At 36.1% G+C, this 72089-nt stretch overlaps 3 protein-coding genes and 1 pseudogene across 4 annotated transcripts; 1 reads left to right on the top strand and 3 right to left on the bottom strand.

Moving 5' to 3' along the window:
* Positions 1–18776: 18776 nt before the first annotated feature.
* Positions 18777–19912, bottom strand: LOC18441521 (uncharacterized). The gene has a single exon (XM_006851747.4). The coding sequence runs from the start codon at positions 19783–19785 to the stop codon at positions 19159–19161; it is 627 nt and encodes a 208-aa protein (XP_006851809.1). The 5' UTR covers positions 19786–19912; the 3' UTR covers positions 18777–19158.
* A 15315-nt stretch (positions 19913–35227) lies between these two features.
* LOC18441522 (MATE efflux family protein) lies at positions 35228–37343 on the bottom strand. The gene has a single exon (XM_006851748.4). The coding sequence runs from the start codon at positions 37037–37039 to the stop codon at positions 35495–35497; it is 1545 nt and encodes a 514-aa protein (XP_006851810.3). The 5' UTR covers positions 37040–37343; the 3' UTR covers positions 35228–35494.
* Positions 37344–38296: 953 nt separating this feature from the next.
* On the bottom strand, positions 38297–71010 carry LOC18441512 (SEC7-like guanine nucleotide exchange family protein). The gene is made up of 11 exons (XM_006851749.4): positions 68809–71010; positions 66531–66848; positions 58996–59344; positions 58216–58638; positions 57838–58130; positions 57187–57460; positions 52531–53024; positions 51985–52306; positions 51463–51844; positions 50606–51300; positions 38297–39227 (listed from the first exon to the last, which is right to left on the bottom strand). The coding sequence occupies exons 1-11, from the start codon at positions 69975–69977 to the stop codon at positions 38571–38573; spliced, it is 5376 nt and encodes a 1791-aa protein (XP_006851811.1). The 5' UTR covers positions 69978–71010; the 3' UTR covers positions 38297–38570.
* Positions 61489–63567, top strand: LOC148780655 (pectinesterase 3 pseudogene; annotated as a pseudogene). The gene has a single exon (XR_016040386.1). The product of XR_016040386.1 is annotated as a pectinesterase 3 pseudogene (transcript).
* Positions 71011–72089: the final 1079 nt, after the last annotated feature.

Raw genomic sequence — 72089 nt, 5'->3', positions numbered from 1 at the left:
TATATAATATATCTTATTAAGTAAGATATTTTATTAATATAATAGATATTTATAATATTTTATATTAAATATAAAAGTATTATTTAAATAATATTTATATTTAAATATTACATGTATAAAGTTAATATATTTATGAAATATAATTAAATACCAAGCATATCTAATTCATTGCTGCTTTTCAAACATGTTAATAAACATGGTGAAAAGAAGGTTTGCATAATTTTTCCCTATCAAAGTATTTACATATGTAAATATTTTTTTTGGAAAAATATTTCCACACCAACCAAATGTGTCTTAAGAAAAAAAAAAAAAAAAACTATGATTCTATACCACCAAGCATGGGCTTCTCAAATTTTCGATACACTGCATTTTCGATTTCAGATTTTGTATTATGTACTTTTTAATAAATTCTTTGAGATGGGGATCTTTATTAAAACTCATCTGTTCAGTTAGGGAATTTATCAAAGGGATTGTTTAAAAGTAGATCATTTACCTTTGATACAAGGTGGTCTCAATTTCTTACAAGAAATTTGATTCGAGAAAATTTATTTTGAAGTTTGAGCTTGGTCAATGGAATTAATGTAGCCACTCAATTTGACATCCAATGGTCAAAATTAATTGTGGCCACCTTGAACCAAAGGTAAATGGTCTCACTCTATAAATTTCTTTTATCAAAATAGACCTAACTTTTTAGGAATTTAAAATTGTACCTTTCTTCAACTATTCCAATTCATAGTCGTATTTCGGGGGAACTTTAAAATTAAATTAAAAAATTTGGTAATATATTGATAGTTATATCTTATGTGTATTTTCATTAGCGGTGGCAATGAACCCGAACCCGACCTGGGACCTATCAGGCATACCTAACATGGGTCCAGGCATGGGTCCAACATTTGGAACCGGCAGGACGGGTCTGGGTCTAAAACTTGGACCCAAAACACTATTTGGGTGTCGGTTCCGGACCGGTACCCAGAAACTGTTGGAAATAAAATACTTCAAGCCCCATGCATTTGGGTGTATTAAGAATTGTATTCAATAAGAGCTATTAAACGACAAGTTTGAAATTTAATGGCGGGTGACTTTGTTGCCAATAATACGGGTATATGATGGTAAAAAAAATGCAAGAAAAACAAAAAAGAAACTCATAGTGTGGGTGGCAATGGACCCAACCAGACTTGAGACTTAACAAGATAGACATAGGACCCGATGGGTATGGGTATGAGTCCAACTTTTGGACCCGATGGGTCGAGAACGATTTTAGACCCGAATACTACTGGGGTTTGGGTCCAGGTCCAGTAGGCCCCGACCCATTGTGACCCCTAATTTTCAAAATTTTCCATTAAAATATACCTTAGGCATTCTCCCATTCACGTAATTTATCTACCTAGAATTTGTGACCCAAATGATTTGAAAAAGGCTTACCTAGTCATCTTTAGAACATCTTCACACCATGACCACAGCTTACCCGAAGAGCCACAATATACAATTGGCTCCCTACTTCTTAAAAAACGAGCTCTCCCTGCTTGTTCATGAACGTTTCTCAAAGCAATCAAGGTTTTGCATTTCGATGGCCATTTCACGAATTGCTTTGATCATTTCTATGCAACAACTATTCGCCAATATTTTAAAAATTGCCAACTCGGATCAGAATCGGCCGTTTTAAAGGGGTTTTAAAGGGACCGTCCTGGTTCCCAGTATGTATTGGGATCGGGCGATCCCTAAAAGAATTGGTCGGTTCTTTAAGGGGTTCTCTTTTTGTGCATGTAGCAGCTGAAATTTAATTAATAAAACTTAAAATAAATTTAAGAAAATCACTAGTAGACCAATATGTTTCCAACACATGCATACACTAAAGAATAAAAAACTATATTTTGAATTTGAACAAGGAAATAAAATCTGGTGAACAATTAACAAAAGTAGCAGCAATCTTAGGAGCATAGAATACTGGCTTGAATGAGAAAATGGGCACATATTTGTAGTCGGGATGGTTTTTCCTAAAAAATTTGCACTTCTTTATCTTCTTTCTGCTTCTTAAATTGTATAAAGAGAGCTCTATTGTACATAGCATCTCTATAGAGTCGAAGTATTTTGAAGCAACAAGGACATAATAATGATGCAGAACAATGTTAAGGCAACTATATTTCTCCTCAGTAATGCTCGATGTGACCACCTCCTCCCAAATCTTGTGTGGCCCCAATTCTCATATTATTAGCTTCAACATTTTGGGCCCTTTTGAGTATGATCTAGCCACGCACACCTTCTCGCTGGAGTGGCACAGGTATAATTTATCATCGTCGTCGTCATCATCATCATCCCCATTATTATCAAGTTTTATCATCCCTATTGTCATCATCGTCGTCATCATCCCCATTATCATCAAGTTTCATCATCCATTATACCTGCGTCTATATATTCCCATAAGTGTCTATATCAAAACTTTCCATCATCATCCCCATTATCATCAAGTTTTACGGTTGAAGGTAAAGCTATATATTCCCATTTTTCAGTATCCATATCAAAACTCTCTAATATCTCACTATGACAAAGACTATAACATACTCCTTTCAGACATAGGAAGGGCATTCCCATTAGATCAAGTTTCCTCATCCCCATTACCATCAAGTTTTACGGTTGAAGGTAAAGCAATATATTCTCATTTTTCAGTATCCATATCAAAACGTTCTAATATCTCACCATGACAGAGACCATAACAGACTCCTTTCTAATATCTCACCATGACAGAGACCATAACATACTTCTGTCATACATAGGAAGGGCATATCATTATACCAATTCCAATTATACTCATTAGTGGATGCATTGTTCCCTCTCTCCACCCTTTTCCAACTTCTCATAACGAGCTAAATATCCAATATTTCTAACTTCCCATAGACGAGTTAAACCTTCAATATTTAATAGTAGATATTTTGGAAAATAAAAATATCTTAAATATTTGGTTAAGTGGTTCATCACTCCACCCTTTTCCAACTTCTCATGGACAAGTTAAACATCCAATATTTCCAAGTTCCTATAGACGAGTTTAACCTCCAATATTTAGTAGTAGATATTTTGGAAAATAAAAATATCTTAACTATTTGGTTAAGTGGTTCATCTCTCCACTCTTTTCCAACTTCTCATGGACGAGTTAAACCTCCAATATTTCCAACTTCCCATAGACGAGTTAAACCTCCAATATTTAGTAGTAGATATTTTGGAAAATAAAAATACCTTAAATATTTGGTTAAGTGGTTCAAAATGGAAACCATAATTGGATGGTTTGGATAGTTGCCCTCCAGAGTGGAAGGCAGGGATAGCAATGTAATCTTGAGTTACTAATTGAAAATGTAATCTTGAGTTATTGGATTGAAGACGTAGAACTGCCAGAGGCAACGGAGCCTAGGCCTTGGCTGAAGACCGCCACACTCAACAAGTCATATATCTCTGGAAGAGTAATAACTATCTGGATTGAACACATAGAACTGCAAGGGGCAACGAGTCAGATATATCTGGAAACTTCAAATGTCTCTTGTACACTCTATCAGACGAGTCAGATATCTCTGGAAACTTCAAATGTCTCTTGTACACTCTATCAGATTTCAAGATGCTAGATATACTGGTAGGGGATCTGAAGATGGGTTGGAAGGGACAAGGAATTGGATATGGATTTCAAGATGCTAGATATACTGATAGGGGATCTGAAGATGGGTTGGAAGGGACAAGGAATTGGATATGGATTTCAAGATACTAGATATACTAATAGGGGATCTGAAGATGGGTTGGAAGGGGCAAGGAATTGGATATAGATGAAGTAGAGAGAAGGGCAATATCTTTAGAAACTTCAAATGTGTCTTGTACACATATTTCAAGATGTTGAATATACTGATAGGAAAGAAACCAGTAGCAAATGGATCTGAAGATGGGTTGGAAGGGGCAAGGAATTGGATATGGATACAACGAGTCAGATATCGCTGGAAACTTCAAATGTCTCTTGTACACTCTATCAGATTTCAAGATGCTAGATATACTGATAGGGAAGAAACCGGTAGCAAACGGTCTTGTACACTCTATCAGATTTCAAGATGCCAAGATGCTAGATATAATATCTGATTTCAAGATGCCAAGATGCTAGATATACTGATAGGGAAGAAATTGGTAGCAAACTGATCTGAAGATGGGTTGGAAGGGGCAAGGAATTGGATATAAATGAAGTATGGTTGAAGACGCTAAATATACTGATAGAGAAGAATTCATGAATTATAGCAAATGGGGATGAATTCATGAATAATAGCAAACGGATCTGAAAATGGGTGGGAAGGGGCAAGGAATTGGATATGGATGAAGTATCTCTTCTACACTCTACCAGATTTAAAGATGTTAGATATACTGATAGGGAAAAAACCGTAGGAAAGAAAGGAGTTCTTTCATGAATAATAGCAAATGAATCTGAAAATTGCTTGGAAGGAGCAAGGAATTGGATATGGATGAAGTAGAGAGAAGATAAAAGTTGTTGCCATGATTTCCTTCTGAACTGGCCAATAGATTTTATCGAAGTGCTGAAAAGACTCGGACCAGAACATCTGGGACTTCATCGATTCTCTTATTTTTACTTCCTCCGGTTGTTGTGGATGGGGAGAATTCATCCAAGCTTTCTTCTATTCTTTGTTTTTATTCTTTTTTCTTGGCCTCCGGTTGTTGTGGTTTATTCGGTTGTTGTGAATGCGGAGAATTCATCCAAGCTCAAGCTCTTCTTTTTTTTTTTTTTTTGGCTTCCTTCTATTCTTTTTTTTTGGCCTCCGGTTGTTGTGGTTTGTCCGGTTGTTGTGAATGGGGAGAATTCATCCAAGCTTGAGCTCTTCTTTTTTCCAAGCTTCCTTATATTCTTTTTTCTTGGCTTGCAACAGCTTCCTCTGAACTTCTTTTTTGCTGTTTTTTCCAGTTATTGTGGTTTGTCCGGTTGTTGTGAACGGAGAGAATTCATCCAAGCTCAAGCTCTTCTTTTTTTCTGGCTTCCTTCTATTTTATTTTTTTTTTGGCTTTTCTGCAACATCTTCCTCTGACCTCATTTTTTGCTTTTTTCCGGTGATTGTGGTTTGTCTGATTGTTGTGAATGGGGAGAATTCATCCAAGCTCAAGCTCTTCTTTTTTCCTGGCTTCCTTCTATTCTTTTTTCTTGTTTTTATGCAACAGCTTCCTATGAACTCCCTTTTTGCTTTTTTCCTGGGGTTCTGAACTCCCTTTTGCTTTTTTCCTGGCATTTTGAACTCCTTTTTTGCTTTTTTCCTGGCTTTCCTAAAACAACTTCCTTTGAACTCTTTTTTTTGCCACATAAACATAAATGGTAGTTTATCGATTCTCTTATTTTTATTTCGTCCCGTTGTTGGGAAACTTCATCCAAGAAACAGCTTCCTTGAACTCCTTTTTTTTGCCACATGAACACAAATGGTACTTCATCAATTCTCCGGTTGTTGTGAATAGGGAGAATTCATCCAACCTCAGGCTCTTCTTTTTTCCCGGTTCCTTCTATTCCTTTTTTTTGGCTTTACTGCAATAACTCCCTTTGAACGCCCTTTTTGCTTTTTTTAGTGGCTTTTCTGAAACATCTTCTTTTGAACTTCTTTTTTGCTACATAAACATAAATGGTACTATATCGATTTTTTGCCACATAAACATTATTGGTACTTCATCGATTCTCTTATTTTTACTTCGTCCCGTTGTTGTGAATGGGGAGACTTCATCCAAGAAACAGCTTCTTTTGGACTCATTTTTTGCCATATATTCTCTTATTTTTATTTTGTCTGGTTGTTGTGAATGGGGAGACTTCATCCAAGCTCAAGCTCTTTTTTTTTCATGGTTTCCTTCTATTCTTCTTTCTTGGCTTTTCTGCAAGAGCTTCCTCTTCACTCAATTTTTGCTTTTTTCTTGGTTTTTCTACAACTGCTTACTCTAAACTCATTTTTTGTTTTTTTTCTTAAGTTTTTTGCTCTTTCCCTGGACTCCCTTTTTGCTTTTTTCCAAGCTTTTCTGCAATAGCTTCCTCTGAACTCCTTTTTTTTGCTTTGTTTTTGGCTTTTCTGCAATAACTTCTTCTGAACTCCTTTATTACTTTTTTTATTGGCTTTTTCTTCTTTTTTTCTTGCTTTTCTACAACAACTTCCTCTGAACTCCTTTTTTTGCTTTTTTCTTGGCTTTTCTGTAATAGCTGTAGAAACGAAAAGCAATCCACGAAAAAACAAAAAAAGAAGAAACAAAAAAAAAAAAAAAAAAAAGAGACAATCAACCACAACACAAAGATATACGTAGTTCGGCAACGTGTCTACGTCCACGAGAAGTTAGAACTTCTTACTAGCAATAGAGAAAAAGGTTACATTTCGCTCTCTTCTTCACGCCTCTCTGTTTTTATCTAATTACAAAGAAATCTGTGTTTTTCCTTTAACCCTTAACTTTGAATGAACCGACAATCGCAACGATATATAGCGAGTCTTAGATAGATTGTATAAATTACTGAAATACCCTTATACGGATATATATATCAAGTCCCAGATGTATCGAATCTCATGTACGGATATATCCGAACCTTGGCAGATATATTTTTTCAGAATACAAGACATCAATCCTCAACAATCTCCACCTTGGCTTGAATTCTGTCGAGCGACCCTGAAGATGTCTTCATCCATGTACCTCCATAAAGGTATGCTACTACACCCCCACCTGTCATGGGGTGCTTCCCTCACTGTCAACAATGAGAGACATTAAGCAAGTCCAAGCAAAGCTTGAACTTTTCCGCAGTGACCGGTTTTGTAAGTATATCTACAGGGTCGTCATTCGTATGAATTTTCTTCAGGTGAGTGATTCTTTCTGACACAAGCTCCCTAATCTTATGATATCTCACATCAATGTATTTTGTCATTATATGAAACACTTGATTCTTTGCAAGATTTTTGGCAATCTGACTAGCACAATGTAACACAATACCTTCTTGCTTCAACCCCAACTCACGAGCCAAACCAATCGACTAGATCACCTCCTTTGCAGCCTCAACTGCTGCCATGTACTATGCCTTTATCGTAGACATGGCAATCGTGGGTTGAAGCATTGCCTTCCATGAAATAGGTCCACCTGCTAGTGCGAAGACATACCCTGTAGTAGACCTTCGCTTGTCTAAATCACCAACATAGTCGGAATTGACATATCCCACCAGTTCTGTAGAGCTTCTCTTCCTATTAAACATAATTCTGAGATCTGACGTCCCGCGTTGATATCTAAAAATCCACTTAATAGCATTCCAATGCTCCCTTCTAGGATTACTCATGTATCGACTGACAACACTGACAACATGAGATAAATTCGGCCTGCTACAAACCATAGCATACATGAGGCTTTCGACTGTGCTAGCATAGGGCACCTGAGACATCTGCTCTATCTCATCATCCGAGTGGACACTAGTGTTCAGATAACTTGAAGTGACTTGCAAATGAAGTGCTAACTGACTTTGCCTTTTCCATGTTGAAACGCTCTAGCACCCTTTCAACATACCTTTTCTAAGTTACCCAGAGTTTACCTGCAATGAATCTCCATACTATCAGCCCCTTGATCCTTCATATCAAACTTAGAACTTAACATAGACTTGAGAAAAGTTATATCACATGCATTTTTTGTAGCGATGAGCATGTCATCAACATAAAGCATCAGGAGAATAAAAGAATTATCATCAAGAACTTTAAAATAAACAAAACAATCATACGCACTTCTTGAATAGTCAATCCACATCATGAAAGAGTCAAAATGCTTGTACCACTGCTTAGGAGATTGCTTAAGACCATAAAACGATCTCTTAAGTAAGAAAACTTTATTTTCCTTTTCATGCACCTTGAAGCCTTCAGGTTGCTCCATAATGATTTGTTCCTCCAAATCACTATGAAAAAATGTTGTCTTTACGTCAAGCTATTCTAGCTCCAAATCAAACATAGCTATTAAAGCAAGCAATAACCTTATTGAAGTGTGCTTGACAACTGAAGAGAATATTTCATTGTAGTCCACTCATTCCTTTTGAACATAGCCATTTGCTACGAGCCTAGCCTTGAATCTCTCACATTCATTTTATGTTGTTGCATCTTTCTTCCGAAAGAACCAGCTGCACCCAATCACTGTTCTTCCCTTGGGCCTATTGACAAGCTCCCAAGTCTTGTTCTTTTTCAGAGACTACATTTTCTCCATCATGACTGACATCCATTTATCACTCTATGCATCACTTAGAGCATCTTTGAATGAGTCGATTTTCTCAGTACCAATAGTTACAGCAAAGGCTATCATGTCTTCAAAGCTATATCTCACAAGGGCTTTGTGAACACGTTTCTTTTTTCCTTTTGCCAAACTGTAGGATTCACCATGTGATTGTTGCTGTTCTAGTGTGCTGCTAGATGATTTTTCCTCTTCTGGTATTTCAGACTCTTCTAGCTCCACTTGGACTAGCAATCTTTCTTCATCAATTTTATCTACTTGCACTTTGTCATCTTGCATGTTGGTTTACTTCACCATGTGAGATTCATAAAACACAACATCCCTGCTAAGTATAACCTTATGTGAAGTAGGATCCCAAAGCTTGAATCCCTTCACTCCCTTCTCAAAACTAAGAAAAATGCATTGCTTAGAATTAAAGTCTAATTTGAAACGTTTCCCACTTTACACATGGATATAGGCTGGACATTCAAAGATCCTCAGCATAAAGTAATCTACTGGCTTTCCTGTCCACATCTTATTTGGAATTTTACAATCAATCGATGTAGATGGTGACCTATTAACAATGAAACATATCATGTTAACTGCTTCTACTCATAAACTTTTCTTCAAATATATATTAAATCTCTTACTACGAGCTTTTTCCAAAATAGTCTTGTTCATCCTCTCTGCCACACCATTTTGCTGAGAAGTTTCTAGTGCGGTAAAGTGATGTACAATCCCCTCTTTTTTACAGAATTCTTGAAATTATCTAGACTTGTACTCCCCTCTATTATCTAATCTCAAGCATTTCAGTTTCTTTCATGTCTTCCTTTCTACCTCTGTTTTTCATTATTTAAACTTCATAAACGCTTAACTTTTGTATTTTATGAAGTAGACCCAGACCTTTCTTGAGTAATCGTCAATGAAAGTAATGAAGTACTCTGCCCCACCTTGGATTTGATTGGTGAAGGGCCCCATACATCAGTGTGTACATAGTCAAGTATATCCTTGCTCGTATGAATTGTAATTTAGAATTTAATCTTGCACTGTTTACCAAAAACACAGTACTTACAGAAATCTAGTTTGCAAGCTCTGACACCCTTCGACAATTTTCTTTTATGAAGTTTCATCATACCTCATTCACTCATATGCCCTAAACGCATGTCACATATTTGTGTCATCTTTGTTGGACTCAACATCTGTGGTTACAGAAATTTCACCTGTAACTGTATTCCCTATCAACCTGTATAGATTCCCAGTCATCTGACCTTTCATGACAACCATAGATCCGTTACTAACTTTGAGGACTCCACATATTATTATATACTTGCAACCATCCAAATCAAGAGCCCCTAGAGATATTAAGTTTTTTTTTAATTGTGGGATATGCCTCACATCTGATAAGGTTTATACTATCCCATCAAACATCTTGATTTTGATAGTTTTTATTCTAATGGTCTTGCTTACCGCATCGTTCCCCATTAGAACAGACCTACCACTATATGATTTGTATGTTTCGAACCAGTTTTTATTTGAACACATATGAAAAGAACAACCAGAATCTAAAATCCAAGAATCAGTAAATTGATTCTTACCTGAAGATATAGAGAAAGATCTTCATCATCTCTGTCAGAGCTATCGGCAACGCTAGCTTCATCAGATGTTTTTCCTATTTCTGTTATCTTTATATCATCATTTCTTTTGGGGTAGTCTCTCTTCGTATGACATTTCTTTTTGCAGTAATAGCAAATAAACTTGTCCTTCTCCTTCGATTTTGACCGACTTCAGCTTCTGCCCCTTTCATGACTCTCTTTGTACTTTTCAAAGAAACCTTCTCTTTGATATTTAATACTGCTAGTCTTCTTCCTTGTCTCGTTTGACATAAGAGTAGTAGTGATTTCATCCGTCTCAAGAGTCTTCTTCCCGTACAATAGAGTCGTAACCAGGTGGTTGTATGATCCGAAAAGCGAAGCCAATAAAAGTAGAGTCTTGTCTTCATCCTCGATTTTGACCTCAAGACTTGCGAACTGGCTTATGATCTAGTTGAACTCGCTGAAATGTTCAAGCAGATATGTGCTTTCTTCCATCTAAAGAGAATACAACTGCTTCTTCAAGAACAACTTGCTCATCAGATATTTCGTCATGTAGATACTCTCGAGTTTTATCCAAACCTCTAGAGCAGTTTCGAGATCCAACACATAACGTAAGGCATCATCTGAGAGATTCAGACGAATCGCACTTACCGTTTTTTCCTCCATCTCTTGCCACTCTTCATCGTCCATCTTTGCTGGTTTCTTCGATTTCTCTAATAAAGCCTTAGCAAGACCTTACTGTATCAAAAGATCCTTCATCTTTCGTCTCTAAAGGGTGAAATTGTTCTTTCTATTGACCCTCTCAATGTCATACTTGACGCTTGCCCCCTTTCCTATCATCGTGGTAGCAAACCTCAGAATACGAAATAACCTTGTAGACTCTGATACCAATTTGTATAAACGAAAAGAATTCCACGAAAAAACAAGAAAGAAGAAACAAACACAAAAGAAAGAGACAATCAACCACAATGCAAAGATATATGTGGTTCGGCAACGTGTCTATGCCCACGGGAGATTAGAGTTTATTTATTATCAATAGAGAATAGGGTTACAATTCGCTCTCTTCTTTACGCCTCTCTGTTTTTATCTAATTATAAAGAGATCTACGTTTTTCTTTTAACCCTTACCTTTGGATGAACCCCCAATCCCAACGATGTATATCGAGTCCCACATATATGGTACAAATTATCAAAATTCCCTTATACGGATATATATATCAAGTCCCAGATATATCCAATCTCATGTAAAGATATATCCAAACCTTTGCAGATATATTTCTTTAGAATACAAGACATCAATCCTTAACAACAACTTCATCTTAGCTCTTTTTTTTGCTTTTTTTTTGCTTTCTGCTTTTTTTTTGGCTTTTCTGGCTTTTCTGCAACAACTTCCTCTAAACTCCTTCTTTGCTTTTGGCCTTTTTTTCTTCCCATGGTTTGTTTTGCTGATTTGTCTGCTTGAAGAGGAAGAGCAATTGAACAATTGAGAATATAGAGCTGAAGAGGATGAATATGAAGGGAGGGTCAACGGTTTATATGGAGGAATTGACTAGAGATTAAAAAAAACACTTTATTTGATGTATAATTTATTTAATATGACTTCTACTGATATTAGGACTCTTTTCACAAGAAATTTCTTTTATTCATTTAATATGACTTATACTAATATTAGGACTCCTCGAATTTTCGGAAGAAGTTCCTTTGACTTGCATGAATTTTCGGAAGAAGTTCCTTTAACTTTAACTTGCATAAGCCTCAAGAACAACATATTTTGAGTTGACCCCATATGCCACCTTTAAGGTATTTCATTTCAAACTTGATGACAAAATCTCTTAAGAAATTTCGATTCTCCTTATCTCTATCTCTCTTAAATTCAGTCCCTCGTATTTCTCCACTTGAAGTCCTTGAATTTGGTAACTAAGAATAAAATATTTTTTCATAAATCTACTCTTAGAAGTCATATTTCTCCACTAAAAGTCATTGAATTTGAATTTGGTAAGTAGGAATAAAATAATTTCTCATAAATCTACACTTAGAAGTTGTTCTTTAGTAATTTCTTTTCATAAATCTACCGCTACTGAGATTTTCCTCTATCTGAAGTCCATGAATTAGGTACTTACCTAAAAAATTATCTTCCTAAACAACTATATCTTTCCTAATTTCAAAGAATTTACCAAAAGTTATAAAAATAAATTAAAACAGATAACCTTTTTCGATGCCAATTTTTTTACTATAGAAAATTACGAAAATATGTTAATATTAGATTTTTATTTGGTATATTTTAAAAAAGTGGTGTTCTTGAATTCTGAGTTTCAACTTTTGGATAATGTGTTTTGGATCCATATATGTTTCAGAATTTGTATTTTTGAGTGGTTGCTCTTTATTGAAACTCATCAGAATTAAAGGGGAATTTAAATTAGGGGTTCATGAAAATATACCCTACTTTTTAATAATTGAACAATTTATTATTTTACAACTATTCCATATTTTATATATATATATATATATATATATATATATATATATATATATATATATATATGGAAAAGGCTGGGGTTAGCCCATTAGCTCATATGAACATATGAGCCCAACGACCCAGATTAAATCTAGGCCTGTCTGACCATCACGGATGTTCAGTAGTATTTGAATTTTTTTTTTTACACATCCAAATCACTTAAAATTTTAGGCGTGTGTTCATCAAAAATAGGTGAATCTTCAAAAAATATCAAAAACATATTTTACATGAAATAAATTGACCAAAATACCTCAAAAAAAGTTTCGAGGGGTATTTTGGATATTTTTTTCGCAGCTAATTTTTTATATATATTTTATTAGGTGCGTCTTGATGAGAAGAACACACACCTAAAATTTCAAGTAATTTAAATTTGTAGAAAAATAAATAAAATTCAAGAACTACTAGACATCCGTGATCGTCAGATCGGCCCAGATTCAGTCTAGGTAGTTAGGTTCATATGTTCATATGAGCTAATGGACTAACCCCAGTGTCACACCCCAAGAATTTACAATACTGTTATTCCTGAGATGTGACAGACAAAACATATATACATCTATTGATAGGACAAATTTACAGTGGCGAGGTCTTACAAAGTAAATAAAGAAAGCTAGCACAACAACAGTATCTTCCAAGGTTGATCTTGACCAGCACTCAAAATGAATCCGCAGTTATCCTGAAAAAATGTTTACCATAGTTTGATGAGTTTGGCTACTCAGTAAGTGATCATCATAATCCTAAAAATAATCATGGTTGAAAGATATCAATATTTTCAAAAAGAAGATCTATTAACAGAAATGCATCAACAGTTTCACTTTCAATAAATGTATAATTAAGTATAATCCAAATAATTGAAATGCACATAACACTTTAACGCGTCAATGCATAATTTAAAGGATTTCACAAAATACCCTACTGGCGTCCCAAGTAGGTCACCTATATACCCCATCAGTGTCCTGATAGGTCCACTTAATCCCTATCGACGTCCCAGATAGGTCCACTTAATCCCTGCATGTCCACTTATACCTCACCGACGTACCGGATGAGTCCACTTAATCCCTACCGGCGTCCCGGATAGGTCCACTTATACCTCACCGGCGAACCGGATGAGTCCACTTGCATACTTAAATTATTTCAAAATCTCTTTAAACATTCGAAAGCAGCAAATATCATGTACTCAGCATATCACTGAAATCACTAATATGAATTTCACTGACACCATTAATAACAGTCACTTTCAATAACATTTCAACCAATCAAATATTTTGGGCTCAAATTTAGAAAGGTAGCAATTCGTAAAGACATTCTAGCATAATTGCCAATCTAATATGTATAGAAAAACTCTTATAGAAATTCAAGAATACGAAATTATCACAATTTATGGGACGTTCATTTGCAAATAAACATTTCACAACAATGCTATAATCAAATGCAAAAATATCAATTTTCAGAGAATAAGGCAGTCATTCGCATATGAAATTTACAATGTCTAAATATTTAAAAACAGTAGAAAGAAATCTCACAATTTTACTAAAAGCAGAAATATCACATTTATTTCTAATAATTTGATAGTATCTAAAATTTTCTAACAATAGACAAGAAAAACAAATAAATTTATTTTTCTAAGAATTTACAGCATTTAAAATTTCTAACATAGATACAATATCACAATTTTTATTAAAAATATTATTTTTCAAGATAATGAGGTCGCGTGCGCATAAAATTTATCGCGCCTAAAATTCATGATAATAAGCAGAAATAATTATTTCATTTTATTTTTAAAAAGAATGGATTATTTTTGAGACAATGAGGTCACTTACACATAAAACTTATAAAATAAAGATTCTAGACAGAAATATCACTATTTATTAAAAACAGACTATTTTTCAGAAAGACGATAACACTTATAAAAAATATTTGAGAGAAAACTTCGATAAAATTCGGTTAGAGAGAGAAGAGCGGTGAAAGCACCATGGGTAAAGTCCTTAGAGGAAGTAAAGCCGAAAGGCTTTTCAGTGACACTCTGTATACCAAAGGACAACTTCTTTTATAAAACATACATGGCTTAACACGCATGATGCAAAACGTCACACATCATTTAAGTGTGTCATGGCTTAACACGCATGATGCAAAACGTCACACATCATTTAAGTGTGTCAATAGAAGGTTAACTGCAATATACGGCACTGCCACCACACAATATTACAATTAAGCAGCATCTTATGGAGGCACGTCAGCTTTACTTACGCTGGCAAGAAGAAAAGTTTTGGACGCTTGCATACAATTATGATAAAAGAGCTGATGGACCAAAGGTCCACCTTAAAGGAATGGACTAGCAAAAAAAAAACTATTTGAAAAATAGTAACTTTGAATTATTAATCAAATATCCAAGAAGCCGGGGTCCATATTTAAATTGAGGGGTAAATTTTTTTTGCGTAAGAGAAAGATGGTCCCCGTTGTGCATTTTGCCACCATGAATTATCGTTTTAAATATTTCATTATGTATTTTATTTTATTTGATTTATTTATTTATTTTTATTGTATTTATTCTATTAAAACTATTATTATTATTATTATTATTATTTTATTTTTTTTTAAAACAAAATTCCAGGACTATTACATCCAGCTTTTTGCATATATATATATGAAAAATATTCATGTTAGCCCAAGAGCTAACAGGAAGATATGAACCCAACGGCCCCGATTGAATCTAGACCGATCAGACGGTCATGACCTCATTTCGTGTTTGAATTTTAATTTTTTCTTTTAAAAATCTAAATCATTTGAAATTTTAGACGTGTGTTCTTCTCATCAAGCCACACCTAATAAAAATATAAATAAATAATCCAAAAAAATAAATTGATCAAAATACCCCCAAAACTTTACGGGATATTTTGGTCAATTTTTTCATGTAAAATATTTTTTTGATATTTTTTAAAGTTTCACCTTTTTTTTTTTAACACATGCCTAAAATTTCAAGTGATTTGGATTTGTGGAAAACAAATTAAAATTCAAACACTATTAAACATCTGTGATCGTCAGATCGGCCTAGATTCAATCTGGATCATTGAGCTCATATCTTCCTCTTAACCCTTGAGGTAAGGGTAGCATATTGTATTTTAGGGGACAATTTGAAATTTAATCAAAGGGTTTAGGTAAAATATTAAATAGTTATCTTGTGTGCATTTTGATAAATTTCCCTTTAAATAACATCCAATGTTGGTAGCATTGGACTAAATCGAACCAGCTGGTGAGGGAATTGATTCAATTGGATCTGCCAAACTGGACCAATTCACCAAACTGCCAATAAAAGAAATTAAATAATTTATAAAATAATAAAATAAGGACAACATATAAAAAGATATAGAAACTTATGGAAAAATAAAAAACCTAAAAACTTAAGAAAACTTCAAAAAATATTATAAATAAATAAGGAACCATTTATTCTACTAGAAGCCCTATGCAAAGTATCATAACTAAAATATTAAGGACAGTTTCTATGCGGTCAGGCCTCATATTGGAGAAATGCAAGTATGGAAATAAAATATATTCTTAAAATAGAATTTGATCTTAATTTTTAGAGAATATAAAATCTTTAACAAGAAGATCATGAATATCAAAAAAAAAAAAATTAGAAATAATAATTATATTAAAAAAACATTTGGACATTTAGTTACACTTGTTTTAGATGGATGACTTATTGCATCCATCTTTAAAATGGATGTTTTATACCTGTGGACCACAAAAATGTAGTCCAGCCCGCATGAAACAATTTTCCAAATATTAAATAGTTAAACCGGTTCAATTGGACTAGCCGAACCGGACCGATTCACCAACTTGCCTGTATTAGAAATTAAATAAATAATAAAATAGTAAATTAAGGACATCATAAGAAAAATAAAGAAACTTATGGAAAAATAAAAAATCTAAAATTTAAGAAAAATTCAAAAAAAACTTACAAACAAATATTGGAAAAAATATTACAAACAAATATTGGGGTTTTCTTCTTGCAATAAACAATAACAATCTAGGAAAAAGTAACGATATAAGAAACACAAACTTCTGGTTATTTTTTTAGTTGGTACTGATCATCATAAAAAAGAATAAAGTATAAGGAACCATTTATTCTACTAGAAGCACTATGCAATGTATCATATCTAAAATACGTACGTTATGTGAACTTTAAATTTTTTTATTGTGATCATTTTTACCTGGATAATTGGTTTGGCCATTAATAAACTTGGTTGAGGTTCCAACTAGCACAGCTTATCATTACGACGTACATGATCAAATTTAAGCAAATGAATATCTATATTTCTTCCAACCGTTTCAGCCATCGTTCTATCCTTTTCACCCCTAAAATTTATTATTTCTACCCCAAAAGAAAGAGCTAAAAAACTATTCAAATTATATAACCTTAATTTTGTTTTTGTATTTTCTGAAATAAATTTTAAAATATTAAAGTAAATAGAAATATAACCTCACCATGAACTTGAAGCTCCTCCAGAATTTCCCAAGAAGTTCACATTGTTAGTGAGCAAGGTGACGCAATTGAAAATTACCCAGCACCAACAACTCGCAAATAAAACCACGTTTTAGTGATAGAAATAAAAAACCTAAAAAAAATCGGCAAAAATGTGGAAGTTTGAGTCCTCTATCACGCACCACCACCACCACCAAATCACATAAAATAAAAACCAGAAACCCCTCTCTCTAAAAAAAACTTCTTTTTTTTTCGTTCAACAAAAAAATCTGTCCCTTATTAGTAAGGATCTTTAGAAAAGTTATCTAGTCAATAACACATTTGTAAATAATATCCATCCTAATCAAACTCTAAATCTTCCTGTATTTCTAAATTTTATATTAACTTATCCGAACCAGACTTCCAATTTGTGAGGGTCCCCTATCCGCACTACAGAGTTCAACGGAAACAATCAAAGATGACTTCGTCTTTTGTGACTTTTGGCTTGTTTGATGTCGTGTGCATGTTCTCCTTTGCGATTTAACATTTTTCCTTGTAATTATTAATAAAAACAAACAGGTAAGGAAAAAAATTATTTATTTTTCTGTAAGTAAAAGTTCGTCTTATATTTTGTTTTAACTTAAACATCACGGAAAGACGTAGAGGATAATGATTCCATAAGCTGCCAGGCTCATCCTAATGATGATGCATTTGTTTTCTTGGAAGACGCAGTTTTAAATATGAGGAGTGCAGTTAGGTGTAGAGGTACAGTGCCTTTCAAATTTTATGGTGTATATAATTTTGATGTAAAATTTTATTAGAATTATTTTAAAATCTATTTTTATATCTCATTATAAAATTTTATATTTTAAAAATAGTTAAAGTCAAGTAGATATATAGACGCACGAAAATCTTGAAATAGACGGTGTAAATAATATGTTGTAATATGTATTATTTTTTAGATTTAAAATTTTTTTATTTTTTATAGTCATACATACATGTTGATGTCGATGTCAAGATGATTAATCAAAAAGTTTTTCAAAATAAAAATTATATTTTTGTATAGATTTTTGAAAGTTGTCCGTAGTTCTACATCGTAAGATAGTATTCTTATATAAAAAAATTTTAAATACGAGACGTGAATACCACGGTATCGAATTTTATTTGAAGTCTTTACAATACTGACAAGACATTGTTTTCAAAATTGTCTTCCAAAAACACAAACGTGTCCTAAAGGACTTAATGACCCACCCGGCATGCATGAAACAATGAGAAGCCGGATGGCCCCATCGAATAGCCAACAGAGTTCAAGTGGGCAGGTCAAATCTGGTTGCCCACCTTGGAAAAAACTTAACCGGGCCCACTAGAGCCCCGAGGCTTACGTCATGGGCCATGGCTAGCTCTATGGAGCCTTAGCCTTTGCCCGTGTTTTTTTATCGAATTCCTCAACATGATTTAAATCAAGCGAGGGTTAAGCCACCTGGTCAACGCCTTAGGCAGGCTTGGGTGCTAAAGGATTTAGTCACCCACCCGGCCTACACGAAACAATGGCAAGCCCGATGCCCATAATGAAGCATCGACTAGCCAGTGGAAGTCACTTTAAACTTTCCATTTTAAATTTTTAGCCGTGGCAATGAGCCAGATGGGCAGGTTTAATCTGGTTGGCCAAGTTTTGAAAAAGCAGAGCTTGGCCCATCAGAGCCCTGGGCTTGGGTCATGATTATGGCTAGGCTTACAGAGCCCTTGGCCCTAACCTGTGCTTTTTTTTATTTAGTTCAATCACACCAGCCCTGACATGACCCAAATCAGGTCAGGGCTAGGCCACCTAGTCAGTGCCTCCGGCAAGCTTTGGACCAGGGATATGCACCCGGGGCTGGCTCTCTAGTGACCTAAGTCTAGGCCCGGCCTTTTGCCAGCACTACGTATAAATTTCACATAAATCAAATGCAAACAAATAAATAATAATCAAACGGTGCTCATGAACGCTCCCATGATTTCTCCATATAGAAATTTCATTGATAAAAAAACTGTCCAAAATGAGCAAAATTTGATTTTTTAACTCAATTTTGGCCCCATCAAATATTCAAGCTACCTTACAATCTATTTTTCATAAGACCTCTAATTTCAGCTGATTTTGCACGAATTTCTCCCAAATTCGTTCAAATTTTCATCCAATATTCGCTGAAATTGAGCTAAAATTCACCTGTATCGTCCACCGGCGAAAACAAAAGCTCTCTACCCTTTATTCGACGAACCATCGGAGCCTCAATTCAATCACCGGAATTCACTTTCCCGGTCATTTTCCGGCGACACTTCCCCCTAGACAATCCCATAAAGTTGCATAATTCGCCGGATTTCTATAAAATCGCCGGAAAGTTAACCATAAACAGAGGGGTGGACCCTGGTATTTCTTATATGTGAATCCCCCATCATCATAACCTTAAATTCTTCAAAATCAACCTGGCCATCTCCATTCCTATCAACCCCTCTTATCATTGATACACAGTCGTGAATGGTGGATTTGTAATCGCCCAAACCCCTCAAAACTCTCTGCAACTCTTTAGCTGAAATGAGCCCATTCTTATCTCTATCGAAAATGGAGAAAGCTTCCATTAAATCCTCTTTAGTGCCGAAACCTCCACCAACTTTAGCAGTGATCTCCAAGAATTCCGTAAGGTCGATGAATCCGTCGCCATTGTCGTCAGCCTCCCTTAGCATTTCTCTGGCGGCAGACGAAGCGGACGAGCGGGGATGGCCTAACCGACGGAGGAGATGGCGGAGCTCGGTGGAGGAGATCTTACCGTCGCCGTTAGCATCGATGAGAGAGAAAACGTGCTCGAGTTGCTGGGCTATTTCCAGAGAGGGAAGGGGGATAGAGAGATCATTGATGGCCTTGGTTGTTTTGTGATATGCGATTTGTTTCATGAGTTTTAATGTGTTGGTTGAGGACCTCACCAATCGGTTTAGGGTTCGGAGTAAGCGTCGACAAGAGGGAGACGACATTTTGAGTAGAGAGAGAGAGAGAGAGAGAGAGGCTAATGTCAACACAGCTCCTGTTGAGAGTTGCAGGTGAACAGCAGAGGTCTACATCTCCGATCGTAAATTCTACGAGACAGATTACAACTTGCGAGAGACGGGGAGAGAATTATATTACAAGTCGAGAGACGAGAGATTTTTTTTTTTTTTTTTTTTTAATAAGAGAGTGGTGGAGATATACACAGCCTTGTGGAAGAGAGAGGAAAAGAGATCTTTTTAGACAGAGATTTGGGGGGTGTTGATACTGTTTCGACGGTGATGCTCTAGGATTAAAAAGTTTTAAAATTAATTGGAGACAAAATATATAGACAGTAAATTTAGTAATTTCAAAAAAATTTGGTGTACAAAGTAGAGATTTACAATTAGTATAGGAAAGTTGTGAGACCAGCTTTTGTAAATAAAATGTTGAGTGGTCAAGAAATAACATATTTATAAGATGAATGCAATTGAGAGATAGATTGTAATACGATAAAAATAAATAAAATTTAAAAATAAATATATTTTAAAAAAATTTAAATATGACACTAATACATAATAAGAAAAAAAATAAAACTTGTCCGTATGCAATAGATATACGGTACAAATTAATAGAACATTCGTTAAAAAAAATGCGAGTTGGATGAAGTGAAAGGCTAAAACTCGAATGAAAGGATAAGGATCCAAAAACTAAAAGCGAAAACGAAGAAAGTGAAAGAGGTGAGGTTATCGGAGGGAGGTCTGGTGGAACTTAGTATGATGATTGGCACAATACAATAATCGAAAGGAGATATGCATGGTTTGAATTGCATGTGAAAATGCATGTGCCACGCCTTCGCCAATTCGTTTTTGTCACCTTATAATAATTCCTCGCGTACTCCACACCACCAACCAATAAATATATTTATGATACTGCGCTCTTTGGATGTTTCATATTTTTACTACTTGGAATTTTAAATTTCTCTTTAATACTGACGTGGAATTAATGTGTTTTTCATTTTTTTTTTTTTTCTTGCGCCCGTGCCCCTCTCTAAAGGACGAGATTTATTAAGGCATCATTTTATAATTAAAAGTGATTTACGTACTGATCCGCCAAGTGATTTACAAATAAGATCCGCCAATCTATATTTTTTAAAAAAATTACCTTTTGGGAAACTCGAATTTTGAGTTTTTATTTAGTTTTTCGTTAGTAGGGAACTAACTTAAAGTTTGGAGTACTACCCTACTAACAAAAGAAAAAAAATTAAAATTCTAGTTGATCAAGAGACAATTTAAATAAATAAATAAAAAAGAGGCTAGTTGACCGATTTTCTTTATAATTTCTGCCTATAAATAGAGCATTTTGTAGTTTACCTAAAATTTTAGTGTCCTTATGTAAATCAGTCAATAATTAAAGGTGTACCATTAAAAATGTATATTCATATATGAAAAAATATACAAACAGACCATTTATCTTTTATACAAAAAGGTCACAAGCAATTTTGTCTCTTAAATTTCAAAATGGGTTGTTATAAGAGTGTAATTGAATAGACATAGAGTTTCAATAAAAAATTCTCGGACTTTGTCACTCACCCAAAACCATTCAATTTGATGTCTAATGAATAAGAATAATTGTGACCATGTAATAAAGATTAATAGTCTCTTTGTGGACAGTTTTAGTGTCAAAAAACCTTGAAATAACATGAAAATCGGACTTGAGATGTACCATTGCTAATATCCGCTACTGATTATTCCAAAGCCCGAGCCCAATTCTGAAGCACAACTCAAATTTACTGTAAGGACTTTAGCACCTCGATCAATTTTTTTTTTTTCATATTTTTTTTCTTGACCATCCATGTAGAATCAGCAAGCCAACCCTGGAATAAGAGAGCCGAGTCTGATTCGTGAGTGGCCGAGTCGACGCCCAATTCCAGTTTTTAAAACAGTAGGCAGTTTGAAGCTTGAGGTCACCCGAGCTTGCATCTTTAATTTATTTTGTATAAAATTCAACTTTTGGCCCCTTCTCCGATTGATAATTGGGATGATGATTTTGTCAAGCTAATTATTGAATATGTGTGGCCCCCTTTTCGTATGCACCATTCCTATGGCTCTATGCTGTCATAGCTTCTTACAATAGTTAGGTTCGCATTTATTTTTTGTTGTTTGCCTGGTACTAAGTCTCGTTGATTCTTTTCAATTTGGTTTTATGGTATCTTTTGTGGTCCAAAAGTGGGGCTAATTTATGAGAAATTTATCAAAATGTAATTTATTTTTCAGCTATTTAACAGTATATCCGTTTCTATTATGAAAAATATTTATACAAGGTTGACACCCTAAAATGTAGAAATAAGGTGCACCTCTAAAATCCTTCAAAAAAAAAAGTTGTTTTGATGTTGGAAAAGCATCTAATTGAGCATCTCGACTTCCCGATGTATATATATGGAGAAAAAAAAAGATTTCAAGTTCTAAAAATAGTACATCTTGCAACACATAATCTGGACCATCCATTTTCATGTTTATTGATCTACTTGATTTGAACCATTTTTTAAATTTAAAATTTTATAATTAGAAATAAAATTAGATCCTCACATCATCCTAAGAATTTATGACACCAAAATTGTATCACTTGATAAAGTTTGAGGGTACACCTTAATTTGATTATTAAAGGTTGCAACCCTATACAAACCACACCCTTCTATTATTTCTACTCAAAACCATGTGTATTTTAATGGATATTTTGAAATTAAATCAAAACAAAAGGTAAAATATAAAGAGACCGTTTACTTTTGGTGCAAAGTAGTCATAATTAATCTTGACCACTGGATGGGAAATTGAGTGAGTACACTTATTTCATTGATTAAGGTAAAAATTCAAAAGAAATTTTTTCGAACTTCGTAACACATCCAAGCTATCAGATTTCACATCCGATGGTTGTAAATAATTTGTGACCTCTCTATACCAAAAATAAATGGTCTATTGTATACAATCCCAATTGTTAATATCTTAAACACATTTTGATGAGTTTTCCTTAATTTATTTGATAGGAAGCTTCTAAGATGTATAGAGAAAAAGAAGGCACTCTTTTGTCATGAATAAATTAAAGTTTAGGAGCAATTACTATAAGATAGAATTACATAGTAGTTACATGAATATGAAGGCCCCACATGTCAATGTGCTATTATCAAATATCTCTGGCTACTAGATTCTACTTGTCACATGGCGGATGCGTTTCCCTGCATACCGCCATCCACTCCAATTTTCTTTATAATCAGGTGACATAAGCAGGCCCCCAAACGATTATCTTTTATGATTTTTTTGTACTCCTAAGGAATCTATGCTTAGTTACCTCTTTCCCATTTGGGTGAGATCTTCACACTCCATAGGGTAACTTTGCCTCACTGCATAATAGTAATATTTTTCTTTAACCGAAAGGTCTCTTCCAAATAGATTTTTTTTTAGCAGTGTTATCAAGATCGGATCGATCACAAAACCAATTAAAGTTTTGGTCCAGTCAAAATCAATCCAATCACTAGTTAGATCAGATGGACCAGATTTTAGAATAAAAGATAGAAAAATAGATTTAATAATTAAAAATAACTTGCCTGACTTTTTTAACTAGTCAAATTGACTGGTCCCATCAACCAAAACCAGTCAAATATAAATTTTTTTAACAATTTTTGAACAAATCCAATTTTTACCTTGAAAGTTGTTCTTTATTTTATAGAAAAGTCTTCCTAACGCCTATAGGCGAAAATGAACAGTGATTTTTTCTACCCTCAACACCGTCTAAAGTTCATCGTACGGTCACGATTGTCCGGTAGTGTTTTATTTTTCATTGTTTTCCTACAAAACAAAATAATCTAAAATTTGGATGGTGTATACATCTTAGTGAGACGCACTTAATAAAAATATATAAATAAATAAATTATTTTGAGGGTATTTTGGTTAATTTTTTCATGCAAAAATCACTGTTTATTTTCACCTAGACATTTTGTAGTATCTTTTTTCTTTTCTTTTTTTTTTTTCATTTCTTTTTTTTTAAAAAAAAACTCTCTTTTCTTCTCAATCTATTGAGAGATTTTCAGCCGTATGCAGAACTCGCCAAATAACTCGCCTCGATGTGAGTTCCTAGCCGAGGAGAATCTGGGCACATTTAATAGGCTCATTTCTTAATAAATGATCCGTCCAAATGGGCCTTTAGTTTTCCCCATCACCCGTGTGAAAGACCCTATTAGTTACCATATAGGCATATATACAAGACACATTTTCTAGGTTGGAGAGATATAAATATGTTTGTAATAGAAAAAGTCAGTGTGTACAATAAACTTGTGTCAAACCAAGCAAAGTACCACCACCAAAACATGTAATTGGTTTGGCACACATCCTCGAATAGTTAGGTCTGGTATTTATTTTAGTAGAAGTGTTTGGTGGGTCCGTGGACTCATGGGTTTGCTCCAATTTTTAGGAGTTCAGGACTCGAAACACATCTCAAATCCCTACAAGTCCATTTCCACCTCAAATTTTTAAGGAAAAATATAGAATAAGACCATTTATTGTTGGTACAGTCACAATTGTAAAATTAAAACTTTAGAGAGATACTATAGAATTTAAAAGTTTTAATAATACAAATTTAGAAATAATAGGAGTAGAAACGAGGAAACAACTACAATTGATGGCCAAAAAATACCTAAAAGATAGTATTTTCGATATCTTCAGTCAAGAATCCAGGAAAATGAAGAGATTAAGGAAGATATTACATATAGAATTAGAGTTAGGTAAGAGAAGTGGAGATGTGCAACCAAAGTTTTATATAATCGCACATGCTAATAAAGCCCAAGGCAAAGTTCTATAAGGCAGTTGTGAGACCAGCTTTATTTTATGTGATGGAATGTTGAGCCGTCGAGAAACAACATACCCGTATTGATGAGTGTAGCTGAGATGAGAATATTGAGATAAATGAGTAGCAAGACAAAAAATGATAGAATTTGGAATGAATGCATTTGAGGGAACTTAGAGATGGTTCCAATAGGTGACAAGATGCAGGAAAGCAGGCTTAGGTGGGCTGGCCATATACAGCGTAAATCTAATGCAGCACCGGTTAGGAGGTACCATTTTGTTCAAGTAGAAGGCTCTAAAAGGACAAGGGAAAGGCAACAAAAGATATTAATGGAAGTAGTAAAAAACAATATATGAGGGTATAGCGCATGATAAAGCAAAATGATGAAACAAAATTCGTGTAGCCAACCCCAAATTGTTGTGATAAGGCATTAATGATGATAAAGATGACATGGAGGTCACAATTAATCTTGATCACTGGATGTGAAATTCAGTAAGAACATTTATTCCATTGGCGAGGCTCAAAGTTCAAAAGAAATCTTCTTAAACTCTATGTTACATCCAAGCCGTAAAATTCCACATTGGATGGTTATAGGCTATGGCCTCCTCGTACCAATAATAAATGGTTTCATAGTATACAATCCCAATTTATAAATGTGGAGCTCAGAAAGTAATTCTAACATGAGGTTTTAGAATAATTGAAATGAAAGGTTAAAAAGTATATACAAGGTGGACCACTTGTAAGGCTTTAAAAAAAAAAAAAAAAGTTCTTGTGATTCTCTTAAATTTGGTTTTTGATGTATTTAATGGTCCAAAAGTGGGGTTAATCTATTTGATAGAAATCGTTATAAGGTATATAGAAAAAAGAAGATATTATCCTACTATTAATAATATATAGCATAGAAGCGATGCATAGAATAACATATTTAGACATGATTAGGACGTGCACCAAGTTAATATGCTTTTATGGAATTTCTCTTGCCTTTTGGCCACGACTCTTCACATGGCAAATGATACCGCATTTGGTGAGTTTCTAGATTCCCACTGGGCATTTGAAACTCGGCATTCTGATGATATGACCAAGCTGCTCTCTTTTAATAAAATTCCCGAATCTTCTTTACCTTTAGGCATGTTATATACAAGTGAAAATATTTTTATGAGCGTATTTTCATATGAAAGTAACTCCTTTATGTGAATAGGTGTGGGGTTTTTCACTCCACTTAGTTGTTCATTGATGTGAAAATTTTTTGGGGACTAATTGGTATGAAAAAACTCTCACCTAATCACATGGAGAAGTTCTTTTATATGAAAATACTTTCAAAAAAATATGTTTCAAACATACACAACCTGCCCTTAGTCACCTAATATGTTATATTTTAGGAAAAATATCTTATTATCCTCTATTTTTAACTTCTATATCTCATTAGATCCAAGAATTGAAAATATTAAAAAAGGCTACATATTTTTTATCTTCCAACCCCCTAAACTTTTTTTACTATGTATTATTGATCTCAACAACTTATGAAATGACTCTATCTCTCTCTCTCTCACTAAAACTCCATCTCTCTCTCTCTCAAAACTCCATCTCTCTCTAAAATCCAAACTCTATCTCTCTCTATCATATCATCATCTCTCTCTTTCTCTAAAACTCCATCTCTCTCTTTCTCTAAAACTCCATCTCTCTCTCACACATAAGAAGGTGTGCTCGTGTTCGAGCTCAAGTTAAACCCCTTAGCTGGTAAACTCACCGAGAAGTGGAGAGAGAGAGAGAGAGAGCGAGATGGAGCTTTAGAGAGAGAGAGAGAGATGGAGTTTGAATAGGATGTCATTTTAATATTTGTTTAGGTCAAAAATTTATGGTCAAAAGGGTCCAGGATTGTAAGATAAAGATGAAGACCTTTTTGCTTACAAATAATATTTTCAATTCTTGAGTCTCATGAGATATGGAAGTTCAAAATAGGGGATGATGAGATTTTTTTTCTCATATTTTAAAGGAAAATCTATCAAAATATTCACGATAGTTGAGCAATTTAACTATCTTTTTATTTTATTTTTAAATACCCAAATAGCAAATAATCATGACTTGAAATAGTTGTAAAAGGGTAGCATGTTAAATAATTCAACTCTTATAAATATTTGGATTAATTTTAAAACTCCTTTTATTGATAGAAGTACTCCATAACACCACCATACTCTATATTCCATAGATTCATAGTCGAATAAAGGGAAAAGTTTATATAGAGCCGAGGCTCTAAACAATCAAATTTGACCCTACCTCAAAAAATTTACTGGAAGAAGTTGTTTTGATGCCCAAATATCATCAAATTGATCATCTCGACATCAATATGCATAGGCATGAAAAAAAACATAGATTTCAAGTTTTGAAAATAGTGTATTTTGTAATGCATTTTTGGACAATCAATTTTCAAGATTTTCAAGTTTTCATAGATCTATCAATCTACACTATTTTAAAGCTTTAAACGTTATAAATAAAAATGAAAATATATTTTAGGGCTATCACAAATATTTTCAGTATTGAAACCAAATTTCTCGACACTATTTGAAGGTAGGTTCTAATTTGATTTTCTAGATCCTAGACTCTATACAAACCGCACCCATAAATAAATAGCTTTCCAAACCAACTATAGTTTGAAAGAGTGTTTTAGAATGAACTTTTAAGATACTGATGTTTTCATAGCAATGGGTAGGGGTGGCAAGGGGCTGGATCGAGTTTGGTTCCGGTCATACCCAGACTTGAATAGTATTCGGATCCAAAATTTAGTTCCGGACCCAACCCGCAGGATCCAATTTTTGAACCCTTACCCAGAGTCAAGTTTGGTCTACCATCGGGTCCGGATCATGTCCGGGTCCATTGCCACCCATAAACAGGCATAACCGGAGTTGTCTTGCCACTTATCAAGAAGAATGGGCTCTTTCCAAAGTGTTTAAATTCAAATTTCCAGCACAAAACTCACAATTAATTATTTTAATAGAATGCCTGTTGGCTTTTGATCAGAGTTAAAGAGTGGAGTTCTATTCTGACCAATTCCCAATCACTTTTGTACTTGATCCGACAAGATGTTGACATGTGTCAACCATTCTAACTGTTCCTGTCCGACTAGATTATAAGATATGTCTATATCTCCTATAATTCATGCTATTTAATTTTTATCTAAATTTTTGTTTTTACGTTCGCACTCTTTTTTAAAAAAGAAAAACAAATTGCATACATTCAAAATACCAATTCCACGAAATGAGAGCTATATAATTAACGCTTCATTTTTTGGTATGAAACAAGGAAAGATTATTAGAAGAGACAATGTATGTGAGGTGCTCCAAAATGAACTGTATATGAACAATTACCCAAAAAATTCCATAACTTTGATAAATATTGGTTGCTTTGGTTAAGCTACCTAGCTAACCAGCCAGGGTGCGGTTTAGTGAGGACAATCAATTTTATGCCCACCTCAACTAAGGGCCAAAACTAATTTTGTTTTCTATTTTAAATTTTTATTTAAAAATGATATTAATCTGAAATATGGTTTTTAGCTTTAATTTTTATGAGTAGAATTTTATAGAAATAATAAAAATATATATTTTGAATAAAAAATATTGATCAAAAGAAAATTAGGGGTATTTTGATCTTTTTTATTTAAAATATATTTTAATCTTTTTTTTTTGTCCTCTGTATAAAAATAAACTTATACTTTAAAATTTAGATAAATATTTTACTTAAATAAAAATAAAAAATAAAATATGAAATTAATTTTTGGCCATTAGATATGGCGTTGTAAAATATCAACTATAGGAAGGTTGCTTGTGCACCCTTCAACACTCTACATGATATGGGCAGGATACTTTTCATAAGTTATATAAAGCCAGGAAAGGTTAGATTTTTATTGTTACTTCATTTGTAAAAAGTGAGGTTGCAGCAATCTATATCATTTATTTTTTAAAAAAAAGAAAAAGTTTATATAGAGCTGAGGCTCTAAACAATCAAATTTGCACTTACCTCAAAAATTGCACTAGAAGAGGTTTTTTTTATGCCGAAATATCTTCAAATTGATCATCTCGATATCAAGATGCATGGACGTAAGAAAAAAATGGATTTCAAGTTTTAAAAATAGTGTATTTTACGACGCATTTTTTGACTGTCAATTTTCAAAATTTTCACGTTTTCATAGATATGTCGATCTATACTATTTTTTAATCTTTTAACTTTATAAATAAATATGAAAATGTATTTTAAGGCTATCACAAAGATTTTCAATATTAAAACCACATTTCTCAACACTAAAAAAAAGTTTATATAAGGTTGCAACCTTAAAATATAGAATTAAGGTGTACCTCAAAAATCCATCATAACAAGTTGTGTTGATGTTGTAAGGCCCTCTAATTAATCATCTCGACATCGAGATGTATGAATATAAAAAGGAAAAAAGATTTCAAATCTTAAAAATAGTGTATCCTGCAACACATTATCTAGACATTCAATTTTTAAGATTTTCAAATGTTTATAGATCTAGTTGATTTGAACTTTTTTGGGAGTTTAAGATTTTATAATTAGAGATGAAAATAGATTCTCAAGCCATCATAAGAATTTTTGACACCAAACTTATATTTATAACAAAATTTGGAGGTGCACCTTAATTTAATTTTTTAAAGTTACAACCTTATACCAACCACACTGTTTATTTTATTTAGATGGAATAGATTAAAACTATCTTAAAATACATGCTACTTTTTGACACTATATTAAATTATATGTCAAATCTACATCGTTCAACTGAAATAGATCATATAGAACAATGCAATTTACTTCTTCTTTATACAAACCCACATCCATTTATTTCTAAAAATAGTTTATATGAGGTTGCAACTTACAATAAGGTTGTTGTAATCTACATCATCTTATTTTCTTTGGACAATATAGATGTGTTATTATTTTAAAAGACATGTCACTTTTTGACAGTGCCTTAAAATATAAATCAAATCTACACCTTCCAATTATAATAGATGGTGTAGCGGCAACCTTCGAACTTATATAAACCCATTTATTATCCTGAATTTCTTGTGCATATTACTCACGTAGGCATGTTTTTTAGGCCCTGTTTGTCAATTTTTAATAACCCCTTGTAATCCAGCTCTTAATATGTGAACATCTTCACAGTGTCATATGTTCTAGGACATAAGTCTTGTTTGGATATATGGAAAAAGTTATCCGGAAAAAACTATATCTTGTGAATACATTTTTTGCAAAAAACATTTCTTGTAAAATGAATTTTTGTCGGTTGGATAGCATCTAGATAAAACTTGAAAGATACATTTCTACTTAGAAAAAGGGGTTTAATGCAAGAAACCTTTAGAGAGGAAAACATAGTGGAGAGAGAAGGAAATTACTAAAGCAAGATGGAAGTAGAAAAACATTTCTACAAACAGAAAGAGTCGAGAAACATGGATTATAAGATTAGAGAGAGAGAGGGAGGGAGTTGGTTTGAGAGGGAGAGAGTTGGGTTAGCAAGGGAAGAGAGAGATGGAAAAAGAAATTATGCACTATATGCTCATTTTTAGTTTTTTTACGGAACACTACAAGCTATATACCATTTTTATTTTTATTTTTTTTTGGTTTCACTCTGTAAGGAAATTTAACAGAGAAATTAAATCTTTAGCTTGGTGGGAGAAAACTAATTTCTCCTTTCGTGTTCAAAATAGATAAAAAGATTTCTAGCACAGAAAATTTTCACCAAAGATTTTGGATCCAAACAGCAGAAATGGAAAATTTCCCTGAAAACTATTTCATACTGTTAAATCTTTATCTTGAGGGAGAAAAACGATTTCTAATTTTGTGTTCAAAATAGATAAAAGGATTTTTAGCACAAAACAATTTTCACCACAGATTTTGGATCCAAACAGCATAAATGGAAAATTTCCCTGAAAACTATTTCCTAGTAATCATTTTAAGAATCCAAGTGGCCCCTTAGAGGAACTACCCCAACTGTTTTGATGAGGTATGGAATAACCTAAAATATAATATAATATGATTTTGCAAAAGCATCTCGAAGACTTTTTTGTTTTAGGCTTTTAGCATATTGGACATTCACTCCCTAAAATAAATGCTATCGAAGAGCATTCTTGAAACCCTGAGTATTGGCGACAAACCTCCTCAACCTAGTAACCAGCTTCAAAAAAGAAAAAGAAGAAGTATCAAAATTATGGGTACTCTTATAAGTGCTTGAAAAAAATTAAAAGATTGTGTAATTCTTGGATGATCAAATCCAATGTTGTGAGATTCGCTTCAAGGTGTTCTTCAGTTTGGTGATAAAAATGAATCAATTGGGTTCTTTAGCCGATTCGTAGGAAGACTTTAGATTTTTTTAAAAAAATTAATATAAATAAATTAGTTATTTATATATTAAAATATATTAAAAAAATAAAAAAAATTAAATTAAAATTAAAATAAAATATTTTTTATAGATATTTCTTTTGGGCCGAAGAGGCCAAAGCTTCGGCCAAATCTTCCTGAAGCGGACTCGAATCTAGTCGAAGTGATAGCACCAATATATAAAAATAATAAAAAATTTAAATTAAAAATTTCAAAAAACAATAAAAATATACTTTTATATAGTTATTCCTTTGCTTGGGCCAAAAAGGCCGAAGCTTCGACTGAATCTACCCGAAGCAGACCCAAATCTAATCGAAGCAGCCTGAATTTGATCGAAGCAGCCTGAATTTGATTGAAGCGGCAGCATCAGGCTTCGCTTCTCTTCTATCTAGGCCTAAAATCTGAAGTTTTCAGCATCTTCAGCTGAAGCGAATCGAATTTAACAAAACTGATATGATCTAAGCATTTTAAGAAACCAAGATTAAAAAATTTCAAAATACTGCCTGTGATTCTAATGTGGATCCTAAAAATTTATTCAAGAAATTTTTTTTAAGTAAATCTTCCATGGAGTAAATGTACAATATGCTCCCATAGCAGTTGAACATGCTCTACAAAATGGTTTGGTATTTTCAAGTTTTTGGGCATTTTCTATTCACCCAAAAATGTATATTAATTTTTTTTTGGTGGTGGATCAGCCAAGAAAGAGTTCACTAATAGGAATTAAACTTTAAAATTTGAGGTATTTGATGCGTGCAACATTGTTGCATCTTTATTTGGGCAAACATATAACACTTTACATATCGGGCAGGGTCAAGACGGTAAAGGCAGCACAACATCTCTAAGTTCATTTGTGACCTTGTCAAAATAAATAAATAAGTATATCAATAAAAACAAACATGACTTTACATATCATGGTTTTACACATCAGACAAGAAAGGTATGGGGCACCTTATCTTGGTTTACACTTAGTGCGCTTGATTAAACTGATCAAGAATATTTAAAAAATAAAAAATCTCGAATGATTGAGCCTCCATGATTAAGGCTAGGAACTGATCAAGAATATTAAAAAAAAAAAAAAACAACTCGAATGATTAAGCCTCCACATATATACTAACTTTTTGTGATACCGAGGTATCAAAATTTTTGTTTTGGGATAGGAATCGAATTTGAGATGTATAGTCGTGAAACCATAATTTTTAATTTTAATTGATTTGATCTGGAGATAAAAAAAACTATATAGAAAAGTTATTCGTGAGTCAGCTGGGCAGCGGGTGCAACAGCCGCTGACTCAATAACGTCCATCTCTAAGATAGAAGTTGTAAAAAACTTTTGGGGCTAAAATGAATTTAGACAGTGTCGAAATTTTTTTTTAAAAAAATCAACTTTTAAATATTGAATATTTTATTTTATTTTTCATATTCGGGATCACCTTAACTTAGATCATGAATCCCTAAAATTTTGAATAAAAAATCTCAATTTTAAGATAGTTTTAAGTGGGAGCCCACATATGCACAGTATGAATCGGATAACTCATAGAAACCTCATCCATTATATATGATTGAGAATTACTGTGTGAGAATCCTAATCAAGATGGCAAGGCTTGGGGCTATATATTCCCTATCTCAAACTAGAGATATGGGCTATGTGTTCTCTTATCTCAAAGCATAAATCTCTCCATATCGAGTCTCAATAAAGGGCAAAGTTTATATAGATCCGAGGCTCTAAACAATCAAATTAGCACTTATCTCAAAGTTTTCACTAGAAGAGGTTGTTTTGATGCTCAAGTATCATCAAATTGATCATCTCAACATCAAGGTGCATGGACAATCAGAAAAAAAATAGATTTCAAGTTTTGGAAATAGTGTATTTTGTAATGCATTTTTGGACAATCAATTTTCATGCTTTTCAAGTTTTCATAGATCTATCGATCTACACTATTTTTAAAGTTTTAAGTATATAACTAAAGATGATAATACATTTTTAGGCTATCACAAAGATTTTCAGTATTGAAACCACATTTCTCGATACTATTTGAAGGTAGGTTCTAATTTGATTGTTTAGAGCCTAGGCTCTATACAAACTGCATCCTTACATATGTATTTTAAAATAATATTTTATTTATTTTTGAAATAAAATCAATTATATCACTTTTTATTTTTAAAATTTTTTAGTTATGTTTTTTATTGTCTGGAAATTACAAATATAAAATTCGGGGATATGAAATGACTGAAGATTCGAGCTATAATATTCTCTCTCTCAAAGTAGGATCTCTTCCTTGTAGAATACTAATAGATACTGGTTCCATCCATATATAAAAATATAGGATCGAGACATATTCTAACTTTAAAGTTTATGTAATATTTTATAGAGAAATGATCTTATATGACCTCCCCCACCCATGTATATAGGACCTCAAAGGATCACTATTAAATTTGGTACAGTTATTTAGAAAAGTCAAGTCCTACACCCATGTGATAATTTTTTTAGATATCCATGCCAATTTTAATAGTGATCCTTTGGGATCCTACACCCATGGGTGGAGGAGAGTCTTATATAATGATTACTCTATTTTACAATAATAAAATATTACGATACTCAGATATTATTTAGAAAAAATTTCTCTCTATATAATGGAGATGACAAATAATTTATATTTAAATAGTGGACCTTATTTTTCTCTATAAAATAATAGAGATTATAAGTAAGAATTTATGATACTTAGATATTATTTAGAAAAAAATTCTCTATAAATAACGGAGATAACAAATACAAATAATTTATAATTACATACTGGACCTTATTTATCTCAATTCTATTAATTTTTATATTTTTCATAAAATTACGAATATTATACTTTTTTTTTGTCACAATAATATTTCAAATATGATTTGTATCTAACAACTCTAGTACTTTCTTTGATTTTCACGGTTTTAGAACCCAAAACACATTCAAAATTACTGCAAATCCGTTCTTGCTTCAGATCTATGAATCCAGAAACAGTACAAAGCAGGTGATCTTTGAAGAATTAACATGAACACTCTAAAAACAAAATTCAAGTATACTATTTTAAAGGCTAAAAATTTATTTCTTTTCGTGTTATACTGGTGTTCAATATGCTAAAACCGTAGAGTTTTGGATTCAAAATCCATATCCAAGGTAAATTTCATAAGGATGAAGCATCCTGCTAGAGCTGAGAATTGGTCGGATCAAAATCGGATCCGAAAAGTAAACATGGGATCTAGATCCAGACCCGATTTGATCCAAAACATTCAGATTTGGATTTGGATCTGAAAAGTATACATACGATTTGGATCCAGATCCAGACCCTATTGGATTAAAAAATTTATTTTATATATTATTTTATATGTAAAATAATATATAACAAAAAATACAATATAACATATACATATATGCATAATAATAATAATAATATATATTTAATTGGGTCGGATCCGGATCCCATGCAAATCCAAAGTTTAGATCTGGATCTGACCTGAATCCAAACCGAGTAAATTCTCACCCCTGCACTCTGCGACGCTCCTAAACCCTACCTTTTTAACATGGGAGGAGCGCCTCTGTATCTTCGAGACTATGAGTGCGGTCAGGCAATCCCTAACATTTTTCTGCCTCCCAAAAACCTCTCAAAATCTCCACATCAAAGCTCATTCCAAGAACAATTATTTCAATTTTTATCCATTTTAATATAAATTTATTTTTTTCTCCCTCTTTTCTATTTTATTAGTTCTTAAATAAGGTCTACTTTTTCCTCTGCCTTATTGCATGAAACACTCTCCTTGCTCGTACAAACCAGGCAACGGATTAATTCATTAAAAAGTGAACTTCAAATGAAACTCTATTGCATTTTGAAACTTAGACATATGTTAACACTTCACGATATAGGCCCGATACCTTTCGAGATCATCAATGCTTGGATACCATGTTGACGCGTCTGACACAAAGTTAAGATTTATTAAATACAGCATTTCTTGGAATAAAAAGTTGTGAACAACGTGAGTTCAAACCTCAAAGCATCTTAACTTTAAAGGGCGCAGGTCTGCCGCCAAACAAAGATGGAAACTACTATATTACTTCGAAGAATTTCATTATTAACGGCAATTATAAAAAAAGCAAGATCTTGAAAATTAAAAAAAAATTACATAAATAAAATGCTTTTTGGATTTTTTATGTCCTATATTTGTTGATGTTTAATAATTCTAATTTGATCAAATTCATAAATTTAGCACAAAATTATTATATAAATACTTGTACCATGGTACCTGAAATTTTAGACACATTGCCGGTGTCCATGTAACACTCTTTTGAAGGCAAGGAAAAGAGGTTACACAAACCAAGCTTTCCATGAGGCATCTCATCCACACAATCCATTCATTGTGGGTTGGTGATCACATTTAAACAATGGGAGACACCCATGCTGCTGGACCGACCGTCCACTCCATTAGTGACTCAAAGCTTATTAAAGGTGAAACTTGAAGTGAGCCTGGCTTATAAGGTCAATTCCCTCTCTTGGGCCTTAGGCAACCCTTGGGGCACGGCAACAACCATTGCTAAACCTTCCACATCCAATCTATCACTCTGTTCATCACCTTTTCCCTTCAATCCAACGATCTCTTGAGCCCTGCAAGCCTGACCCACCCAATCAATCCTCAAAACCATGGTCACCATCAAAAAAGCACAGACTGCAACCCCAACCAAAAACCCGAAGAACACGCCCCGCAAGCCCATCTTTCTCCCAAACCCAAGCCAAGCACCCAAAGGCAACGCCAACACATAAAAACCAGCCAAATTCACCCACATCCCCACCCCCGGCGTCGCCGTTGCCCTCAAAACCCCACCGCACACCACCTGAGGAAAGTTAAACACCTCGAGAGCGGCCATAAGAGGCATCATCCTCTTAACCCCCCTGACCACTTCCCTGTTGTGGCTAAAAACCGAACCCCAAAGGCCCCGAGCTGAAACCATGATGACGCACCCTAGCCACCCACTGAAAACACCAAGCCCCAGAGTCATGGCCATGGCCTCATAGGCCTTTTGATGGTGCCCAGCCCCGAGCTCGTTGGCCACGCGAACTGAAGCGCATGTGGCCAATGACAACATGACCGAGTAGAGCACATAGTCAGCATTGAGTACGATAGCGAGCGTGGCCACGGACTGGCGCGCATTAGGTAGGCGACCTGTTAGCATCATAAGCAACTCATAGCACCACCATTCGAGGCATGTCATTAAACAACAAGGCGCCGCGAGCCTCAAAATGCAAGCAAATTCCTTGACCCATTGCCACCGCCCACGCCACCATCCACCAAGCCACGGACCACTTGTGGCTGCATAAGCGGCCATGAGTGCAGCCGCATTCAGGTCGGTCCACCACGAGACCAAGGCCACACCTTGAACCGAATGGGCCAGGAAAACATTGAGGGGAATGTGAAAAGCCAGGGCAATGGCCGAACATATCATAATGGACACTGTTTGGCACTGTGAGCTTAAGTAAGCTCTAAGAGGGCATAGCAACGAGGTGGCAATCAAGTCCGGCAACAGGTGCACCAAGTACACACGAGCAACGTTCGATAGCTCGTGGTCCTGGCCGAAGAAAATGAGGATTTTGTGTGCGTTTAGCCATAGGTAAGAGATGGGTAAGGAGGCCAACAAGAGGAAGAAGATGGTCAGGACCAGGGTCCGGTTTAGGAGGGCGTGGTTTCGAGCACCAAAGGCTTGGCCACATATGGGCTCCATAGCGCCTGTAAGGCCTGAAAGCACCGAAAAGCCTGTGACATTGGCGAAGGTCAGGCCGAGTGCACCACCTGCAAGGTTGAGAGGGCCTAAGTGGCCAAGAAAGGCTGTAGAGATTATGAGTTTCGTGAACCACATGAGGTTCATGGCGAGTATGGGGAGGCCTATGTGACTTTGTTGTTTTAGCTCTGAAAACAAGGTTTTTTTGAGATTGGGGGGCCATTTTTTGATGTGGGGTAGTGGTGGGTTTGGAGGGTCATGGGTTTGCTCAGTTTTTTCTGCTTTTGGGGGAGGTGAAGGCATGGTTAAGAGGATGTAAGAGGGCCAATGGGAAAGAGGAGTGAGAAAAATAGGAGGTTAAAGTGCCAAAAGGAGTGAGGACTCAGAAAAATGGTAGGCTGGAAGATTAATGAGGAAACTGAAAAGCTGCATGCGTTTCGTGTGCAGACAAAAATGGTTAGGCATGAGAGAGAGAGAGAGGTTTTATGAGGGCTTGGAGAGAGAGAGAGAGAGGTTTTTTGAGGGGTTGTACCACCTAAATTGGTGGTTATGGTGATTGGACTTGTTGCTGATTTGGGTGTGATTTTATTGGAGATTGGGTGCGTTCTGAGAAGGCATTCACTAAGTGAGAGAGAGAATGAGAGAGTATTGAGGGTCCAGAAAATCAACGTGCATGTCCACTAACGCACCGTGACAAGCTTTTTGGTTCATTGTCGCTTGTTTTATAGCAAGGTTTTGCCTATCTGCGCCCCATACGTTATGCACGAAAATCCCTCATATTTGCTAATAATAGTTAGTTATGCATTCGTACTGCCTTTCGTGATTCCTCATTTGTCGTACTCACTCACTCATGAGTGAGAGAGGATCTCAAATGTCCAACTGAAGCTCCACTCACAACCGGTCCCATCGCATCCAAGTCTAGTCCAGGTCCAACCGGACCATCATTCACCAGACCCAAACCCAAATACCATCATTCACCATACCCAAACCCAAATAGTTTCCAGACCCAAGATTTGGACCCAAACCTGGGTCCAATTTTCAGACCCATACCTAGACCCCAATCAGGTCCACCCCTCACGGGTCTGAGTTCGGATCCGGGTCAGGGTCCGGGTCCATTGCCAGCCCTAGATAACACATCCATAGTAGAATTAGTAGACCGATTATTCCATGGGGTTATATATTCACTACCGTTTTATTTGTTTTGTTATCGTTGAAGTGACAACATCAATGCAATTCCTTAAACGTGTTTGTCAACAGCTAAATTACAAGACATACCTTGTGCGAGTCTCTAAGCACCCCAGATATCTATGCTCAGAAATGACAGGTCTTCGGAACACTATAAAAGACTTGATCATGAGATGCTCACTCATTTGGCTTTTCTCTTCACAAATAAAAAAGAATTGGTTAAGCTCAAACAGACAGCTCTTAAGAAAACTGAAAAACAAAACAAGATCATGAGATACGCACTAGGGTTACCATTTGGCTTTTCTCTTAACAAATAGAAAAGAACTAGCAGAGAGAGAGAGAGAGATTGAGCACCAGTATCAGTAAAGAACAAACTGTGACAAGGAGAGGACATGAATAAAACAATGAGAAAATTGGAACATAGCACTTGAGAAATCCACTCCGATACCGAACTAGCCTGCTCTACTCATTTTCTAACTCTACCAACGAGTGTTCTAGCACCCCAAGCCAAACACCAACTTCACTTGAGCCATTATTCTACACATCCTCAGGATTACTGAAAAATAGAAAGGGGAACGTAACCCCAAAAAGATACAGATTTAAACAAAGGGATCAAAATATCATACAATCTAAACCATACATTGCTCACTCAACAAGACCTAAGCAAGATCGGCCCAACTCTAGATCTCAGCATATCACTCAAAGCCAACTGAACCTCATTAGAGCCATGCTCACAACCCACCAAACCCGAAAGCAATGGAAAGAATCGACTCAAATTACTCTCAAATGACGAGCCCTCGAGACCACAAATGGCTTGGAGTGTGGCCACCACAAGGGGTGCACGGGCAGCCAACTCCCTCCTCTTTGCTGAGCCAAGGGGGATGGGCCATCGAGCTCTAGATACGGTGCTAGTGGACTCAGTTGAGGGCTCACACTGAGCTCTGGGCTCCATGCTCGTGGACCCGGGTAAGGTTATAGATTGAGCTGTTTTGAGATAGACTTGCAAGACTTCTTTGCATAGTTCAAGGAAGGTCTCCACTTCAACCTCTCCATCTTTGGTGTCCCTATCGAGTAAGAGATTCTGGAGTAGGGTAAGACATACTTGGTAGGACTCATTCTCGAGGCGAAGCAATGGTGGATCTTGCATCTGGGTTGTGGGGCCGAGCTCTTGAAGCTTTGCACGCACGAAAGAGTCGCAGTTTATCTCGTGAGCGTAAGATGCAACTGTGTGTATGGCTTCAAAGAGGATAACAGTGTTCTTGGCCGACAGCTGAGCTCTGTACATGTTGTAAATCTCCATCACAGCCTACAAAAGTGCATCAGAAGAAGATCAGCAATTCATGTGTCCCGCAAAAAAAATGCTCAATATATGTATCTGATACGTATATTTTATCAATGGCATACTATATATTCTAAGACGTAATATCTCATAGGCTGGTGTGTGGTTTGGAAGCCTCACAGAAGGGGGCTTACACAAAAGAGGACCGAAAGAATGTAATCAGATTCTGTTCAGTAAATGATGATGGTTTTTCATGCAATAGGAACTCCGGCAATGTGTCATTCAAGATAAACATGGCTTAAATGAATCAGGGAGGGTACCAACACAAATAAGCGATTGCGCATGGAATGTACTTGGAGGGCTGTTTCATGCGTGCATCGAACATATATGCTGCCAAAGACAGGTGAGCTCACCATGCTGAGGAAAGACTAATGGTAGGGCACTACACCAAGGGAAACTTCTTCCCTAGTCAGTTTACTCTCGCAATAGACAGAACGTATCCATAGAGCAACCTTATGAGCCCCTAGGTGGCTTACTTATCAGGGTTCTGAAGTTTTGAAGGAACCATAGGGGCCTGAAATAGCAGACTCGTTGACCCTCTTAGGCCTACTCTAAAATCAGTACCTGCCCCACAAAGGTAGGAACAAACTTTCTGGCCCGTACCAGCTTTCCGCCCTCACCTCCACTTCCTCTGGGCCTGTGGTAGCGAGCAGGGCATGCATTACTTCAGTCCCCCTTTAAGATTCAAGCCTTCAATAGACATGTATATCCAAAAACGTACTTACTATTGACAAAATTCAGAGAGGTATCCCAATCCCTAATCACCATGTCGAGCATAGAAACACTGAAGAAAATGTAGATCACTAATTCTTGTCCTGCCCGATTACTGCTCAAGTATAGGCTGCCACACTAGGCATTTTTTAGTGGTGGTTGATCTGGCCCAAAAGCACTGAAGTCCTCTTCACTGCCTACCACTCACCCCCAATCCCAAATGCAGATATTTTCTTATGGCAGGCTACCATTCTAGCCTCGATTTGGAACTTGTTGCTCAAACACAATGCCAAAACTTTTGATAGCAAAAAGAGAGAGGGTGTGAGCCCTGTGCTCAAAAAGATAGAGCCACAATTATATTTTGGGCTCAAAGCTGTAAGGCTTTTGTTGACTGATCATCTTCCTAGAGAATTGAGGGAACATCAGCACAGTAGGCCTATGGGCATAGCAAAATCAGGTTTATCAAGGCCTCCTCCATTGGGAGTTGTTAGCCTCAATTTCAAATGGTTTTCCTTAGCCAACCTGGGTCCTGGGGTGGGTGGCTAGTTAAGGAACCATCTATACCATTGTCTACTCTTGTATGCAAGGCCATATTGGGTATGTTGATTTCACCAGGACCCAGGCGTTGGTTCTTCTCAAGGGTCAGAAACTCTTTGGCTCTGGTTAAGGTCACTCCTCCAAGTGGTTCAGATTTCATTCAGTGGTAACTGCTGGGACTCCACGCAAGCTCCATATCCTCAGTACCTCAAACCTTTGTTCAACCATAACTTGGCATGGTCTCATTCACTTATATATGGTGGGAGGCTAACCTAGAGAGCTGATAAACTCACCAAGGAGGGGACAATAGGAATTTGTGAATTGTGATCAACGCATTAGTGTCATAAAGGGACAGTTTTGTAACTCAACAGTGTATAATTTTACTTATTACTTTTCTCTGTTTTAATCAGTGCTTAAAAATCGCTGATCCTTCACGGAAACCCAAGTCAGATTGTTATCGGCCAACCTGATCCATTTTCCTTATGGGATGGGGAATCAGCCCGGTTGATAAAAAATTGCCCTTTTCATCGGAACAAGCCGGGCGATTTTTGGCTAAAATAGGGGATCACCTGACTGGCCAAGGATTCAAGTGATTCCCTGGAATCTCAATCAGCTCAAGAGAGTAGGGGCTTTTGTGATGAAAAATCAGATTGGACAGAATCGACAAATTCAACATTCAAGTCCGGTGCCTATAAAAGGACTTGTAGGTTGTTTGTTTAGATCAGAGTGCTGCTTAGAGCCTCTCAGTCTAGATTTACTGCTTTGGTGTGCTGCTTTCTGCTTTCGTTCTTCTTTCTGCTTAAGCTTTGGTTTATGTTCTGTTAAGCTTTACTTCCTTTGCTTTATTTCTTCATGTTAATGTTTACAAGCAAGCTTCTGTTTTCTCTTACTCTGTTCATCTTGTTCATTATGGCCTTCCTTAATTCTGTTTGAGTGAACATGCATCTATAATGGTATCAGAGCCATAAGTTGTTGATTTTTTAAGGATATTATTTTGACTGGGTTAATCTCTGGTTCATATTGAGATTAGTATGCTCTGCGTCTGCCTAGCTGGACTAAGATCTCTCGCATCAGAAGACGTGGTATGTGCTGAAGGTTGATTTCAGGTGTTGATGTTATTCCACTGTCAATGCTTTCTGAAGTTGACATAACAGAAACTCTGTTAAAAGCTAAGAGGCCGTGGTTGGAGTTCATATCTTGTTAACACAAAAGGAAAGCTGGCCTTCCCTTCTTTTCAAAAAATACAGTCAATTTAATAATCCATATTTTAGAAAATGGCAGAAGATACTGTTTCAGAGGTTTCAATAGACAATACCCCTTCTTCTAGTTCTAATTTCCGTCCTATGTTTTCAAAAGAAGATCACCTTTTCGAAATAACTTATACTCCAGAAAAGTTTTCATAAACCAATTCTCAGTTGATAAATCCTTATCATGTCTATGATAAGTCTAGTTTAAATTGGACCGAAAGAATTAAAAGTTGTGTGGGAAAAAGAACGCTGAAGCTATTAAAGAATATGTTCAAGCCTCTTCTTTTGACCAACACCAAATACCAGCTACCCAATCTGAACAATATATTACCATCACCCAACCTAGTAACCTATTTCCCCAAAAGCTTAAAGAAGGCTATACCCATATTCATTTTGGCACCATAAAGCTAGCTCTGACGTTTTATGGAAGAAAAGGTATGGAAGCACTTTATCGAATTGCTCTGCTAGATTCTAGGTTTTTAGAATACCAGCATGCATGTATTGGAACTGTTCAAACAACCTTGAATGCAGGAACCATCTTTGTTACCTTTTTTCCTAATTTCAATATCCCAATCAAATACTCTCATTTGAGTTCAGCTTTTAAAGTCCAGTGACAGATTACAGGCACAAAACAGATTGAAACAGCAACGGTAGCTACACTCCATTATCAAATGGTGTATAGATTACAGAACCATGCTTTTGACATAGTTACCCCTTTATCCCCTGAACAAGAAAATACTGCACTGTTTATCAAAATTGATAACAATTCCCAACCTGTCTGTCATTATATTCCTAGACAAATCTCTTGAGAAAGGTTGCTAAAGTTGATAGCATCTACATGGGTGACAAACTATGAAACTCTTCAAAACCAATGTCAGCCATTGATACAATCAAATTCTAGAATGACTAGAATGCCAGATGGAACTGTGCAGATAAATTTTCAAAGTCAAAGAATAACCGAGAACCAGACAAGAGAAATATTTCCTACCCAATTCCAAGGAATACTTGAAAAAGTTCCGATAGTTGCCTTTGACAAAACAGGAAAGCCAGTTTATGAACAAAAAACTGCAGATGGCCATAACTGGTTTGACACCTGTAATTGCTCTTCTTGCCTTGAAAAAGAATTAGATGATTTTCCAAAAAGAAAAAACAGAAAGAAAAAATCATCACAACAAAACCTTGATCAAAGATGCATGGAGGGTGATCCATCTGTCGGATTGCTTGGAGAAAGATCGGGTAAATGGGATTACTATGTAACATATGGTTGTTCAAACCCAAATCCCAAACCCACTGTTTCAGATATCATCCCTTTAGGATGGGATGATCCAGAAGAAAAGCAGATTTCAAATTGCTTAGCTTTTGATCCACAATGTCCAAGTTATACCTCAAATTTTCCCCCATTACATGATTTTGAGAAACCCCAAGAAAATGAAAGGCATGTATGGAAAATTAAGAATCCCAACAAAAGAGATGCTACAGGTTTACAAAATTCCATTTCTCTAGCCGAAGCTAGTTTAAATTGGCAAGCAAAGAATGCTAAATCTCAAAATTTAGCACTACTTTGAATAGAAGAAAAGCAAAATGCGATGTCTACTCAGATGCAGGGATTATCAGGTATAATAGTTCAATTAAAAGAAGGAATTCAATTGTTGCATGACGAATTGATGCATATCTTGTATACAGTCAAAGATATCAATGAGCAAACTTATTTGCTAGTTCAAAAAGGGCAAGATAAAGCCTCCTTGGAAAAACAGCTGCAAAGTCTTGAAAAAGACCTTTGGAAATCCCAGTACCAATCCCAATTCCAACCATTTCCACATACCCAAGCTTATCCCACTTTAAGAAGTCCTGATCCTTTTCCTCCTACAAGAACTCTTTACCCACCTACTGGTCTCATTCCTCCCAAAAATTATGGTTTCAGACCATTGAGGACTTTTGAACAGGAAAGACAGTTTCCTGAAGCAATGTCTTTTCCTCAATTAAGAAAAAAGCCAAGTATGCATGCTCCATCTTCATCTCAACATCCAATTCCCAATTCCCCAACATCCTTACCATCATCTGCAGTCCAACCTTCCATTGATCCCCAATTACCAAAACAAGAAACCCATATGTTTCAAAATTCAAATACTGAATCATATGTTGTGGCATCTTCTGTTCTAGTTCAAATGCATATTCCTGCTAAACCCTTGAATGATATGAGTTTTTTTCTTAAGAACTTGAAAAAACAGCCTGAAGTTAATCTTCAAAATGAAACCCACCGCTCAGATGATATGTCTAATACATCTGAAACATTTATTGAAGATAAATCTTCCTCTTCTATGGATTCAGAATCCTCATTGATGATGAATCCTCCAGAACAGCCACTTGAACCTGACCCAGTTATGGAAAAAGACCTCATATCACCTAACCACCAAGAACCTCAACCACTTCCCACCTATGGTGACTCGTCCAAAGGCTTTACAATTGATGACATGCCACCATCAAGATGGAATGATAGATTCAAAGAAATCCAAGGATGGATGCATTCTGAAATGCTTAATCCAGCTAATACGTTAGCCGGTACAATTTCTAAAGTCATTGTTAGACTAAGAGGATGCCATTTTGACTGGTATATAAGTCTTGGATAATACAGGCAAATGCAGTTGAGAAATAGTGATTCTATTCTTGAGTTTCTTAGTCTCTGAATTCTCAGGCCCAGTGAAACATGAACAAATTGTTGCAAGAGAAGAGTTTTTTCAACTCAAATGTTGTTCATTCAAAAGACAGAATTTTGAAAAACATTTTTCAGAAATGAACAACAGGTATCATAAGATAGGAGGAATTGATGATGTTAACTTAAAACAATTCTATCTTGAATCTGTACCTCCAACTCTTGGCAAAGAAGCTACTAAAACAATGGAAAATCAGGGACTTACTATTCAAAACACCAGTTTTGGTGAGTTATATCAATATGTTCTCCATGCTTTAGAACGTTTGTGCAACCAAGTTGATTTTGTTAAAGAAATGGACAAAAATAGACATCTATTGGGAAAATCTTGTGATAAGCCATATCTCAAAATCAAATGTAATGCAGAAACACAGTGTTCTTGTTCACAAACTTGGAAAAAAGACAAAGACCTTTGGAAATCCCAATACCAATCCCAATTCCAACCATTTCCACATACCCAGGCTTATCCCACTTTAAGAAATCCTGATCCTTTTCCTCCTACAAGAACTCTTTACCCACCTACTGGTCTCATTCCTCCCAAAAATTATGGTTTCAGACCATTGAGGACTTTTGAACATGAAAGACAGTTTCCTGAAGCAATGTTTTTTTCTCAATTAAGAAAAAAGCCAAGTATGCATGCTCCATCTTCATCTCAACATCCAATTCCCAATTCCCCAACATCCTTACCATCATCTAAAGTCCAACCTTCCATTGATCCCCAATTACCAAAACAAGAAACCCATATGTTTCAAAATTCAGATACTGACTCAGATGTTGTGGCATCTTCTGTTCCAGTTCAAATGGATATTCCTGCTAAACCCTTGAATGATATGAGTTCTTTTCTTAAGAACTTGACAAAACAGCCTGAAGTTAATCTTCAAAATGAAACCCACTCCTCAAATGATATGTCTGATACATCTAAAACATTTATTGAAGATACATCTTCCTCTTCTATGGATTCTGAATCCTTATTGATGATGAATCCTCCAGAACAGCCACTTGAACATGGCTTTGATACCATTATAGATGCATGTTCGCTCAAACAGAATTAAGGAAGGCCATAATGAACAAGATGAACAGAGTAAGAGAAAACAGAAGCTTGCTTGTAAACATTAACATGAAGAAATAAAGCAAAGGAAGTAAAGCTCAACAGAACATAGACCAAAGCTGAAGCAAAAAGAAGAACGAAAGCAGAAAGCAGCACACCAAAGCAGTAAATGTAGACTGAGACGCACCATGTGGTAGAAATCTGATTCAGCCCCAAAATGTGAGTGATGTTTTGGGGCTCTTGTGAAGGAAAATCAGCAGGCAACTGAACATCAGGAAGCTTAAATCTGATTTCGAAAAACTCATTTATTGTCACAAAGTCCCCAAAATGGCAAAAGCTGAACTTTTGCTAAAATAGTGAAAATCAGCCGCAAACTGTTATGAAATTCAGCCCCAAGATATTGGAGAAAGCTCAATTTCATGTCAAACAGGGGAAAGTCAGCCCAAATTTCGCTGCAAGCTTAATTGCCATTGATTTCAAATCCTATTTTAATCGCAAATTTGAATCCTATTTTAAACAGAATACAAGAAGGGGTTTTCAAATCTGTTTCACGAACAAGTTTCAGACAACAGATAACAATACCAATCAAGTGATTTCAATCCGATTTGATTTGAAAAAGGAAAATTACATAAAATCCCATCCAAAAGAATCTACAAGTAGGACTCCCCACTAAAATTTGCTTCTCACCAAATACTGTCACTATTTTTCTTTGCATGATCCCCTAAACCCCAACCCCTAAACTTGTGAATTTTAAAGCATTTAGGACAAAAATGCCCCTCCTTTCTCTCTTTCCCCTTGGTTCGCTTCGCTCTAAACCTCTTTCTCTCTCCCCTCTTCCTCTTCCATTTCCAGCATGCTTTGCCTGTCCCATATTTTCATGAAATCGACAGTCTCGCCAGTTTGCCCTAATTTTCTGGCAAATTGGCATACCTTTTTCTTCTTCTTTTTTTTTTGAAGTATTTACTGGCAAATTAGCATACTTTCCCTTCCCAAACCTCATCAGAGGTTGCAGTTGCAGCAATGTATCAACTTCTCTTGACAGTTTTTCCATTAGCTCCAGCCATTTGATTCCCAAGCCTTCATGGCCAACATCACCCTCTGCTGGAAATATGTTCTTTCCACCAAATGAATCAAACCTACTTCCACATTTCTCTCTCAAGATCTTCAAAAGCTCATTTAAAATTTATTGTTTTTAGGTTGAATATTGTGTAAAACCTAGTGAGACAACCCCATTTCCCCAAAACTCCCTTTTATTCGCTAGAGTGCAAGAACCATCAAGAAAAAGAGGGAGAAAAACTAAGAAACCAAAGACTGGAGCAACTCCATCCGCTTAACTCTCAATTTCCTGGCAATTCTAGGGCTTCAAATGATCCAGTATTCTCAGTCATTGACATCATGATGATCAATAAAGATGCTCCAACTTATCATAAGGGGGAGGCCAAAGAAAGTGACCCCTGTTACAGTACAGGGCAATATGGTTGGTTATTTGAGAGAGGACAGAAAGAGAGACTCCCCTTAAGAGAGTGAAAATGGAGCAGATGATGTGGTTTTGGTTTCACCACCAAGAAGAACCATGATAATGGCTGAAAACAAATGGACAGTATAGGTAGAAAGCTAGAAAATAAAGGAGAGAGTAAGCATGCCAGAAAATGCGAAGAGAGAGATGAAGAGAAGACAGAGGTGTTTAGAGAGGAGCATTTTGAGAACAACCAAGGAGAGGAAGAAAGAGAAAGGACAGGCATTTTTTTCCTAAATGGCTTTAAAATATCATATTTTTTCCCTAAATGAAATTAAAAAACTCTCTAAGCCTCCACATGACTCTTAACCTTCTAACCTTTATTTCTCTCTATAACCTCTTTAACCTCTTACAAGTGAGGGGCTAAGGGGTACTTAAAGAACACTTTTCAAACATGCATGGATGCTCAATTTTGGGACTGAAATATGGGTGGCTAATCAAAATCCATTTCGAGCTTTTCACAAAGGGAAAGTTTGTTGTACCCAAAGTTGAGAAAATATCACCATTTGTCCTTGGAGAACTTGGGTTTCCATGTCCTCATCCAATCCACCACTTATTTCATGGCCTTTCCAGCAGTTTTTTATTGTTTTAACTCCATAATTTTGTAGAATACTCATCTAGGAACATTTTGCAACAAATTTGAACTTTTGAATCAAAAACTCCAATATCTGAGGGAGTCTAATCATATTTGTGCATTTGGAGTAAAACATTATGAACTTTTATGCTCTTCCCTAATTTTGACCTGACTCCACAAAGTTGTGGGAAATCAATGTTGGAGCATTTGAGAATTAACTTGGCTCAAAAACTCCAACAATCAAATCAATTGTGATCATTTTATTAACCCATCTTTCAAGATTCAGCAGTCCCCCTTTTCTAGTCAATTTCAAGCATCAATTCGATACCAAATCTGGGTTTAAACACCTCAACAAGTTACATTGATGTTTATGGGGTTGAGTAAGGATCATATCAGTAAAATTTCAGTTTAAAAATTCACATGGATTGTGAGACATTAAACAAAATGTGGATCTAGGTTGTAGGGACTGCAACACAAACACTTTTGATCTCATACTTTATTGATTCAAATCCAAGAAATTGAGAGATTGAGGAAGATGTCGCACATAGAATTAGAGTTGGGTGGGCAAAGTAGAGATGTGCAACCGGAGTTCTATGTAACCATTGCATATCAATGAAGTTGAAGGGCAAGTTATATAGGACAGCTGCGAGACCAGCTTTGTTTTATTGGGCGGAATGTTGGGCAGTCAAGAAACAACATACCCAAAGAATGAGTGTAATTGAGATGAGAATGTATGAGTAGCAAGACAAGAAGGGATAAAATTCGAAATGAATACATTCGAGAGAATTCAGGGGTAGCACCAATAAGTGCTAAGATGAGAGAAAGTAGACTAAGGTAGGTTGGCCATGTGCGGTACAGACCCAATATAGGACATGTTAAGAGATGCTAGTTAGTTCCAATGGAAGGATCAAAAAGGGTAAAAGGTAGGCCCAAAACGACATGGCCTGACGTCGTCAAAAACTATATGGGGACTTATGGCCTCACTGAGGGTATGGCCCTTAAAAGAACAGAATGGCGAACCAGGTCGTGTAGCCAACCCCCAATTAGTTGGAAAAGGGCTTTGATGACATCATGACGATGATGATGACTTTATTGATTCAATCTAACAATGATTTGTGTGTGTGTGTATATATATATTTGTGTGTTTCTATGTGTATGCACGTGTGTTGTGTGTGTGTGTGTGTATATATATATTTGTGTGTGTTTCTATGTGTATGCACGTGTGTGTTGCGTGTGTGTGTGTGTGTGTGTATATATATATATTTGTGTGTGTTTCTATGTGTATGCACGTGTGTGTTGTGTGTGTGTGTGTGTATATATATATTTGTGTGTTTCTATGTGTGTTGTGTGTGCGTGTGTGTGCGCTCGAGTGTGTGGATAGTAAGCTCTTTGAGTCAAGAATAACATATCAAATTTGAGCTCATGTGGATTCGGGGTTTGGGAGATATGATCAAAACTTTAGGGTCAAATAAACTCACCACTTTGCTGATTTTCGCCACTATTACGGACCACAGCCAGTGTAGTCTTTTATGCTAAAAGGCGGCGGACCTTTGGTGTGTTATCAAAGATCACTTCGAAAATGGCACTTCTGGGTATCGGATTACGCCTAAATTTTGCATAGTAGCTTTTTAGGGGACTACCTACCTTCTCACAAAATTTGGATTCTTCGGACACCAAAATCTTGGGGCTCCTTTACTTCCCTATTTTTGGCTTTAAACTGCGCTTCCTCAGTGAATTCCATCTTTACGAGCCCATATTTCGTCATCCAAAATCGGAATGACCTGATTTTTGAGAGGCACCTTCATGGTACCCTAGATTAAAGTTTGGGAGCCGCGAATGGGTATCCGTTTGATTGGGATTTGACTGAGCTCCATTTTGAACCTTATGTTCATCCGTTTCACATCATAGAGGCTTCCAAACTTTGACATTTTCCTGTGAGGAGTCCTTTACCCCAAATTATGAGGATCCCATGATCTAAGCTGGCTTGGGACTTCCACGATCATCTGTGCTGGGTTCCCGTGATTTTGACAAATTTGCAATAGATACCATATCAGAAGCCCATTTGATCAATCAACTCTACGCATTGCATTTGGCAAGCCACCGTTGAGGTATGCCATCATATACACCAAATTTGTGGTCTCATACAAATGCTCTTGAGGGTCCAAACCCCTAGGCTTTTTTCCTTTTAACAATGGTACGGCTGTGGTATAGTTCCATGTTCCATATTTACATAAACTATTTCATTTGCCATACCAGGTGATTTTCTTTGAGTCAAAAATGCACCTGAACACTTAGCCTCTCCCCAAATTGTGTGTGGGATACTATCACTTAAAGAATTTATACATCAAAAAGATAAAATGTGACTGTATGTCTCGGAGTCATAAATATATAGACATCCAAGAAAAAACTAGATCATGGATTACGAAGAAAGAATTGTGTCAGGAACAAGGCCTGGGTGGTCAGGGTGGCAGAGCCAAAATGTGACATCAACATAATCCATTCCTGCCATTTTAGTATGTCCAAAAAAAAAAAAAAAAAAAGAAAGAAAGAACCATGTCTGATGTGGGACTTGAATTGGGGAATACCAATGGCCGACTAGAGCCATGGATGAGGCCCAATTTTGAAATAAATGGATGTTTGTTACCTGAAGAGAAACTGTTCAGGCACTAACTTAGAGTCATTACGACATTACCATACAAAAAGGGATTCCAATATTGCAATATGCAAGAACCATGAGAAAATTGTAATTTGCAAGTGAATAACAACTAGACTACATGAACATCATTCTGAAAACCCTTTTTTTGGTAGGTATCACTCTAAAACCTCACTACTTGAAAACTAGAAAGAAATTTAAGAACAAAATTTTAGTCAATTGAGGATTACATTAAGATCCAAAACAAGGAAGTCACTTAGACTTGAATGGCATATTTCACACGAAGCAAAGTCTTCGCTTTCATTAAAAAAAAAAAGGCATGAAGAAAATAGCTATAATATTAGTAATTTACCTGAATCAGCAAAAGTTGAACAGCTGTGCGGCATTTGGCATCAGTAATGGCAAAATAGAGGCGGCGTGCTTTCACGCCATCCGTCTCATCACCATGAGTAGCTGAATCAGAAGAACCTTCATTACCAGACCTCATAGAAGAATCTCCAGTGTCAGTAGACCCACTCAAAACGTTCATTTCATACAAGATTCGCTTAAAATCAGGTAAAGTTCCAGTATTTGCTTCGTTCAATGCCAAGACCACCTCAAGCCACTTCTCTTCAGAAAACAGACCCCCAGCATTGCTCATTAATCGAACAAATGCAGCTATACCAATGCCAGCAAGGCTCTGATGAGGGCGCTTTATAAAACTAATAAGTAACAAAAGCACTTTTTTCAACAGTGGATTGACTGTATCATAAAACTTAACAAAGAGATCAACAACTAGTTGAAGGGCCAATGTGCATGTCTCATAGAGCCAGGCATCTTGGTCTAGCTCATCTCCATCACTGTCTACACCATGTACTTGCAAAGTTTCCCCAGAAGGATCAATGGCATGACGGACATAGTCAAAGATAGGGAACAGGACTGAATCAAAGACTCGCTCCCATAATGGCAATGAAAAAAGATGACCATGGTTTCGCAATGTATCAAAAAGCACTTGTAAGGCACTTTTCCTAATCTCAGGCCTTGGGTCAAAGCTAAGTTCTGATAATCCTGCGAAGATACAAGACAATCATGTGTCACTTGGCATAGCAAACTATCCTTTCAATCAAACAAAACAATTAACAGTCTCCATTACAATTGTGACTTCCAGCTTACAAGAAATGAATCTTCCGGAAAAAATTTCCAAGGGGATTCCAAGGTTAACAATAATACCTGCCAACAGAGGAAACCAGAAATAGAGATGATCATCTTTGTCGGTAAACCGGAGACTTTCTACTTTTCCATCTTTTTTACTCTGAGGTGAAGTAAGACCACTCTTTGCAGAAACTTCCTTGTCCCTGTTCTTTGCAGTTGAACCAATATCCCCTTCTGCAAGCTTCACCGCACAGAACCGAAGAAAAGCAATAGCATTAAGGCTTACATCTTTGTTCAAATTACTATTGGTGAATGCAATCAAGCAATTCACACAGTCTGTGAAAGTGGTGGTTTCCGTTTCTGTAATGTATGGAAAGTAGTCACGAACAATTTTCTCAATTATCTCAAAGGCCATAAGAACAATGTTTTTATGGTCATCATAGGCTGCAGTTGAGAAGACCTGTAAATCAATTGACAAGAAAAGCGATAAGGGGAATGGCTTATCATATCATCAAAATAACCAGAGCAAATGATGTGAGAAAATGAATTCAAGAAAATCATAAATAAAATTTAGCCTCGGGATTAAGTAGAAATGCATACCATGAACATGCTCTTCCATCCAGATTTAACATTATTGACACGGGCCAAAACCATTTGAGAAACACATCGAATGATCAATTCCCTGATTTCAATGGCACTGCTTTTACGCATGACAATTACAAATGGTTTCATGAACTCATTCTGGAAATTATAATTGGCCAGTTCTTCCCGCTCCAGGAATTTCATCGCCAGCTGACGTAAAGAATCCATTGCAAATATCGCAATTGAAAGGTTCTCAGAACATCCAATGGTGACAAAGAAATCTGAAAGCACATGCCATATGCTTGACCACACTAGTCTAATACGATTCATGTTGTAATGCCTGGCCAAATAAGATTAGGGGTTATTTTTTGGGAAAGAGGATCAAGAGTTATGCTCAGAGCAACTTAGGCACTATTCCCACTAGGTAGGGAGAACAGTCATAGTTTCAGCACAAAACGAACACAAAAGAGAAGTAAATATTTTTGTTTTCTATCACTTGATAGATGAGAAGAAAAGAGAAATTACACTGTGCAGCAAAGATGCAAGGTCAGAGAAAATCCTTACGCAATCTCAACAATCTTTGTAAGACTGAAAACCCGTGGATCAGAAGTAGATCGTAATTCCTCCATTGATACCTTGCAGAGGGCCTTCACAAAATCAATTATAGCCTCACTATTCAACCTCTGACTCCGTGTAAATATGCGATTCATTTCAAAACTTCCAACTTGCTCCAGCATATTCAAATTTGAAACCAGATTGGTCATTTGTTCAGTAGTAACAACCCCACCAACACCTGCACTATCATAGGAACCCCTTCTAGCCACCGCAGCCGCATATTGAAGCTTCCCAGGTCCCTTCCTTTTCAGCACAGGAAGGATGGTAGACTTTTGTTGTCTGGACTTCTCTAGGTCATTTTGAGGTAGAGCAAAGAATGAGGAATCAGGAGGAGCACCCTCTCCTAAGAGATGCAAATGTTCAAATCGGGAAACACATGTCAATATATGCTCCCAAGCTTCTTGTAGGTAATTGCCATCTTCATCAGCAATTGTGATAAGTGTCTGCATGTAAAATCACGCTTTTAAGACAAAATGAAATGTAGGCAAATGGTGCGATGTACAAAGAAGAAGAATCACTTGAAACTCTAACTTAATAAGGAACTGGATTTGCAAAATTCTAGGTTACCCAAGTCAGCTATATCACATATTAGATTTCCAATTTGAACATATAGGAGATTTTCTTTTTTTTTGTGAGAATAGCTAATTAAACATAGAATATTCTAACCAAAATTCATAGAAAAATGTGACAATGATTAAAGAGAGCCATATAGCGAGATGATGATAAAAAATAGAGTTCCTAATACTCCTTGTCTTCACCTGAGAACCATTATGGCTAAAGACAAACATATCATATACTAAAGTTAATATATAAGATGTGTGTGTGTGTGTGTGTGTGTGTGTGTGTGTGTGTGTGGGTGGGTGGGTGAGGTTTGTATAAGGTGCCCACCTTATACCATACAAGAAGGCTTACCTCTAAATTTTGTCAAAAGGTGTAGTTCAGGTTTGATGATGGCTGGAAAATCTATGCTTAACCCTAATTATGAAATTTAGAATTTAAAAACCATACAGATTGAACAGATCTATAAGAACTTGAAAATCATGAAAATAGATGTTCAAGATAACTTGTTACAAGATGTATTATTCCTTTTTTATATATATTGTACAAGATGTATTATTCCCTTTTTTTTTTACAAATTGTACAAGATGTATTATTCTTCGGACTTGAAAATCTTTTTTTCATTATATCTATATTTCTTGAGGTCGAGGTGATGAATTACAAGGTTTTCCAACCTTCCGAACACTCTTTCCTAAAGGATTTTTGAGGTGTATATAAACTTTTCCGCATACACACACACACACAAACATATATATATAGGTACATGCACACATGCACACACACGCACACGAGTGTTTGTATTTCAACATGAATAAGTTATAGAGAAGTGAGCATTAAACAAGAGTGTTTGTTATATTTATTGAAAACCTTAATTTCTCATAGCGTGTTCACTTTTTAGGGGCATTTGCCCCTATTGTGAGGGCACAAGTGGTCTTTACAAGAATATTTATACAAATATTATCATTGCATGTACAAATTGACACAAACACCTATAAAAAGTAAATAGCATCATCAACATCATCAAAACCTTTTTCCAATTAATTGAAGTAGGCTACACGAATCCTGGTATACCATTCTACTTTGTTAAGGGTCATACCCTCAGTGAGGCCAATTTTGGATCCATGAGAAGTTTTGGCAAAGTTTTACATTCATTGCCTACCTATCACAATCCACCCTTGGGATGGGTTAAGGAAAAGTCTAAGGTCCTCAACCTTCTTAGACCGATAAAAAAAAAAGAGTTAGTGTAATGTTAACACTCTAGCAAGTGTTAACATACTTTTAAAAAACAAGGACACTTTAGCAAGTGTAATGTTAACACTCTCCTTTAATGTTAAGGTCAACCACGATAGGACCTAACCATGTTGACATTATAAAATCCATTACATGTGTATGTGCGCATGCATGTATGGGTTTTCCACAATACACCATTCCAATGGTGATGTTAGAAAGTACTACTCCTAAAATTTGATTACAATATACCCTTTATATTGCTTTTATTTTGAAGATAGAGGTGTCAAAGATAATTCTTGAACCAGTCCTAAATAGTAGGAGAGCATCGCAGGTGAGAAAATCACAGGTCAGAGAACCACATTAAATCACACGTGAGAAAATCACAGGTCAGCGAACCGCATTAAAATTCAAACTTCATTTCCAAAAGTGTTAAATTTACCTCTAGTCCCTCTTCTAAAAGTGGAAAGTGTATTTTTTTTATTTTAGAAACCCTCCAAAAATCAAACTCCAAATATAAAATGTTTCCTTTGACATTATGAATCATATTCAGAACTTTGAATTTTGGAGGCACTTCTAATTATACAAATACCCTTTTTTTTAATTCCCAGACAAGTAATACTTTTAAAATTTTTAAGGATAATTTGTGGCCCCACGAAAAATCAACTTCAAATTCAAAAAGATTTCTTTGAATTTTTTTAATAATGATTGAAGTTTCAAATCAACTTATAATTAGAAATATACCCCAATTCAAAACTTTCAAACAACTTATTGCTAATGTAAATTTAGATTTGTAAAGTGATTCTATCGTTAAAAGTTTCGGAGTAGGAAATTCTAAGTTCACTAGTGTAGCCTAGAAAAACCCTAGATATTCTAGAATAGAATATAAATTTCTTTTTCATTTATTTATTTATTTTAATTTTGTTACTTTATTTTTTTCAAGAGCCAAATCTTGAAGAAACACCCAAGTCTGCATCACGTTACAATTTCTTTTTTCTTTTAAGATTATCATTACAATTACATTATAATAATTTATTATATCATTAAAAAAGAATGAATAAATGAATGCTATCATTCTAATCTAATTATTTAATTGAACTCGGTTAGATCCCAATTCAAGTTATATTTATATATTAAGGATAATAATCAGAATAAATATAATAATATATTATAATACATAGTAGTAATACGAATTCTATAACTATAATCGATAAATTGAACTATGTATGTCCTGGATTTAGTTTACTTATATTCTAAATTTTATAATTTATATTTAAAATAATTCTTATAAGTATAGTTATCTATATAGGAAATTATCAATTCACACCAACAATTTCAACTATTTAACATTTTACTCAGTTCTTTATGTAGTTTTAAAAAAGCCCATCAAAACCAAATTTCATGTGCTAAAAACGGTTGGAGAGGCATTTTCCACATTTGCCCATCTATCCATACAAAAGTGGGTTTCTTGAAGGGCGCATTCTTGCAAGGGTTTCTAGTGGCCTGGCTGGAAATTTCGCCCATCTGAGAAAACTTGCTGGCGCATAGTTACTGGGAGCTCCCAACTTGTAGGCAATCCCAGTGATCCCACGCGCCAGGAGCTGGAACTTGTGTTGATCTTGCTCCCATAAGGGGGGGATCCCAATAGCTTAGGGATCCATCGATATAAATCACATATCCAATAAAAAATTGGAAGTAATTATATCGCAAAATCATGTTCTGTATATTTTTCAAAGAGGAAAGAGATGTTCTTATCAATGGGTTTTCAATGTTTAGAATTTATCATGCAATCCCAAAAATTTGGGATCCAGCTCCCGAACATGTTGGGATGAAGATCCTAAAATTTAGGTGTATGGACAACACCACCAACCATAGGGGGCATCTAAACTATCACGGTCCCATGCCCCCGATCCCAACAACTATGTTCTGGCGACTTTTCCCTCTCTCCTCATGCACAGGGAAACTAGGGAAACTGAAAAGAAACAAGACAAGCCTACCTTAGACAGAACCTCAGAAGTTGTAGAAGCTCAATCGATCTTTGAAGAAGCAGTTTGAGCTCAAAGCCAGGTCTCCTTAGAAACTTTTCAAGGTGACAACTCTCAAATGAGAGACTTCTCAAGGGTGATAACGAGTGCTTTCCATGTAAAAAGCTCAATAAGTGGTTTTCTTTAACTGTAATCACTTGATAAACAATTTTTTCACTGTGAATCACTGGAAAAGCAGTTTTACGAGAAGGAAAATCCAGCTTTTCCAAGAAAATAATTTGAAAAATGGTTCTCAATCGTTCATACCATTTAATACACTGTAAAAGAAAAAACCATAGCTGTTAAGGATCTCTCTTCGCAAATAAGTCCACCTGCTCTCCTCCAAGTCTCTGATTATCTCTCATGGCTCTCTACTTTCTCCCACTATGAGTTCTCTCTCCACTACCCAATGTTTCACCCTTAATAATCAAAAATAATAAATTGGCTTATTCACTCCAACCCAGCTCACCACATAAGCCTAGGAGCAGCAAAAGAATTACTTCATAAGAAACTAAATAAATCACTTTTTGATATATTTCTACGCAATATTGTCCGCTTAATAAATCATCTCAAAACCAATTGATGGTGTGCGTAAATCTCGTTTACTCATCTTTGCTAAACGGAAAAATAATCAAATCATAGAAGGTCCTGCAGTTCTATGGCATACCGTATTTAATAGAAAGAGACGTGGAAAGCAAGGGATCTAGTCAGAGAAGTTCCTGCAGTTCTATTGCATACAGCCCTAAAACGAAAGAGACATGAAAAAAACAGGATCTAGTCAGCGAAGTTTTCCTACCTTGATGGCATCAATGTTCTTCTGCTTAATGTCAGCAACCGAGTGAAGAGAGGTGAATTTTGCTAGCGAAGTGACAAATGCATCCCTGTGAGTCTTCATGGACATTACTGCAGTAACACGTATTGCATAACGAAAACCTTCAAGGCATTGCGCAATCACAACATCGTCTTCACTCTGGTCAAGTGGAACACTGAATGCAGCCAACATTGGAGCCCAACAAACCTCTATCATGAATCTCAAGGTTACAACATCAGTGGCAGCATAGTAAGCCGACCTGCAGAATCAAAAAGGAATGCATTTTACTCATATTAAGGGGCAAATGAAGAAATTATCAATGCATATATACAATGGTTCAGAAGCTGCCATTCAGATTAACACGTGGGGCCAATGACATATCAGATACCAAAGATCTCACGGTATGTACACTAAACCATTTGGAAAGACCAAACAGTAATGGCGAAGAGTTTCTTTCTCCAACTTTTTCATTGGGGAAAGTGTACTATAATGCAATTTACAACGTCAAAACATAATCCAAGGGTCACAGGCCATCATTTTACTGGACAGTGATGGACCAACGGATTATTGTTTTTCCATAGTTCACTGGAATATAGTATACTTCCCTTTTCATTTTCATTAAGCTTCAGAGCTTACTCAGATTTGCGAGCTTTCTCCTTAAACTGCTCTTGCATGTGCCTGATAAGACCATCACTGGTCTCCATTGGTTTATCTTCCCCTCTTTTGCGAATAACAATATTTAGGATACTGTCAAGACCCAAAATTTTGTTTGAATTTGTGGATTGTTTGTTTTGGACGGCTAAATCATCATCTTTCATTTTAATCTCATTTCTAGTAATCCTGTCATACAAAGATCTAAGGTATTCCTCTTGTAGATCTTTGCCATCATCAATACCACGGTTGTTCCTAATGAAATCTTCCTGTGACATCTGCAATCAGGCATACATTTTTAGTTACATTCACAAGTCACGTCACTAAGCAGTTCAAAGAAAAAGGTAAAGAAAAAAGACAGACCTTATTTTTGACCATGGGATTATGAGCATCAGTGTTCAGCAATATCACAGAATATGCGAGAACATAAGCAGTGTCTGCACTAATGAATGCCTTGGGGTTACATTTGCAATAACGCTCAGCAAATTTTTCCATTATACGATCAATCTTCTGTGCCTCTCCTGGTAACCTGAAGCCTTGTAAGAACACTCTGATCGCTTCATCAAATTCCATCCCTTGAAAGTCAAAAGAATCCACATATGCATGCATGACTCTCAATGATAAATCTTCCCTCTCCCCTAGATAATCACCAATCAGAGTCTTGTTCAAGCCAGAAGCATTTTTCAGGAAATCAGCTATCTCCTCTGGTGAATCACCCACCTTCTTGGCATTGATTAGAAACTCAATTCCTTTGCGAGGTTTTCGATTAAAAAGAGATATGCCTTCCTGTCACAAATTTCTACATTGGATTGTGTACAGTACAAAAAAAAATGCAACTTCACATAGCTAAACAAACTTGTGAGAAACATGCTCAAGAAGATGACCACGAAATAAAACAAAAGGGAGAACATATTAATATTACAACCAGTGAACTATTGTCCTTTCGCTCATCACAGTCAATTGAAGGGGCACACCATGATGAAAGAGTAGGTCCCACCGTCAGTATCACATATGGTTTTGGTCGGTCCCACTCCCTCTCACCAATCACAATCATTTCAATGTACAATGATAACCCAAGGGACTACTGCTTCCATGATCTAGTGTACTATATCATACTTTCCCAAACATAACATGCACATCTACCTGAAGTTCAAGCTTGTACGCCCGGCGCTGCTCCAAAGCAGCAGCTTCTGAAACTCCATTTGCTGATTCAGGATGAGTATCTGAACCATCACTGGACTCTTCTGCATTTCCATTAGCCAAAAGGATCCCATTTCCAGATTCAGTATGGCTCTCCTCAACTTCAGATTTTTTAAGAGAATGAGGGTCTGGAATTCGTAATTGTTTGTTCATCCAATCTCCCATAGATTTCAAAATAGCGACCAGGCACTTCATTGCTTCGAGTTTCATGGTAGTATCCTGAGGTGGCAATAAAGTAGTGGCAACACCTGGAGGCACACCTTGGGCAGTTTTCAGCAGACCGTTGACCATCCTATTCATAAGTCATGTAAAAATAAGTAAACCACATACACAAATCTCATTTATGATACTTTACTGAGGATTTCAAACAATTATATAAAATAAACACACCTTTTCAGTTCCGAAACTTGAAGTTTTAGATATGATTGAATCAAACCCCATTCCATAAAATTGCATTAGAAAACCACATACACAAATCTGATTTATGATACTTTACTGAGGATTTCAAACAATTATATAAAATAAACACAACATTTCAATTCCGAAACTCGAAGTTTTAGATATGATTTGAATCAAACCCCATTCCGTAAAATTGCATTAGAACTAGTAGGGATTTACATGTACTCAATAAGTTTACAGAACATTTCACAATCCAGAACTTTGAAAGTGATGAGAGCCTAGATCAATTTTGACATTGATGAGACCCATGTAGTTCATTAGATCCAGCAGTTTTAAGGTGAATATATGCATATACTTGATAAATTTCCATATAAAACATGAGGCATGTTCAGAATACGCAAAAACAAATATAGGGAACAAAGAGATCAGGTACAATAAGAGAAAAGAAAATTCAGAATGACTAACAAAAGAGTTACCAATATAACACACATTCTCATAAAACTCTAAATAGTACATGATATGATACAGATTTGTCTACATGGGGACATGTATGAATGCACGTGCATGCGAATAGAGAAAGACAAGGAGAACAACACTCAAACTTAAAGCCTAATAAATTTGCTCGCATGCTGATAGTAGGCTGAATTTTTTTAAAAACGCTCGAGATTATTAGACATACAGTACCCCACCCTTTACTGCAAATTATTTTGTGGCAAAGATAGATTTTGTTACTCATGAAATGCAATGAAAAAAGTATAACATAAAGTCAGTCATGATATAATGTTGAAAACCATTCATAAAATATATCGGCTCCATATTGTCAAATGCCAGATGTTAACATGTGCATGCACCGCTGAGCAGGTATATTTACGAGAAATTTACAAGTGCTTCCACCAAAATTTCCGTTATTTAAGAATTCCCACAAAATTCTGTAATTACGTTCATTCCCACTTTTTTCACTTTTTTTCCGAATGGCAAAACTGCACCTCGAAATTTAACTTTTGTAGAATAGTTAAAACTTAGAAACGAACTAACAAATTTTGAAAGGTCCGAGGTTTAAAAAAAAAAATGGACCTTCAAGGTTCGAAGTTTTAAGTTTTGTATATTACTACTTCAAAAAAACACTTCGAAAAAAATGGGTGTGAATGGGTTGAGGTCAAGGTGGTAGCACCACTTGTGACTCAGCTACTAGTCTCGGTTTCTAGTCCCACCAACGCTAACCCATTTCAAAACCTACTAACGGTTTCAAAAATTACTCACCCACTACTAACGGTTAACGTTAAAAATAAAAAAAATAAAAAGGTATGAATGTAATAATCAAAAAAGTCGGGAAATTTTAAAATAATGGAAAATTTGGGGATATGCGAGTAATTTCCTCATATTTAATGATCTTATGCATTTCAGCAATACATTCGGGAGAATTTAGGTGTGGCACCAATAGACAATAAGATAAGAGAAATTAGACTTCGGTTGGTAAGAGAAATTAGACTTCGGTTGGTTAGCCACGTATGGCACGACCCAATAAGCACCTATTTAAGATGTGCGAGTTAGTTCAAGTGGAAAGCTCAAAAAGGACAAATGGTAGGCCTAAAAGGACATAGCTGGAAGTAGTAAAAAACTGGAAGTAGTGAAAAAAGATATGGGAACTTATGGCCTCACTAAGGGTATAGCCCTTAATAGAGCAGAATGGTGGACCAGGATTTATGTAGCCGACCCTAATCAGTTGCGAAAAAGCTTTGATGACGGTGATGATGATGATACATTTCAACAAATCCCATACATGTGTGTTTGCATGAAATTGTGAATCAAGTAAATTTATTAGTTTTATTGTTAATATCATGTGAATTATAAAGGAGAAAAGGACACTAGGCACCCAAATTTGATACCTAACCTAGGGGCCCTGATTAGCTCCCTCTGATAACTCAACAAAAACAAAGTACTTGTACTTACTTTAACAAGTATACAAATCAAAGAGAGAGAGAGAGAGAGAAAAAAAAAAATATAAGGTTAAAAAAAAAGACAATATTTGACTTTTTGGAAAAAAAAATACTATTGTTTTGATTTTCTTTTAAGTGCAACTCGTATAATAACAATTCCATTGTCAAGAATTAGGTTTGATCCAGCACTTCTAATGGGAATCCAGCACTTCTAATGGGAATCCCATTAAATTCATGCTTTCAAAGAGAAACAAAATTTAATTCAAGTCTTCAAGAAAAGGGAATAAAAGTTGCCAAATTTAACCATAAAGGGCCTCATAAGCCACCAAATTTGAAAGGAAAAGCTCATTCTCAAAAAACAATTTGAAAGGAAAAGCTTCATTGAGAAAATTTATAGCCCTACAAGTATAGAATCCACAGTCTATAGACTTGATCTAGTGTACATAGTCATATCAATGACAAAGCTAAGTCAAAATTAAACTCAATCTAGACTCGACTCCATACAAGGCCCAGGCAACTCGAGCCATTGTATAACATGTATTTTTAAGTATTCAAACAGATATTAACCAAACTTGTGAGATAGTCATGGATAAAAGCAATTAAATGCTCATGCAAAGTAACAAAATCATAGAATAATATATAAAAGATAGTTATTAGAGAAAATATATCTTTACCCCCTATTTTTGGCTTCCATTTCTCAAAAGACCCAAGAATTTAAATTTTCGATCTTCCTACCCCCTAGACCCCTTTGACCATACATTATTGACCTAATCATTTTATAAAATGACTCTATCCCTATCTCTCTCAAAACTACATCTCTCTCTCTCTCTCTCTCTCTCTCTCTCTCTCTCTCTCTCTCTCTCTCTCTCTCTCAGGAGGAGGAGAGGAGCTTTATGAAGGAGATGACCAACATTGATAGGAAAGCTAAAGGGGATCTAAACCATGGAAGCCAAAGAAGGAGCAAGGATGGCAAGAGGCCTCTTGTCTTGCTGACGGGTTTCGCACAGGCAACGCAAATGGTGCTTTTTCCGGCCAACATGTGGTAATTTCCGACCACAGGAGCATGGACTCTGGTGATGATGGGTGGTTTTCTGGCGACGAATATTGGTTTTTTGGTGATCAAGGGCGGTTCTTGGGTGGTGGAGAGAGGATATCGGTTTATGTAGAGGGAAAGGTGGGTGGTTTAATGGAGGAGGAAGGTGGATTCTCGACGAGTGAAAGCGGTTTTCCGACGGGTCGAAGGTCGCTAGATTCCATCCCTATAGAGGAGGAAGACAACGACAAGAAGGATAGCAAGTTCTAGCGAGGGCTGAGGCCGGTAATTTGGCTAATGAAGGAGCCCCGTATCTCTCTCCCCTCTCCTCTTTCTGCCTGAAACTCGAGAGAGAGAAATATGGATGGCTCAAGCTGGAGATCCGAATTTAAAGGCAACCAAATTGGGAGTTGGAAACATCCAAAGAGAGAGGATGAGAGAGGTGACAGAGAGAGAGGCAGTGGGAGAAGGCTTCATAGCACAGGACATCGGCTTCCAGAACACCACTGGCCCCAAGAAGCACCGAGCAGTGACCTTGCACGTGGGCGTTGACAAGTCTATCATAAACTGGTGCCGCATTGAAGCCTACCAGGACACTCTCTATGCCCACTCCCAATGTCAATTCAACCGCGACTCTGTTACTTCCGGCACCATCGACTTCATCTTTGGTAATGCTGCTGTCGTACTGCAGAATTGCACCATCATCGCACGCAAGCCCATGTCCAACCAACAAAACCTTATAACAACCCAAGGGCATACTGACCTCAACCAAAACAAAGGCACCACTATCCAATTTTCGCTAATTCAAGCTAGCACCGACTTAGAACCCGTCAAGAACAAGCTCCCCACCTACTTGAGACGACCATGGAAAGAAGATTCTCGAACTGTATATATGCAGAATAACATCGAGGACCATATAGCGGCAGAAAGATGGCTGCCAGGAGTGGGGAATTTGCATTGAAGACATTATACTATGCAGAGTACATGAACAGCAGACCAGGTGTGGGAACAAGTGGGCGCGTGAAGTAGCCGGGCTACCATGTGATAACTGATGCGAAGGAGGCTGAGAAGTTTACTGTGAGGGAGTTCATACAGGGAGGGGAGTGGTTGAAGGCCACTGGCGTTGCTTACATAGAGGGCCTGTAAAAAGAAGCAACTCACTCTTTTCCTTTAAATATGTGTGCAGTTTTCATGTTCTCATTTGGGAAAGCTTTCTATCACAATTTCAAAAGAGAGAGGTATGACACGAAGTTTTCAGAGAGAGAGAAAGAGAAGAGAGAGAGTTTTAAGAGAGATAAAGATGGAGTCATTTAACAAAATGTTTAGGTTAATAATGTATGGTCAAAGGGGTCTAGCAGGTAGGAAGATAGAAAAGATAGAGACTTTATGCCGCAAGAAATAGTTTAAATTCTTGGGTCTCTTGAGAAATGGAAGCCAAAAATAGGGGATACCGAGATATTTTCCCTAGTTATTATGTAGACTCTGAATTCCAACTTATGTAGGCTCTAGGGCCACGACATTGGTCCAAGTAAACGGGATGCCACAACTCCCAATGGTCACATGCCCATACAACTTAAGACATCTCCATTAGCTAGACATTGTGTCCCTTTTATTCTATACCCCCTTCCAGCAACTCACTCCAAGAATGTCAATGGCTGATTTCAATCCTGAAGCAGTTCTAAATCCGTCACGCATGGAAGTTACTGCTTAGAAAAGGGAGGCATAGAAAACTATCAACCAAAAAAAGAAGAAAAACGGGAGGGGGGGAAGGGAACCACAATCAAATTTTTTCGTTTATTACATGGGCGCCTAACAGTATTTATTACTATGCAACATACACACGTGTCCAAGGCGTTTAGTGCATATTAACAAACCAAGGATACGATACTCGTGCCTAACAGCTCATAAATTTTGACACTTTTTAACTTAAGTGAAATCTCATCGTGACTCATGAGAATAGAAGTGTCACCTAAAAGCCCACCTCCCCCCTTATCTAAATGATGTAACAAATTCTCTAAATGGCCAATTATGGGGTTGGTGTTTCTGACACTCATATCCATGTCATACCGACACATATCTGTGTCTTCGTAACAATTATGTTTTTTCAACCATGCACATCAACCTGCCTGCTTACAACAAGTGCATCCATAGACAAAAAGGTGCACATGTACACATTTTGTGTGGGTGTATTTATACATCTAGCATCTAAAGACAAGCATCGATACATAAACATCCAAAGATACACAAATATGTGTTCATGTTCACAATTATACCATCATGGGAACAATGTTACACAGACACCTTAACTTTACTTTGGGGTCAGATGTCGACACATGTCAACACTTGGACATGTGTCAATATGTTACCAACATACTTTACATGCCGTATGGAAATTAAAGTGTTAACACTACATCGAGCGTGTCTAACATTCAGACATGTTGTCTCCCTTTCTTGTTTTCTAAAGGGGCCATTCTTCAGTTGTTTTGAATTCATAACCTGCCATTCTTCAGCTTAAACTGTGTTGACTTCAGAAATAATAATATTTATTCATGAGAAAGTGCAACACTATGGCCTAATATGGCTCAAACAGTGCATTTATTAGTAGAAAAGTCAAAAGCGAATAGATCCCGGTATTCTACACAGGTTAAAGAAAATAACTCTCATATTTAAATACTACTCAATGGACTAAAAAAACGGAACTCTCCTATAAACAACACATTTAGTAGAGTGAAAAAGTCAAAATATTTAAATATCATAACAACAGATTCAAAAAAAAAACCATCTTACAAATCATTAAATCATACAAAGTATGCCTATGTTTGATATATATTTATTAATATCATAAGGGTGCGGTTTGTAAAAAGACGAGGCTCTAAACAATCAAAGTAAAGCGCACCTTCAAATAGTGTCGGGAAATGTGGTTTCAATACTGAAAATCTTTGTGATAGCCTTAAAATATATTTTTATCTTCAATTATAAAATTTAAAGCTTAAAAAATAGTGTAGATTGTACAGATCTATGAAAACTTGAAAATCTTGAAAATTGAAGGTCCAAAAGTGTGTTACAAGATGCACTATTTCCATAACTTGAAATCCATTTTTTTCTCATACCCATGCATCTTGATGTCGAGATGATCAATTTGAGGATGTTTGGGCATCAAAATAATCTCTTCTAGTGAAATTTTTGAGGTGGGCTCTAATTTGATTGTTTAGAGCCTCGGCTCTATATAAACTTTTTCCATATCATAATAATAAAATTTAAATGTGGCTTATATTTTAAAATTTTAAATCGCACTTTGTTGAGTTTGAACTTGCACCATCATAGGATATATCAAATTATCAATGGTTCTATCAACAACAACTATGAAAGAGGTTTGAAATTCATTATATTGTATTTGCATAAAATAATGGAATATCTTTTCAATTTTATTACAAAAAAATCAATATTTTACATTTTTATATTTTTTGTTTTAAAATTTTCATTTATTATATTTTAAAACTATTTTATGATTTAGTATATGCCAAATTTATATTTATGGCTGTACAATGTCTCAAGATCATACTGGATTTTTGAGCCAAAGTACTGGAGATCCAAGACGTACTAGACACAACACCTGTGTTGCTTTCTATGTAACATTGCCTGGAAATAGCATTGTACTATTTTTTATCGTTTCATTATTTTCTATTTCTTTTCTTTAATGAAATTATCCCTTAAATAGATGGGATGATGATGGGATAATGCTGAGATGATGATGATGATGATGATGATGATAAGGCTCGGATGATGATGATGAAATTATCCCTCAAGTGATGTATCTAAAATTCAGAGATGTCATGTCTACACAACAAATCCTACATTTCCATGTTTTGGAGGCCGGCCAGGTCAAACTCATGATTTCCACAAGTGACACCAACACCAACATCTATGTTCCAATAGCAATGGAAAGTAAATAACATACTTAAAAAAGGAAAACACTAGGTCAGATATTTAACAATCAAACGTAATAGAAGGCTGTTGTAAAAACAGAACACGATCCTCATGACCAAGAATCAACAAATAAGAGGAACCATAAACATCACAAGGATCTGATGCAAAGAGAAAATACGTACCTCTCAAATATGTTCGATGAATGAACATCACAATCATAATTGATAAATATGTCTACCAGCACTTGTGAATCAACACAAAGCTTCTCCAAGAAACGGAGAACTATCATCTTCTGCTGAAAATTTGGCTGAGCCACATTTTCCAACACCCTCAGGACAATCATTGGAAAGAATACTCCAATCTCAGCTTTCAATCCCGCTCTAAATCTCGAAACCAGGCTTATGAAAATGGAACAAGAAAGTTGGAAAACAATCATAAGGGTGGAGGCACTGTTCTTCAACAGCGAAAGACATAGATACTGCTTGATTGCTCCTAAAAACCTGAGACATCAGAAAAAGTAGCAGAACATGAGGCACTAACCAAAGAATATATGGCGAAAAGGAAATAAATTAATATACCAAGACTGACAAGCAGTGATTCAAAAAGCATCGCCTAGGTGGTCCGAAAGGCCTGGGCGCATTGCCCAGGCCTAGGCGGCCGACCTTGGGAGGCCGCCTAAGTGGTATGAAACCCGCCTAGGCGGGCGTCCAACGCCCAGCCCAGGGCAGCCACCCAGGGCCTACGCCCCGTGGGTTTCGGTAGGGGCATTTTGTGTCCATTTTTTAAAAATTAAAGAGCCAAAAATTGGGGTTTTATGTTCATTTGAAACTTAAAACTTATTGGAGCCCATTTTAGAGAGAGAAAGCCCCCAAAAAACTAGTTTTTGGTGAATTCTTTAGGATCAAATGGTTTCTCAAAGTTAACAAAAATTGATCAAAACATCACCCATTGATATTAGATTTAATTTTTGATGTTTTGCAAATCTTTGAGGTAGAAGTGTGAAGATTGAGCAATCAAACTCAAAGAAAGTGATTTTTTTTATTGCTTTAGTAAATTGCATTATTTTTTAGATGTCTTCTTCGGGATCTAATAGGAGTGGTGATCCCGGTTGGAAATATGGCTACAACCCAGATCCTAATTATAAAAATTGCATAAGATGCAAGTTTTGTGATAAGGATACAAAAAGGGGCTTAAACCGCTTCAAGAAACATCTTGCCGGTATCAAGGGGGATGTTGCCTCATGTAAAAGACTCATGATGCTGTTAAAGAGGAAAGAAACAATTTTTTTAGTATGGTAAAAATGAAAAAAGATGAAAGGTTTGCCTCTATACCTAACTTTTAATTTTTATACAATATATATAACTGACATAACTGCAAAATCCTTTTTGGATTCAACTGGGCCGCCCAGGTTCTGGGCGCCCAGCCCAATTGGGCCACCAAGGTTCTGGGCACCTGCTTGGGCGCTTACCTAGGCGCTGGGTGGCCTGGACACCCCAGGCCACCTAGGACCCACCTAGCGCTTTTTGGAACATTGCTAACAAGGGACAACAAATGTCTACTTTCAAACTGGAGTAGCAGAGGAAGTTCACCATATTCTCCTGAATGCAACCAGCCCTGAATAAACTAAACTCTAGGCAATCAAAGGAATCTCAAAGGCACAAAACCTTTCGCATTTTTTGGGTATTTTTCTGAAGAAAACACCAAGAATATGTGCCTCCTACTGGGAACCCCAAACAACATAGATATATCCTAATTTTGTGTAACTTTAGTGATTCTCTAAATCCTTTTTCCAAATTCATCCTGAATGAATCCAGTTCATACTCCAAGTTTGATTGTGATTCTTAAAAAAAACCAAAAACTAGCTATGCAAGTATATTTTGATGTTCTAACCTACCAAATTCAAATTATAGCAACTAGATCAACACGATTGGGGGAAAAACACAAAAAAGCCAGAAAATGAAGATTCTGAAACTAAATAACATAGCATGAGAGGTCAGAAAAGTAGGACGACATTTGCTCTCTTTCCTTTACGGGCAATTTGAGAATGACTTTCTAAAAAATTGAAAAGAATGCTAAAACGTCACTATCACAGCCAGGCAAAGCCCATACATGAAGCGGCACTTTACTAAATGAATGCATACTAAGATAACCCAAGATGCCACCTTTAAAGAAGCAAATTGAGGTGAACATTCCCTCCTACCCCAAGAAAACCAAAAAATAAAAAAAGATCTGAACACCTATTTCAGTCTAATAAACCTACTACACGGAAAAGGATAGAGAATTCAAAGAGCATATGTCAAAAAGAAAAAGCACAAGAGGCAACTCAACACCAAATTCTTAAAATGAAAAGGAGAAATATCAACAAACAGTAAAACTCCCTAAATCTCAATGAATTGCCCAGGAACAAAAAAGTCATTGAAACCAACAACAAAAGGAAGGGAATTGTAAGAGGTTCAATACCTCTCACTCGTCCTGAAAATGGCACCAGCATTCTCGAGCAAAATTTTCAGCAATTCTAAAGCAACAATCTTCCCCCTCATAAGAGATGGATCTGCAGTGGCCTCCTTCGGTGGGGTCTTCATCGAGAGCTTGCACAAAGCCCTAAAAACTAGAAAAGCATCCCTTCTGAGCTTATTCGTGATCTGAACCTCCAAATCATCATCCCCCACAACCTCCCCCTCTGCCAACTCCCCTTTCCTTCCTTCAAGAGCAGTCTTATACATGCTTATCTCCCAGTACTTAGCATCAAGCATATCCTTATCAGTAGACTCGAGCAAATCAGCTGGATTCGTAGTCTCTACAGCTGTGGATTCAAATGCACCATCATGTGCTCCCCCAGCTGATTTCACTGGTGTTCCAGGGTTTAAAACCACATCGATATCCTGCATTATCTTAGTAATGAATCCCTGAACGAATTGGGTCATGTTCGAATCAGCTCCCAATTTCTCAGCTGGTTCCATTAATTCTGCAACCACAATTGGTTGTAACGGAACAGTTGAGGAATCGGCTTCCATCCTTCGGAAAACAATAACCAGCATCTGGATCAGTGAGGCCTTTGCAGTGGTTTGATTCACCATATTCTTGCTTCCCAGATACACATCATAGCAAGTTCGAACTATTTGTAAAAGGCAATCTCCATGAATTCTCAGACAGATTGAGGTCACAGCTGAAAGTAGGGTTTTCAACACCATGAGTTCTATTCCTTCATCACCGAGATCGTGGCATTTGCACACCGATCCCATCAAGTTATGAAGAACTGTGGCTTCAGGCCCTCCATTCGTGTCAGCCTCACCTCTTAGGTGCCCAAAAACTATGAGCTTTTGGATGCAGTCTAGAGCTGGCTCGACGATCTTGACAAAACCAGATTCGCATGACAAGATCAAAGGCCTGAGAATGGTTTCAGAGTCTGCTAGACTAAAAATAAGGGTTTTGTCTTGTAAAGGTCCAGGAGGAGAGGGCTCTGCTTCTTGTTCTTGTTGCTTTGGATCTTGTAGCCCTAGCTTTTCGACCACTGCTTTGCATTCATGAACAAGCTTTGAATGCTTCCTCCATGACGCGTTCTTGATGATCTTTTCTAGAGAAGGGATTACAACCAGGCTTAAACGGGAATCAGCTTCCGAAGAAGCCATTCCCGATTCAGATAAGAGGCCTGGATCAGATCATGAAGTGGGTCGAACAAAACCCTAATTTTGAGAAATGGAGTTTCAGCCAAGGCTTTCTCTCTGGCTTACCAAGAACCAGGTTTTAAATTAAGGGAAAAACCGCCAGTTCTAGACTTCTAAAGCCTCTTAGATTTAGATCCGCAAATGAAGGGAAAAACTCTATAATCTAATTTAGAGGGAGGACATTCAGTATAAATGAGAAGGAAATTGAGTTAGGGTTAGGGTTCTACCTGGTTTAAATGGTTAATCAGAGAGCCGCCATGGCTGCTTTCCGTAGAGCTTTGCTCTAAATGAGAAAGCAGGGGGCTTCGAGTTTTTGAGGCGAGTTGAATTGAACGTAGCGAGAGAAGAGATTCGATGAGGAGGAGGGAGCGAGAGACTGCTACTGACTGTACGGCACGAAAATAAATTGTTCCATGAAAGGCCCCTGGCATTTTAGAAACTACTGAAAAAAGTCTCCGTGAGGACGAAATATCAACCAGGAACCGAAATTATACGAAGTTTCGCTGTATTTTGGCAATGACTGCAACTGGCGCCAAAAGCCAATACCACATTTTGGAGAATTATTTTTTGTGAAATTTATGGATCAAGTGTTTTACTATTTTTTATTTTGAAAATAATTTGTTGTATTTCAAAATATCATAATGTTTTGTATGATTTTTCTAAGTATTAAATAAGTTGAGAGAGAAGGTGAGGGTTTCCAACAAGAAATGTCACATTGAAGAAGCGAATGAGAATTGACCGATTGATATGTAAACACTCATATCTTATTAGAATAAAAGTGAGAGTGCAGGTGCATGTGTGGAGCATTTAAATTTTGTGGCATGTATAAGTGTGCAAGGGCACTTGATAGCATACTTTACACGTTTCAAGCTTGATTTATTTTTACTAAGATATGACTCGTACTCACACATATATGTAGAGAGGTGCAAGCGTATTGTATGTGATATCCAACAATCACTACTTGTTGAAATATGATGTGTATGTACAAGATCGCAACTATAGAGGCAAAGGACAATGCATATAACTACTTCGCATCCAACAGATAACTATTGACGGTGGCTTGAATAGTTACTTGCAAGCCACTCATTGCACCATATAATGGGTTTGATTTTCTCATTTTGTGATATGCCACTTTTACATTACTTTGGCACTCATCCCTCCCTTCATGTCACTCTCTCTATCCATTTTTTTCACTCTTTTTCAGTTCTCGAACTTTCTCGCTTTAGAAATACTATACTTTGGTGCTCTACTGTAAGCTTCTTATTCTGGAGCATAAGACCTTGAAGCGCAAAAATTGACCTTTTGTTTTCCTATATCTTGATGAAGAATTAGCCCATCTTTTGCATAATGTTTAAAGTATTGAAAGGAGGCAAATATTGTCTTAAAAAGGCACTAGTGAGTGCCCGAAAACAACAAAAAAAACTTATTATAGTTTTGGAAAAATATCTTCATATCCTCTATTTTTAAATTTTATTTCTTAATAAACAGAAGATTTCAAAAAATATCTTCCAAACCCCACCAATTTAAACATATTTTTTAACATAAACAAATGTGAGAAAGACATACTCTTTCTAAACTTAATCACTTTTGTCTCTTCATTTATGTACCCCAAACTTCTCTCTTTCTCTCTATTGGTATGTGTTTCACATTCTCTCTCCTCCAAATGTTTATTCAAACACCTCTCTCTCCTCACAGTAACCTCTCACCGCCCAACATGTCTCTCTTCCTGTATTTATCCAAACACATTTCTCTCTCTTCGTGTGTTTATTTATTCAAACACATTTCTCTCACTTTTTCTAGTAACCTCTCACTACCAAGTATCTCTCTCTTATTGTATTTATCCAACTATCTCTCTCTTCTTGTGTTTATCCAAACACCTCTCTCTCCCTCTATAACCTCTCACCACCAAATACCTATCTCTCCTCCCTATAACCTCTCACCACCAAACACCTATCTCTCTCATCCTTAAAACTTCTCGCCACCAAACACCTCTTTCCCTTTTGGGTTTATCCAAACATCTCTCGTTCCCTTCTCTATACTTACTGTGCCTTATACTTACTGTGTATTTGAGAGGGG

The sequence above is a fragment of the Amborella trichopoda genome, chromosome 9 (genome assembly GCF_054954075.1).
Source record: "Amborella trichopoda isolate Santa Cruz 75 chromosome 9, AtrichopodaSantaCruz75HAP2 v2.0, whole genome shotgun sequence".
NCBI lineage: Eukaryota > Viridiplantae > Streptophyta > Magnoliopsida > Amborellales > Amborellaceae > Amborella > Amborella trichopoda.
This window is presented reverse-complemented; position numbering and strand designations above follow the sequence as displayed.

Coding starts and splice junctions, on each gene's coding strand:
- LOC18441512 (XM_006851749.4), bottom strand. CDS start 69,977: ATGGCTTCTTCGGAAGCTGATTCCCGTTTAAGCCTGGTTGTAATCCCT. Junction 51,845..51,984: donor GATGGAAGAGCATGTTCATG/GTATGCATTTCT, acceptor ATTGATTTACAG/GTCTTCTCAACTGCAGCCTA. Junction 39,228..50,605: donor TTCAACTTTTGCTGATTCAG/GTAAATTACTAA, acceptor GCACTTTTGTAG/GCTGTGATGGAGATTTACAA.
- LOC18441521 (XM_006851747.4), bottom strand. CDS start 19,785: ATGTCGTCTCCCTCTTGTCGACGCTTACTCCGAACCCTAAACCGATTG.
- LOC18441522 (XM_006851748.4), bottom strand. CDS start 37,039: ATGCCTTCACCTCCCCCAAAAGCAGAAAAAACTGAGCAAACCCATGAC.